General features: G+C 33.0%; 1 pseudogene; it reads right to left on the bottom strand.

The window, feature by feature from the left end:
- Positions 1–38,245: 38,245 nt before the first annotated feature.
- On the bottom strand, positions 38,246–39,114 carry LOC144842363 (uncharacterized; annotated as a pseudogene).
- Positions 39,115–51,669: the final 12,555 nt, after the last annotated feature.

The raw sequence follows: 51,669 nt of genomic DNA, 5'->3' as shown, positions 1-51,669 counted from the left end.
GAGATACAAGGTTTTTATAGAAAGCAATGCATAGTTTTCTTCATAGGGGATATATTTCAACAGTGGTTAGAGCAGTACTTTTTATTTATTTATATTTTGAAAGTAAATAAAATGTTTTTGCAAACAATGTTTCAGTCATTACTGCCAAAAGTCATGGGTTTATGTCCCACCCGAGAATTACTTCCATCAATTCCTGATTTTTTTTTTTAGTTCGCAAAAAGGAAAAACTATTCAAACAACCAATTTCCCTGAAAGGAATTTATGAACTGGAAACATCAATATGCAAGTGCTGAAAGCTTTTGATTAACACAAACAGGCCTAGCCCTATAATTCGCTAGATCAGCAATACACAACCCCATGGAAAACAGATGATGAGGACCATTTTTTAATCAATTTTAATTTTAACGGATGAATATATAAATGAAATTAAATAAAAAATAAATATAATAAATTAGTTTATTACTTTTCAACTTTTCGACTTCTTACCAATTAAACCTTCTTCTTTATAAATAATCTTTATTTTTTACAAATTTTTTATAATTCAAGATAATAAACAGCTAATATATAAAACGATTAGATCACAGAATATTTCCTTTAAGTGCTTAAGAAAATCCTTATAATAATATTTTACAATGCCATAAACTCATAACTCAGTATAGATTATACTGTACTTTTATAACATCATGAACAGATAGCTAATAAAGAGCTTTCATTTCTGCTCATTTGCATAACAGCGTAGTTTTCAAAGAAAAGTTTCCTTAAAATATTTGTTCATTTTGATTTTGCTTCGACAGGAAGTGTAGTACGCAACGCATGTGTCGCGAAAGCAACATATGCATAAGGCACTCTTCCCAGAACGAACCAGAAACATATCCTAAATTGTCATATGCTTGTCCTACTATACTTTATAGTTTATCAACATTGTGAACCACCGATTACAGCGTGGCAACTCAAGAGATGGGATTACTAGTGTATTTTAATCTGTGTTTTATCCTTTTTAAAGTTTTTTTTTTATCGGAAGAATAAAATAAAAGAAATTAAAAAGGTTTACAGAATCTTGAAGACAAATATAAAAAAATAAATGAGTTTATTACTTTTCAATTAAAATGTTTCTGCAATACTTACCTATTAATTCTTCTTCCTCGACAAGTATAATTCTTTGAGGACACTCTTGGCATTTTTCCTCAGATATACCTGTACCGTAAGCTAGACATTGCACACAGTCACGATTACGATCACATTTAGCTGGACATGTCTACAAACATCAGTAAATATGATTATGTTAAATTGGGGTTCTGTACATGATAGTCCTGACGTAAGTACAAAATAGGTGGAACGGATCGTCTATAGAACGATTCGGTGATGGGTGTCACATGACTTAAACTTAAGAAAGCTTTACATAGAAAATAGAAGTATATTATAATACAAATACATTTATTCATCATCAGAAAAATCATTGGAAAAAGTATGGTACTGTATAAATTATTATGGTACTGTACAATGTTAAAATGATGAAATAGGGTCTCAAGAAACCAGAAGCTTTGTATAAAAGAGATCCCAGATTACATGAAAGAAAATAATTAAAATTGAACTAATGGATAATAATTTATTAATATTTCTATGAATAGGGCATTTGATCAATCCTGATGATGATGACATCATACATTTGAATTTGAGGATGCACTAAAGATTTTAACATAAATGAACTTACATCACAATCCTCACAAGTTGGGCCATCGTAGACCAGTGTTGCATTACACATGCAAACACCACATTCACAGTGTCCAGCGTCATTGCACTCTTTTCCAGTAGATGCTAGGCAGTTTTCAATGCTGGTTGGACAACTGCAATCAGGACCACTATAGCCTGGCTTGCATTCACACTGACCACAAACGCATGTTCCTTTTGATGGACCTATCAACGTTAATAAATACCTATAAGCTCTGTCTACACTATCACACTAGTTTGACAAAAAAAGGGTATTGATATGATGTTATCGTGTTCATGGGCACGTCAATTTAGGCACAGAAAGTGTGATAGTGTAGACAGAGCTTAGTCATAAATTATTTCTATCAAGTCCATGTTATATAGCACAGAGCATACTGTATATTATACACAAGATGCTCAAAACCATTTTTATAATAATTAATAATAATTAAATACCTCATTTGTATACTACCATTTTCATGATGTTCAAAGGCAATTTACAATAAAAAAAAAATCACAGAGAAATAAATAATATATAAATTTTCTACAGAGATTGATTATCTTATTGCAGTTTATTGCAGTAACTAAACTAATTTTTTCCTGGTTATGCAATGCAATAATCTAATAATCTTTTTTGGGTAATAATACAAACTGTTTATTGCAGTGACTCTCATAGCTTCTACATTTGAAACAAGACTTAAATCATATTTAAGATATTTAGTTACTGTAGTAGAAAAATGCTGATATGATCCTTAATATTGTCAGCAGAGCTTAAATTTACCAAAATCTGTGCATGAAAAAGAAAATATAAACAAAATTGAACATACCACCACAAATGAGGTCAGCAGAATCTCTGCGACAAGAGAAGTTATCACAGTTGCAAAACTTTCCTGTGATTTTTTCTAAAGGATTCTTGAAAAAGAAAAAATATTAATCATAACAAAAAAGCTCTATTTATAATACATTTTATATTATATTGATCGCATTCAAGAAAATATATGACCAGTATATTATCAGGAGCTGGGTTACAACATTTGGCAAAAAATTAGTGGGTTGGATTATAATCTAGCTTGGCATTATAAAACACGTTAATATGGTAAAAACATTTTTATTGAACTGTAATATATATTTATTGATTGTATATATTTTTTAAAACTAACTAGTCACGACACCAGTGTCTGTGATCGTATAAACTAACTAGTCACGACACCAGTGTCTGTGATCGTATAAACTAACTGGTCACAACACCAGTGTCTGTTGATTGTATAGTGGTTGACCATTATTAGAAATAGAGAAACTTAACATGTACAATAATATATAGTTATAAATAACAAATTGACTCTTTCAGTCTCGCCTCCTCCTCTCAAACCCTGTATAAGAGAGTGTCACAGTTGATAATGTTTTTATATTTTTTTTAATTTTTATTCTATTTACCGTATACAGTAATTTAAAAGGTTTTAGACCGCTAGAGGGCGACAAATTAATTAAAATGATTTAAATGAATATGCAAAGCAAGGGGTACACAGTAGAGTATGCCAGGTGGTAGGGCGTTGCCTTGATGAGAATTGGAGTTGTGCCCAGGTCTCCAGGTAGAGAGAAGTAAGAAGTTACCATAGCTGATATGATCAAGGATCAGGCTAGGAACTTGTAAGGGGCAAGCTCGAAGTGGCTGCTGAAGCAGTAAGCAACGTCCTAGTAGTATTGATTTAAGTTGTATTACTCTTGTATAATTGGTTAGGCAGTCATTAAACTATATACAGTGCCTGGATTTGTGACAGGCCATATACTATGCCGATCCGAGGGACGTCGTAGCTCGTAGTTAGGTATATCGTAATTTATGTGTATATAGTATTGCTATTTTGTGTTATTTCACAATTGTACCAATTATTATCTAGCAAGTTGTTGGGATGATTATATTGTAGATAGCCTCAGGAGCTGGGAAGCCATAAACTTTAGCGGTTATAGTTTGGGGGCTCCTAAGGTGAAGATCCAAGAATAAAGAAATTGGAAGCATACCGATGGTGTGTTGTGTCTTTTGTTACTGACTCGAAGTACCACGTGACAGAGAGTGACATTCTCTATTTATAGGGTTACATTATTTTTAATCTTTTGCACTTACTAATTGTTAATTATCATCAGCAAAGGATTTAAAAAAACTTCTTTTTTCCTCTAATTGACCCACTATAGTATACTCACAGTACATACTGTAATAGTTGATCTACTGATATGGCCCAATAAAAAAACTATAAAATCATATTTCACCTACTTGTCGCTTGTTACACACACATTTCCCACATATGCATGACCCTTGACCTGAACAAACTAAAGATGAGTTACTTCTATTGAAATAAATAAAAATAGGATTTGACCAATATTTTTTAAACATACAAGTTTTATTGATTGGTTATTAAAAATAAGAAATCAAAATTATGATTTCTGCCCTCTATAGTTTACAGTAACAAACAATTGTAAAATACTCAACAGCAATATTTTTTTAATGTTTGTATGACGAATAAACACTAGTAAACTAGGTTAGCAGTATATCATGCATTTCAAAAAAGGAATTAAGTAAAGAAGTTGAATATCAATATCAAAGATGGCACCTTAGAAAAACTTACGTTTGACATGGTAAACTATCTGCAAGTGTTTCAGTTTCGTCTGAGCCAGTGTCATCACATTCACAGACCTCTCCATACCGGCCTTCATTACACTCACAAATACCACAGACCAGTGAACCATTACCATTGCTACATAGCTCACTGTCTGGTGTCACAGACTTGGTACATTCACATTCACAATTTGTTATTATGACAACTTCTAGGTTCTCTTCAAATCCGAGAGGTTTAACTGAAAAACTAAACATTTTGATAAAAATTCAAGCACATCATGTACCCTGTAACTTATTAATATTAAAAGAAAGCCCTTATTTTTTCAACCACTGCACAGTCGAAATTAATCAACTTTGTATCATACCATTTATCCAGTAAATGGACATTTTTCAAATAATAATAACAACTAGAAAGCCAATCCGAGAGTGCATACCTCCGCCTACTGTAAAATTCTCCTACATAAGATTACTCCGGGAAAAATATATATACTGTACTGTATATATATTTGTGTGTGTCTTAATGCTATTTGTGATTTAGGCTAATTTCACTACAAGCATGTGTATGCGAGTTTAGTGAATGGTTATGTAACAAGCCTTTCAATTAACAATAGCTTCAGTTGACTAACAATAGAACAGCAACACGAACATCAAACGGGTGAATTTGAAAAGAAATAGGTTTTTTAAACTACTCGCATAAAAAAAGGTGCACATTAAATCAAATTATGTTTTAAAATTACAAATCACAAATTATAACTCTTGCCTCTTGTACAAAAAAACAAAAAAATTTTTTGGACAATTAGTTCTCGAGAAAATGCAATTTCAATTTACTTGTTACTTCAATCCTTAGTGTTGATTTAAAAATGATTAATTTTTGGGAAAATAATATTGCCTTTTAATTTTAATTGCGCTTTTTCATTAAATGCTCCTACAATTAAACAAATTAAAAAAGAAGCTGACCAAATATTGGGTCAGTCAGGCTTGGGCAGCAGAAACATTTGTTTTAAGCGTTCCAACGCATGCACCAAGGTTAATGCTCCACTTGTGATTGGTAATAAACAATGTAAACATGTCTTACGAGATAGGATTTGCTGTACACTCATCAACGCTAACATCTAGTTTAAATTTAATGACATTTCCTAAGCGAATGTTACTACAGTTCTGCGAATTTGGCGTCAATGTCTCGCCATCGCAATAGGCAGAGTAGGTTACATGAATAGGAGCTGTCACCGTGTCTACAAGTTGAATCTCAGATGTAATTTTCTATAAAAACAATTATTTTAATTAATTATGATACTAATAACTAATAAAACATGTGCCATAAACAAAATGTGTGCATTAATCCTTTCGCTGCATGGTGTATAACTCTTCTTTAAAGAATTAAAGTAATTTTGAACAAGAAAAAAGTTACTTTAATTGAAGTCTTTTTATGTAGTTAAATGTTTAATTTAAATTAAATTTACATCAAACTTTATTTCATTTATTTTTGTCTCCATAAAAATACAATATAGAAAAACATGGACAAAGAAAAGAAAACATCACACAAAACTAGGCAGAGACAGGATTCCTAAAAAGCAAACTTAATCACTATCTAGTAGGTCTCCTATTGCACTGATTGTATAAAAAAAATTTAGAATATAATTTGTATAAACATTCAAAATGCATATAAATACTATATAAAAAAAAAATTTAAAAATATTGCAATATCATTAAAAATCATCAATACTTTATTCATCGAAGCCTGTAGAAAAAGCAATTTTTCAAGAAGTTAATGGCATGTAGGCCTAATTTTATTTACACTCGATAAAGGCCTATAAACCAAAAAATTGTTCCACAAACAGCATAAATGTTTGCTTAGCTGATTTTGTGTTAATGACATAATAATTTGTAAAAAAAAAAAACTACTGGGAAAAAACCTCAAATAAAAATAAGGTGCTATGAAAAACTCCAAACTTACATCATAACTACTACGAACAAGTTCAATAATGTTTCTTGAATCACTAGCTAGTGTTCCCACAGATCCACCTGGGAAAAACTCATTTACAACTTCCTGTTGAAATGAAGAAATCAAAATTAAAATATACCTCATACTCCGGATGGGACATAAAGCTGCTGGTCCCTTGTACAATACATTATAAAGAACTTGGTACATTATTCAAAAAAGAGCAGGGGTCATCTGTTGCCGTGCTGATCTGGGTAGATGCTGCACTGCTGGCAGGTAGATAAATCATTTATTTCCGACCTAATTTTTGGAATGGAATAACTATTACATGACATTAAAATGGCATATTCAACCATAATTTTTCAGGGAACAATATATCTATAAGTTGATCAAGTAGCAGATATACTAAACCCACTAATAGGACTAGCATAATGGAGTATTCTAAAGAACTAACACAAGATACTAGAAATGTATTCTATCTTTATGATTCAACATATTCAAGTACCTGATAAAGAGCTGGATCGTCACGCTGTTTTGATTTTGCTACTGCAAAAATTGGAATTACATTTCTTTCTAATAATTTTTCATGAAGCTGTCCTAAAGATGGAAAATCCTGAAAATAAACAAAGTAAATGTAAAATATGTATATCAATCATACTTTGTATTGAGAGAGGGAGTGGAATGCATAACAAGAAATTGATATGCATTTAAGAAAGCGTGGGTTCAGATAGTGCATGCGCCATTTTGTCTTGTTTCCCCTCTGATAGAATTATGTGGATTTTTAATAGATAATACAGTCAACTCTCCCAATATCAGAAATCTTTGGGCTGGGCTAAATGTCTGGCAATTCTGGTATTCAGAATTTGTTTTTAATAGTAAAAATTAATTTTTACGTCTGGTTTTGGGAAAGTTTCCAGTTTTCAGAGAGTTCAGTTGGTAGGGTTGACCGTATTATTATTAGTTATCCGCTTGGTATACCAAGCGGATAACTCCTTGTTATTGTATGAGATCAATATTTTTTTTCTGTATTATTCTTCTTTCCTTCCTTCCTTTTTGTGAGTCGTGTTCCTCTAAAATGTGTAAACATAACATTTCATAACTTTGACAACATATGGGCATTTACGTGAAGTTGTGCACCTCCTATTTTTGAATGACGTCATAGTTGCGCAACGTGACTTACGCGCAATTTTATGAATTTCAATGATTGATCATAGATTAAAAACCAAAAGTCATTTAGTATTGACACTTTGACAAAATTTAAGTCATATCAGGGGCAAACTTTCTACGGATTAAAAATGGCATGTTTCACAAGAAGTTACGCGCGCACGCGCATTTAAAATTTCAAAATGCGCAAAATTAATTTCTAATCAACTTTTTACGCGTTTCTTGTCATTTTGAGCATGTCAAAAATTCCCACGGGCGCGCATTTTTTTACGCGCGCGGTGCGCACGTAGCGTTAAAAACATTTTTTTCTCTTGAATTATATTTTTCAAGCCTTTCCTAGTAATTTTGAAAACAATTTAGACCTTTTCCAGTTTAAATAACGCCATACGAACACGTTGAATTAGACAATTCGTGCACGTTTTTTATGAAAAAGCTTAAAAAATCGTCAAAATTATGTCTTTTTTTAAACAGTCATAGTTTCTAAAGTAAACCGTTAACCGTTTATTTTTATTACAAAATCTAGAAGTTGATGAGTTGTAGATATCGGATCATGCATCAATAAGGCTAAAAAAACATTGTGACGTCATCGTATGGCCACACGAATGTAAAATATAGGATTTTTGTCTCTTTCGTTATTGCTCATCACATTCAATGGAGCGCATCACGCTTATCTATATTCCTTTTTCTCCTACATTTATATATTGTGTAGGTCAATCAACTTTCTTTAGCATGAGATAAAAATATTTTAATTTTTATGACGTCATCATGCCTAAAAATTTTAATTACGTGGGTCATTAATTTCATCTTTACAGTAAATTTTAATCTGTAATAGCTCGTAAGAATAAAATGTGATAATCACGATTAAAACGTTTTCTGGAAGCTATTGGATTGTAGATACGAATTCATGTAAACATTTTGCCAATCGGATGTTGTGACGTCATCATATGGCCAGTTGAATAAAAAAAGTCGTATTTTCATATTTTGCGTAATAGTTCATCACATTTAAAAGGGTGCGCATCTATATTTTACGTATTCAAATTTCTTCTACACGTTAATATGTTGTTCCTGAGATAATTTCCTTCTGAAATTGCTATTTAAGTGTTTCATTTTGATACCGTCGCCATGTTAAAAATTGGAATAAATGGCGGGTCCCGTAATTTCACCTATTCTACACTGTATGTAATATGTATACAGCTTATACTGTTTGCATGTATATACTATATGACACAAAATTGACAGAATTCAGCACTAACAGCATATCATATTCTTCAGTTCTTGTCATAATGCCATAATCTTTATCTGTGTGCAATATTCCAACGTATGACGTGCACGTGGCGTTTGTCGTGGTGCGGATAACTAACTCGTCAAAGTGACGAGTTTCATGTCTAGTTATTATTGTAATTTAATTAATTTTGTTTTTATTATTTTACTTGGTTTCAATTTAATCTCATATTTGGGCTATTGTCCGTATTTACATAAGTAACACAACAATGAAAAATGAAATCAGAAAAGTAAATCAGAAAATTAGTTACATTTTTTACAGAATGAGTATAATATCCTTGATCATCTAAATGACATTCACTATCGTTTGGTAAGGTCAGCCCGCCAACCTAAAAGAAAAATTAAAAACATTTGGTTGCAATTTTTTTTTCTTCCAGTTATGAACTCACTCATAATGTGAGTGAATTATTTACAATAATTAAATTATGACTAAATATTTTAGCCAGCTACCCTTCAAATGCGTCAGCTACCCCTCAAATAATCCAGCAAACCTCAAATGAGACAGCTACTCCTCAAATGGTACAGTTACCCCTTAAATAATCTAGCAAACCTCAAATGATACAGTTACCCCTCAAATAATCCAGAAAACCTCAAATGATACAGCTAACCCTCAAATGAGTCAGCTACCCCTCAAATAATACAGCTACCCCCCAAATGAGCCAGCTATCCCTCAAATGAGACAGCTACCCTTCAAATGAGACAGCTACCCTTCAAATGATAAAGTTACCCCTCAAATGAGATAGCTACCCCTCAAATGAGACAGCTACCCCTCAAATGAGACTGCTACCCATCAAATGAGCCAGCTACCCCTCAAATGATACAGTTACCCCTTGAAATGAGCCGGCTACCCCTAAAATGAGCCAGTTACCCCTCAAATGAGCCGGCTACCCCTCAAATGAGCCAGCTACCCCTCAAATGATACAGCTACCCCTCAAATGATACAGTTACCCCTCAAATGAGCCAGCTACCCCTCAAATGAGCCAGTTACTCCTCAACAAGGAGCCGGCTACACCTCAAATTAGCCAGTTACACCTCAAATGAGCCAGCTACACCTCAAATGAGCCAGCTATCTCTCAAATGAGCCAGCTATCTCTCAAATGATACAGTTACCAGCTACCCCTGATATCTTATTCTTATAAATTTTTTTTCTACAAACCTTGCCATCAAGTGCGAAGTGAAATCCTGCATCATTCATATAAATAATAAAATGTCTTGAGTAATTACGCCAACCTATTTGCTCCTGCAAAATCAATTACATCAAATGATCATTAAAAGTGTGGAAGGCCTTCTCTTGGTTGGGTTTCATTAAAAAAAAACATGAAAATTGAACTTAAGTCTTAATAAAAACAGATTCACTTTAAATAGGTAATTTTGTAGTTCTAATAAAGTTAATCTCTTCTCTCCGCAATACAACAAACACAAAGACAACTTGGTTACTGTTAATTTAAAATGCGTTGACAGACCTGATATGATCTTCAACGATTAACTGCAATAGTAATCAAACATACATAAGATAAAGGGGCTAGGCCTAGGCTAGACCAGAACTAGGCTAGGCCTAGCTAGGGCCATGCCTAGGCCCTCCTAGCTTCTAGGCCTAGAGGTAGGGGCATAATTTATAATATAAATAAATAGGTAATTTTGTAGTTCTAATAAAGTTAATCTCTTCTCTCCGCAATACAACAAACACAAAGACAACTTGGTTACTGTTAATTTAAAATGCGTTGACAGACCTGATATGATCTTCAACGATTAACTGCAATAGTAATCAAACATACATAAGATAAAGGGGCTAGGCCTAGTAGGCTAGACCAGAACTAGGCTAGGCCTAGCTAGGGCCATGCCTAGGCCCTCCTAGCTTCTAGGCCTAGAGGTAGGGGCATAATTTATAATATAAATATAAACACAAACATAGCAAATAAAACTGTAACATGTAAACTCAATCAAAGGGGTACAGATATCTAGTAGCATAATTTATAAACACAAACATAAGCATAATATTAGGCCTAATATTAATATATAAACAACAACAAATACAAACTGTAACATGTAAACTCAATCAAAAAGGGGTACAGATATTTACCGTACAGTTGAATGTCCCTGACAACTACATTTCGTATTCATTAATGTTTAATAGCTTCTATGTGATTGTTTTATACTGCAAATAACTAGTTTAGCCAACATCTCAACATGCTTGCATGGGCGCAGCCATATTAATTTTCCCTTGACAACCTTTTCCAATTAGAGGGCGACAAACACAAAATAATAAAGAGAGTTGGTGGCATTAAACAAAAAAAGTCTTGTTTGAAACTAAACAGATCGTTACGTTTTTATTAATGGTAACCGACAGAAAACGTACAAGGGAAACGTCCTTCTAAAACCTTTTTACCCGACTCATTAACATTCCAAGAACCATCGTCTACACTTCCTAGAGGGGGAGCGAGCGAAGCGAGCTCACCCTCTAGTGTAGAAAATGAAAATAGTTATGATGCTCTGATTTCATTAGACTTCTGTAAAGCTTTTGATTCAATTGAGAGAAATGTTACGATTAGGACCCTTGAAGCCTTCAACTTAGGTAAAGATTTTATTAATTTAATTTTAATTATGTAATGAACAACGGCTGGAGCTCAGAAGCTTTTGAAATGAAAAATGGTATTAGACAGGGATTCCCCCTGTCAGCCCTTCTTTTCATTTTGACTGTAGAAATCCTAACAATATCACTTGGAGATACATTAGAAATTCGTAGATGTTACGTTCAAATATTTATATAATATGTATACTGTATATTATAAGTTTCATGTACAGTATAATGTACTTTAACAAATATATTATTTGCATCTTACGTTCTTATACATGATTAGTAGTATCAATTGTTGTAAAGTGTTTACATCATTACAGGAGTAACCAAATATATAATACATTTCGTTTACAAATCAATTCTATATTGAGTATCTTTTTACCTTTACGTTCTTATGATCACCAAATGCTGTCAAGTGTCCATGATGATCCACATCATTTCCATTTGAAACAGGCCGCTATCAATTTGAAACAGGGTGCTATCAATTTGAAACAGGGTGCTATCAATTTGAAACAGAGGGTTATCCATTTGAAACAGGGTGCTATCAATTTGAAACAGGGTGCTATCAATTTGAAACAGGGTGCTATCCATTTGAAACAGGGTGCTATCCATTTGAAACAGAGTGCTATCCATTTGAAACAGAGTGCTATTCATTTGAAACAGGGAGCTATCCATTTGAAACAGGGTGCTATACATTTGAAACAGAGTGCTATCCATTTGAAACAGGGTGCTATCCATTTGAAACAGGGTGCTATACATTTGAAACAGAGTGCTATCCATTTGAAACATAGTGCTATCCATTTGAAACAGAGTGATATCCATTTGAAACATGGTGCTATCCATTTGAAACAGAGTGATATCCATTTGAAACAGGGTGCTATCCATTTGAAACAGGGTGCTATCCATTTTCAACAAAGTGATATCCATTTGAAACAGAGTGTTATCTATTTGAAACAGGGTGCTATCAATTTGAAACAGGGTGCTATCCATTTGAAACAGAGTGCAATCCATTTGAAACAGGGTGCTATCCATTTGAAACAGGGTGTTATCCAATTGAAACAGAGTGATCCATTTGAAACACGACAGAGTGCTATCAATTTGAAACAGGGTGCTATCCATTTGAAACAGAGTGCTATCTATTTGAAACAGGGTGCTATCCATTTGAAACAGGGTGCTATCCATTTGAAACAGGGAGCTATCCATTTGAAACAGGGTGCTATTCATTTAAAACAGGGTGCAATCCATTTGAAACAGGGTGCTATCCATTTGAAACAGGGTGCTATCCATTTGAAACAGAGTGCTATCCATTCGAAACAGGGTGCTATCCATTTGAAACAGGGAGCTATCCATTTGAAACAGAGTGCTATCAATTTGAAACAGGGTGCTATCCATTTAGAACAACAGGGTGCTATCCATTTGGAACAGGGTGCTATCCATTTAAAATAGAATAGGGTGCTATAATTGAAATAGGGTGCTATCCATTTGAAGAAAAACAACTGCAGTGTGTTCAAAAACCATTATCTATATTTTTAGTTTCGGCTTAAAATTTATTTAAAAAACATAGTAATTAAACATCCTAATTTAGAATTTAAAATAAAAACTTGGCTACATTTTAAATTTGCATCCCTAGACAACAATGGTCACCGTTTATTTTTTGTTGGCCATTTTTGGAATAAATAAATACTGTAGATAATAACTTGCAAACTCTTAATTGAAACCACATGATAATGAATCTATTATATTTAAATTCAGTTTTAAATTATCATATATTTTCATTACCTTTGTTACAATTTCCTTTTTAGGCAATATTTTGACTGCTTCCCGATGGATGTTGGCAATTGACAGTCACATTGTGAATGAGGATATTAAAACTTGCTTGTCAGGCCTGCAGTTGCTATTTACATCGTACTATTGTTTCGGTATACAATTAAATAAATACCATGTGGATGCTATTGCCACAGTGGATTTTAAGTTTTTATACCGAGTACATTGACCCAACACTCAGCTGTCTAGATCTCAACCAATGTAAAATAAATAGAAACATTCAAGCGCCCTCAATATTGTTAGACGGTGATACGTGCCTTAGTGTGAAGCCGCGCGAGTGGTTGAATCTCGTTCAACTTTCGCGACGTTTATAACTTTTATTTAGTACACTTTAAATCAATTTCGTCATAAATATTATAAAACCATTTGTATACTATTTGTTAGAATATAACTTATAAGTTTGTTAATTACCGATTGGTTTGAAATAGTAAAGTACTTAAGCATAACTCAGACTTTACGAAATTATTTCCACCCCGAAGTTTTGAAAATGAACATCGATCGGCCTAGCAAATGTAAACAATGGTAAGTTTGAAAAAATGGTTGTCAAATTGTACAGTTTTTGTTTTTATTGGTACTTTTTTTATAATTACTATTTGGAAAATCTAGGTAAATGTTTGATTATATATGCTTACATGAGACATTGAATTGTTAGGAGGTGATGGTTGAAAATCAGTGGTGGTGCCAGGATTTGCCCGACGGCGGGGCCGAATTCCCCGACGGGGAGACCGTACGCGCGAAACAGGGGTGGGTTTTGAAATCCTTCCTAAATACTGTACGGATTTTTTTCGACGAACTAATAATAAACTTTGATCGAAAAACACTTCAAACGAAATAAACATTTGGTAATGCGGCACTCTGAAAATGCCTCGATAGTACATGTGTTTAGTGTACGACTGTGCTTTGGTGGTCTGTTAACCTCAGATATATACCCTACAGCCGGGTGAATAACTCAATGTAATTTAGTATACAATGATTGCAGTAATCGCCGTGTCTATAACACAAATCAATAAAACGCCAAATACGCCACACAATTTTCGGCCGTGTACATAGAACAAGACGTTGTTTAAAAGAACACCATGTTTCTCGTTTATTTTTATCGTTTATAGTTATACTGCATACCATTATTATATAAAACACCTATATTACACTCCACTCTGTACAGGGGTGTAAATATACCACGCTAACGCTTGCACACCACATGGACCAGGGCGGGTAATTAACTGCTCTTTTTGGAAGTTTATACTAATAAATGTAATTAAATGAACTTATCTCAAAATCAAATAATTGTTTCCTCATCGTAATTTATGTACATAGTTTAATAAACGTCAACAATTTTTCAATTATGATATACATCATACATTGTAAATTTCTATTCAACAAAATGTTCAGTACTTTCTATTATTTAAAAGTCGAAGATAGTCTGGTCTCGGGTTCATTCTACAGTCGCCACAGATTGACTTCCTTCATCACCAAATTTCTTAAATTTTAAAATGTATTAATGTGTAAATTAGGTATGTTTTACTTACAGAAAAAAAAAACCATACAACTATTTTCAGCAGAATACAGGCGTATTGCACCAGGTGTAATACAGCCTAAACTGGTCTCTGAGCTGCAAGGCGGGCAGCTAAAACGGTTCTAGGACACCTACCCCCTAGACAGTTACCCCCCGGATGTTTACCACCCGGACAACTACCCCCTTAGGATAACTACCCCCCCCCCCGGGTAACTACCCCCGGTCAACTACCCCCCGGACAGCTACCCCCCGGACAACTACCCCCCGGACAACTACCCCCTCCCTTAGGACTATATTTATGTTCAATCTTTTACATTTGTTTATGCATATAGTGATTCGTCAAAGTAACGAATTAAAATATAGTTATTAATTCCTATTATACACTGTTGCAGAGTCAGGTTGTTGAATGGTCTGGGTGGTAGTTGTCCGTCCGGGGGGTAGTTGTTCTAAAGGGATAGTTGTCTGGGTGGTAGTTGTCCAGGGGTTAGTTGCCCTACGGAGGTAGTTGTCCTAAAAGATTATTAGCCCTCGAAGTATTGTCCAGGTCCAGGAGGTAGTTGTCCTACGGGGAGTATTGTGTCAGAGGTAGTTGTCCGCGGGGTAATTACCCGGGGGGGGGGGGGGTAGTTGTCCAGGGGTTAGTTGTCCTACGGAGGTAGTTGTCCTAAAAGATTATTTTCCCTTGGAGTATTGTCCAGGTTCATCAGGAGGTAGTTGTCCTACGGGGAGTATTGTCAGAGGTAGTTGTCCGCGGGGTAATTACCTGGGGGGGGGGGGTAATTACCTGGGGGTAGTAATTGTCCGGGGGGTAATTGTCCTAAAAGGGTAGTTGTCCAGGTGGTGGTTGTCCGGGGGGTAGTTTTCCGGGGGGTAAATGTCCAGGGGGTGAATATCCGGATATGGCTAATACATACCATGTAGTCCGTTAAGCTATACAGCCTAAGCTGGTCTGTGAGCAAGGCAGGGAGCTAATACATGCCATGTAGTCCGTTAAGCTATACAGCCTAAGCTGGTCTGTGAGCAAGGCGGGGAGCTAATACATGCCATGTAGTACGTTAAGCTATACAGCCTAAGCTGGTCTGTGAGCAAGGCGGGGAGCTAATACAAGCCATGTAGTCCGTTAAGCTATACAGCCTAAGCTGGTCTGTGAGCAAGGCGGGCAGCTAATACATGCCATGTAGTCCGTTAAGCTATACAGGCTAAGCTGGTCTCTGAGCAAGGCGGGCAGCTAATACATGCCATGTAGTACGTTGCTATACAGCCTAAGCTGGTCTCTGAGCAAGGCGGGGAGCTAATACATGCCATGTAGTACGTTAAGCTATACAGCCTAAGCTGGTCTGTGAGCAAGGCGGGGAGCTAATACATGCCATGTAGTCCGTTAAGCTATACAGCCTAAGCTGGTCTCTGAGCAAGGCGGGGAGCTAATACATGCCATGTAGTACGTTAAGCTATACAGCCTAAGCTGGTCTCTGAGCAAGGCGGGGAGCTAATACATGCCATGTAGTACGTTAAGCTATACAGCCTAAGCTGGTCTGTGAGCAAGGCGGGCAGCTAATACATGCCATGTAGTACGTTGCTATACAGCCTAAGCTGGTCTCTGTGAGCAAGGCAGAGAGCTAATACATGCTATGTAGTACGTTAAGCTATACAGCCTAAGCTGGTCTGTGAGCAAGGCGGGGAGCTAATACATGTCATGTAGTACGTTAAGCTATACAGCCTAAGCTGGTCTGTGAGCAAGGCGGGCAGCTAATACATGCCATGTAGTACGTTAAGCTATACAGGCTAAGCTGGTCTCTGAGCAAGGCGGGGAGCTAATACATGCCATGTAGTACGTTAAGCTATACAGCCTAAGCTGGTCTGTGAGCAAGGCGGGCAGCTAATACATGCCATGTAGTACGTTAAGATATACAGGCTAAGCTGGTCTCTGAGCAAGGCGGGCAGCTAATACATGCCATGTAGTCCGTTAAGCTATACAGCCTAAGCTGGTCTACTAAAAGATTACTTTTTCAAAAAATAATGGTATAATTTTGAACGTTTTTTGGACTCCCTTTGGAAACAAACTTGATAGAATATAGGGTTATCCTGATGTTCTCTGTTGTTGATGTTGTCTTGTATTGTTTTCGTTTCCTTGTATTCTTTTTATGAGAATTTTGAATAATGTAAATCAATCAATAACTAAAAAAATATCGTATAATTCGTACAAGTAAGTTGTTGAATTTCTAAGCTTCATTATTTTCAGTATTTAAAAATTGTAGCGCTGATGAATTTGAATGTAACAATGGGGAGTGTATACATCAAGACATGCGCTGTGACTTTGTTACACAATGCACAGATGGAACTGATGAACATTTCTGCAGTAAGTTTACAACTTGTGTTCACAATAGCAATACGGGTCATTATGTGTATTCTGATATACAGTAGAATAATAGTTCTTGACTGTATATACAGTACATTATTTTGATCATTTTTGGTTTTTTGCCAACTATCATTTTTATAGCTAGATGTGAATTTGGGTTTCAGTGTTACGATGGAACCTGTATTCCTCATCGGTTAAGGTGTGATGGTACCAAGGATTGCCCTGGAAGTATCACTGAAGATGAGAAGGATTGCTGTAAGTTATAAACATAGGTTAAAGGATGTTCCACTTGCGATTGTTAATCGTTGCTAGACAATGTACGGCGATATTAACTGACATTGCAAGATCACATAAAAGAAAGAATAAAAAAAAGAAAAGTTTATATTTTTACGATTTATTTAAAAAATGTTTATTTTTAATTGTATTATCTATTTACTGTGATACTGTGAAGTGAATAAATGTATTAAAATTGTTTTAATAATAATTATCTTAATTCAATAAAATGTAGTATACTGGAACCAGAACCAGTGCGAGGATGATCAGATGCGCTGTAAAAACGGAGAATGTGTTTCAAAGGATTTGATGTGTGTGCATGATATTGACTCACAATTACTACCAATGGGATGTAGGGATGCAACACATCTGGACAATTGTTGTAGGCCTAAGTTGTGTATTGTTTACAAGCCTAAACACTAAAAGAAATGATCAATAATTTACGAGTAGGCCTATGGAATGCAAAGCGATTAAATAAAAGCTAAAGTAAATCACAATACAATTGAGAAACCCAAACAAACAAACTTAATTAAAATAGCATGATTAAGCAATTAAATGATATGTTTTACTTCAGCACAAATCCAATGTCCATGTGAAACTGTCAAATGTCCTGGATCATATTGCATAGCTAAGCATTTGCAATGTAACACGATTTGGGATTGCCCAAACGGAGAGGATGAAACTAATTGTGGTAAGTGACATCACGCTACAATAGCAAATACTGCAAACAGCAACAACAGAATGGAATTATTCTAAACGAGTTACGTTTTGTAATTGATTATGTTGTATGTTTGTATTTTAATTCCATTTATGTTTTCCCACAAAAGAGTGAAATTACATTTTTCCCAACAGTCTATTATTAAAAAGTAGTAGTATGTTCATTTTGTGTTGTAGAATCCTTTGAATGCCCCGGTATGTTCAGGTGTCATAGTTCTAACGTATGCATTTCACCATCTCAGAAGTACAATGGTGTTGCCGAGTGTCCACATGCCGATGATGAATTGTACTGCAGTATGTGTTTTTAAATTAATTAAATTCTTCGCGTTACAAACATTGTTTTCTTTGTTTATCATATTATTAATTGTGCTAATTATTTTCTTTGTTTAATGTTGAAATAAGTTTTAACATACTTTTGATTAGCCTACTGTCGCATTTCAACATGTACATTACACATAACGGATTTTAGCATTTTGTGACTTTTTCTATAGGCTTTGAATGTCCAACGGGGTGCGTATGTGTCGGCTTAACAGTCAAGTGCCAACGTACAGGATGGAATGTTTCAAAAGCTCAAATGCTCTCAGAATCAACAAGATACATGTAAATATACGTTATTATTTCATACCTACTATAACTATGCATTTTTCTCAGAACAGCAATACAGCAGCATTATAATTCAAATAAAATACAGTAGGCCTATTTTATCATTTTAAATCAGTTTCATTTCATTTCACCAATATGCATGAGTTCACTGGTCTATGATTATTTCATTGTAGCAGCTGAGGAATAAATTTTGTATTATACAGATATAACCAATATTTAACATCGAATTGTGTAGACCTACAATTACGCACTCGCATTACTATTGTTAAAATTATATTACGCATGGATGGTAGTATTTCGTGCAATTCGATGTTCAATATTGATTATATCTGTATAATACAAAATTTAAAAACGACTGTTATTTAACGTGTTATTTTTGTCTTTTTGTAGCTCTCTTTCACATATGGAATCTTATGATGCTCGGGTCAGAAGGTCATCATCGTTATTAACAGTTGATGATGTATTGAAAATGAATTTTACACGCTTCCAAATGTTAATTTCACTGTATGTTATAATATTTAACCAGTTTAATAGTGATTCTTAAATTATAGGAACCATTTCTATCTAAAATCATGATACCAAGCAATAGTATAAATTGTGATAATAATAAAATCTATCCAAGATAAGAAGAATACTAATCCTGTAGTTAGTAGGCCTCAATTAAGAATAAAAAAAACATAGACAATTATATATTACTTGAACTATTATATGTGTATTGATGATGCTATTGTTTTTATATTACAGTAATATATCGTGGAATGGAATTGAGTCAATAGCAACCTCTTCTTTTTCGTACCAAATTAATCTAGAAACCCTGTGAGTATACGCCTATACAATTATCAGTATAATTGAGATGAAATGGGGTGGGTGGGAGTCGGCTTTTAGTAAACAAAGTGCTGAAACAAACTTTTATGTATTTTGCTTACCAACCCCCATCATTGCAGTTGGGTTCTTACACATCCAATTCACATTTTATGTATGTTTTATGTTCAATACGTTGTTAATGAATAATCACTTTCCGATTTTTGACAAACTTAATACAGTCAGTCAGTGTTTACCTTTGGAAGAGATGGTCTAATTGTCACTTTATATCTTTAACGGTTCTATCTGGAAACAAAATCAAATATCTACAGGCTGGATGCTTTGATGGACTTAATAAGCTAAAATCATTGTAAGATTTATGTATTATTAATTATTGTATTTAAAAAAACATTTACTGTATGTAATAAAGGGTTAAATGGCACGTGTGGCTTTGCTTTATTATACATTATGCAATTTGCGGTGATTTGTGTGTGGCACAATAAATCGCAAATAATTATTACATTGGAAATGAATCTTGACTTTTTAAATAGATTTATTGACAACAATGGACTAGTAAAAATTGGACCAAATGTTCTTAAAAATGTGCCATGGGTTGTTGTCATGTAAGTAAACACACTAACATCATATCAATATAATTAAGGATTAAAGAAAGAAAAAAAAAACAGCATGTTTTTTCAACAAATTGTTATTGCTGATTGTTTATTTTTTTAAATATTCTTATTATGTTATCTTATCTTATTATATTAAGTCCGTTTAAAATTAATAAGGTTATTGTTTTATGATACATGTAATAAAGGAATATTGTATGATACAAAAGTCAACAACGTGAATACTTGTTAGCTCTGTATTTCTGTCTATAAATGTGAAGCAAAGGTTCCGAGATTGTTTCACGTTAACACATATTTTATTTGTTTTTATATACACCACCAAAAAACTGCGTACTGTGTACATACATTATTTTAATCTCTTCCTACACAACAAATTCCTATTCCTAGATCATAACATCTGTATTATAGCACATAGTTTTATACAGTAGGCCTAGTTCATTAAGAATTTATTACAAAAGGTCTTTTTTTGCATTGAATTATTACAGGCATATGGAAAATAATCTTTTAGAAGATATAGACCCAGATATGTTTAATGGTTTATCATTAACTCATCTGTAAGTATATTAACCAGTTATTTATGTTGTATCGCTATAGTATCAAAACCTCTCCATTTTTACGGTCTCAACACGTATGCTTTATTGGCACATAGCACGAGGTTTTGATATTAAAATTGAGTGAATTCCTAAAATTCTTTAAAAAAAATACAAAATATTTTTAAAACAACATCACGGCAATAATGGAACTGTTTTTGTTTATCATTCAATATTCTGTTGCAGCTATACTGATGACAACCAATTCTGTTGCATGGTGTCAGAAGCCACACATTGTGAACCACCTTCTGATATATTTTCGTCATGCGAAGACTTGATGAGAATATCGTTCCTCCGGGTGATGATGTGGATATTAGGTGTTAGTGCCCTTATAGGTAACGCTTTCGTGGTTGTCTGGCGTGTACGAGACAACAGTTACAATAACGTGCAATCATTTCTTGCAATATCAGATTTTTTAATGGGTGTCTACATGGTCATAATTGCCAGTGCCGATGTTTATTATCGTGGAGAATATGCCGTATATGCCAACATATGGAGATCAAGTTTCCTGTGTCATTTTGCAGGTGCGTTGTCTATGACATCCAGCGAGTTCTCAGTATTCACGCTGGTTATCATAAGTATTGACAGAGCAATATCGATAGGATTTCCTTTCAGTAGACTAAAGTTAACCCGCAAAAAGAGTTATGTCATTGTAACTTGTGGTTGGTTGATTGCTGTGACTTTAGGATTTTTACCAGTATTCGGCATTTCTTACTTCGGCGATGATTTCTACGGCCGCCCAAGTGTATGTTTGTCGTTACCATTAACAAGCACACGATTATCTGGATGGGAATACTCTGTAGCAATCGTGTTGGGTTTAAATTTGCTAAGTTTTTTAGTTATAGCCATTAGTTATATTTACATATTCGTAATCGTAAAGAAAACAGCTGCCTCCGCCAAGAAAAGCGTTTCAAATCGGAAAGACGTCAAAATGGCGACCAAGATGGCGATGATTATATTTACTGATTTCTGTTGCTGGTTCCCGATCATTTTAATGGGAATAGTTGCTCAGACAGGTTCATGGGAAATCCCAGTGGATGTTTACGTTTGGAGTGCAACTCTGATACTGCCGATCAATGCGTCTCTCAATCCATACCTGTATACAATATTATGGATAAATGATGCAAAGAAACGAAAAATGAGGAGGAAGTTAAGTTCATTACAATTGACTGCTCACTCAACTACACGTTGAGGTTAGTAAATGAATGGTTCACGCCATTTTCTTTCATTATCTATCGGAAATGATTAAGCTATGATGTAAAAATATTTAATGGCCTTCTATGCCTAAAACGTGGCACACACACACACACATCAATGATCAAATACAAAGCCTTTGCGGGCAACAGCAAGCGCACTATTTAACATTCCGATACATAAAGATAACTCGAGATTCATCAGCCTTTTGTGACGATTTATTTGAATTAATAGGCATGGTCTCTTGGTATTATGATTTATTATTTAATTTCAGTATTTATTTCATTTCAATTTATACTTTCAGTTATTCTCTACTATTTTTCAGTAAACAACGATAAGGCGACATCTTCATTTAAGGTTGTTCATGACAGTTATAATGCTTGCAATACGAAACAAAACAAACTATCCTCTGCACAGATAACTGATGTGGAACTTGAATTGAAAAGGACGCTTCAGTTCATGCACGGTAGACATATATACCACGGTCACGTAGTCGTTGATAATGTTGTGATATACAAAGAAAATGTAAGTTTATAAAAACAAGAAAATAACTTTTTCTCACCTTTTCTTAAAACAACACAACTCATTGAACGTATATTTTTAAGGATCAAAACGCTTTACATGGTCAGATAACATGTAATGTAATATGATATGTTTTAAGAGTATTTTAAAATGTGTCTATAAAGGGTAAATTCTTCATTTTATATATACTTTCGTTATTGTGGTTGGTGTTGCCACGTGTTCCAATTGGAGAGGTATAGGCCTACTAATCCAGAATTTGTTGAACACCGAGATATTTATTGTATACAGCAATGGCAGTCTAATTGTTTTTTTTTATTTTTTAATAAATAATCTTTCTTAATATTTTTTTTGAAAAATTATTGAAGGTTCCTGAGGATACATTGTGGGATACATTCATGGGAATTGTACACGTGTTGTTAAATATAATTAAATCATTCAAATCACCTACCTACTGGGTTACAATTTCATATGTCGACACCATTTACTCTACCACTACAAAAATTGCACTTTGATAGCTGAAGCTTCTTTTTTGAAGTAGTCCTATACCAGTATTCATATCGGTAGTTACAAATTACTCTACTAACTATTTTAACCACCAATATCTATGATTCACTGAATCTACTACCGTTGAATACCACAACTCTACAGTTTACTCTACAGCCGACTCTAGTAGGCATTTCTAATATATTTCCATATCACTATATAGGATTATTTCTATAATTCATGTTCTGTACATGGTAAGTGGTATCAAAATTGACGCACGCTTCTTTCTGTACTATTGAACTTCGTAATTGTGAATGAATAAACTCTCCAGCATATACATTTGAAACTTAATACTTCACCATCACTACCACTACTGTACAACTACCCTACCTTAACATACCCCTCTAATAAATATAATATTTACCTTAATACATTTTTTTTATATTTCTGCAGGACAATATTCGTACTTGCCTTCTATTAACACGCGATGCAGTTTACGAACAAGATAAGAAACAACATCTTATTTCTAGAGACTTTGAACAACTGAACTTATTTATGAAGTCGTTAAAAGATGGACTCAACAATCGAAATATTCAAGAAAATGACACAAACGTTTAAGCTGCATTATTATATTAGACAAGAGCAATCAGAGAGCTGCAACCTCCATCAGGAGTAAAACGAGAAAAAATGATTAAGAATTGTGATAAAGACCCGTCTTGTAGTTTTGACGTATGACCTAACGTTAGTAAAAATAACAAGAAGTGTCCCAGAATTGGAGTCTTGGTCCAGATTGCCTACACAATTTAATAGAGTTGCTCATGACCACATATCTATCTGTGGTTTAAATATGGAAATGATGACGTACAACGATAGTATCTCTCCAATTCCTATTAGAACAAAGCACAAACACTATCTTAGTATAACTTGAGCAGAATATAATCAATTCTTATTTTTTTTTTCAAAATGCTTGATACAGGGACACTATTACTGATGATAAAAGTTACACTTCAAAATATTTGAATACGAACTTTTTTTGGGCCATTTTAAAACATTTAAATTGATTAGGGGAAAACAAAAAACAACACATTTACATTGGTTGTGTAGTTTACTATATAATTAAGAAACTATTGTTTTTTTTAATAATACAAAATAAATATTAGTTCCGTGTTGACATAAGCCCACATTTAGTTAAGACCGTGAACAGTAACACATTGGGGCGTACTTTATGCTTAGAATACCAAATAAGGTAATGTTCGTCATGTTTGTTCAATCAACAATCATAACAGTACGTACATTTCTGCGCAAGAAAATCCATTTCTATATAACCTCATCGATATTATATGATCTAACAAGGAAAACTCGTCCAATATGTTTTTATAGGTTTATACTGTTCTTTTCGAGTAGGCTTTACAATTTAAAGACCGCTTAGCGGTAGAGCAATGGTCTACTTATATCAATTCGCCTCCTTTTATATTTGTGTATGCCTACATATTAATTATATGACACGAATAAATACGATTATATCGCTAACTACTTGTAGTGCGGCATGTGTTGATTGATAAAAATGTCTTACTGCGCATTTGGCCACATGTACCTACATTACATCAAATAGAATAAGATTTCAAGGATTCTCTAGATTCACTATTCATTTTGCAGTAGGAGGTTAAGTCTGTACCACCTCAGTCTCGCGGTTTTAAAATACCTCATTCTATTCGATTACCCACTGATTACATTCACGGAAATGTATTTGTATGCCAAATAATATCAGAAACGTACCAATGGTTCAATCATTTAAAATTCACTCCCTCCCAAAAATATCTTACATACGTTGTAAGCTAGTCACGAGATCATGTTTCGAAATAATATTAGTAAAAAGATAAATCTTTTTGGCACATGTTGCGTTGTATATTTTTAAAAATTTAGCTAACATTTCCAGACAAAATCAAAACGTTGACTGGTGAATAAATGATCCAAGTCTGTTTATTGTGCATACCTGTTGTTCATATTTTTTTCGAATGTTATTGATGCACAATTATCTAATAAGTTCACATACGTAAATTGGACTACTGTTATATAATAATAATAATACAGTACTATACCTCAACTGAACTTAACCTGATAACGCGTTTAACAAATAAGAAGACTGTTGACTCACGGTGCGATAAATACACATGTACTTTGATATTGTTAGCTATTTTGTTCAAATGCACGTACGCATTTTGTAGTTAAAATATCGTCTATCTCTACTGTGAATTGTAAACCAAAGTATGACCAAAACCTACATTTTGGTCTTCAATAATAATAATATCATACTGTATTAGTGGTATTAAAGGAAAGAAGTGTTGTCATCAATTATTGAAATAGAGAACCTGGTAAAAACAAAACTTATAACTTATTATATAGCTATATATCTCAGGAGCATCATTATTTTGTTAAAGCAGTCACAGTCAAACCTTGCTTCCTAAGGATACCTACATTAATTGCTATATTCATATAGGCCTATTTATATCACTTTGGATATGTTACAAATGGAATCACAAAAACATGCAAACGACCACCTCACAGACTCCCCAGATAAAAGGTGGCAATGTGAAACTAAATGAATGCTTAAATATGACACAATCCGTTTCACAAGTAAAGCGAAGGGTAAAGCGGCGATCGATGCCGGCTGGCGTCATTTAAATAATCCCTTAAATATATATGCTTGGACTTATTTCTACTTGAAGTCCAAATATCGCATTAAGTTAGGGGTTACTTGGGGTCTGGTACTTGAAATTTGGTTTACCTAAATAGAACATTGATATCAGTCTTTAGCTCCAATTAGCTTTATGACATGGATCAAAGCAAACAGTAAATCACGCCACTTTTTATTATCCATACAAACTGTCCTCTTTTTATCATATTACAAATAATGATATCAAAGTGTTTGATCTTCTGTGTATAACAACTGAAACATGTTATCGTTGGTAGATAAAAAGATAGATTTTCCAGTTTGTCTTCCGGATCTATATCCGTCACTCTGCTAACGGTATAAAGCCTGGTAGGAAATTGTAACTGCGGAGCTAATAGCATTACACATTCTGTAAAAGTACCAAATCATTAAATATATTTAAATCATTGTTTAAAGAACATTTATTATCATTTTACAAATAATTAAAACAAATAATACTTGTTGCAGGATTATAACTATAACACAAAATTGAACCATGATTGGCTTAACAGCACCAACTCGTTTTTCTTCAATTTCAAAAAAGATCTAATCTTCTTTCAACCATCTAGGCCTACTTTTAGCCATAATTTGATTACTGTTTTGTGAAATATTGTAATCTATTCTATGTAGCTAAAGCTTACCTTGTGGGACCCCTCATACAGGTATACATACATATTTAATAACATTTTATTAAAATGGGAAAACAAATTAAAATTATTTATTTCATACTAGTTAAAATCAACATATGTAATATGTACTGTATGTACAATGGACATGGTGTATTATCACGACATAAAAAAAGGAAATAAGTATTGATGAGAAAAAAAAGTACTTGTCATACATCATAGGCGGATTAGCTAGGATAAGGCACTGTTCTATTTTAGCCAAAAACACATTTAGCAGCCTATTTAGTTCCTTTTTGATTTTGCATCCACACTTTAAACATGCATTCATTAAATTATATTTATAAAGATAAATTAAATAATTATTTTTTTAAATGCCTCTTACTTATGAAATCGTACAACGAAAAATTAATATTTTATATTAGTTGAACGGAGAGAAATGTTGCGGTCCTTAGAATAATATACCATATACCAAGAAGATTGACTTCTTTTCTTCTACATTAATCGACTCCGTCTCGTTATAGAACTGTCAGCATTTAAACTCATAATTTATTCCTCATGTACTGCCGTGATAACAAAACCTCATTATCACCCCATTTTTTGGGGAATTTGCTCTCTAAATCTATAGGCCTAAATAACTACCGGTATGTAAATTGAAAATAATGGTTTTTTAGCTTGGTTAATCCAGACCTAGTGCCAGTGTTGTAACTCACAACTCTTTAAACTCCACTATCCAAGACTCAAATGAGACTTAGTTTATAAGAACGATAAATTATAATTATATTAAAAAAAAGCCATTGTTATTTGAATTAGTGGTTGAGGAATGTATGTTTACATTTATGAATTGTACTTCGACCTCGTTAACCAATTCGGTATAATGGTTTACTTTGCTCACCTAAAATGGCAATTCACAACGGTGTAGCTCCAATCACCTTATGATAAGATCAAAGCAAACAATAAATAACAAATCACGCTTGTTGCAGCAACATTTTAGAATGTACTTGTTATCTCTTATACAAATGATAATGTATAGTGTCTGGTGTTCTGTACAAAAACAGTCAACGGTTGATTGAGGAAACATATATTTCAGCAAAGTCAGGTGAGTTTGAAAAGTAACTTGTAAAAAGGTACTTTACTAACGTGAATATATGGATAGGGTTGTGTTTAATGTAAAATGTTTGCACATCATTTACAGTTATACGTTAGTTTTGTTAGCTACTACAAATGTTGCTATACAAGTAACATATATTTATCTTAACCAACATTTCCCCTGTTTCTGTAAAAATAAATCAGTTTCGTGTATTCAAATTTAGAATGATTTATTTTAAGAATTTATATTACAAATATAGGCCTATAATATTTAAATTCAAAATTTTAGAATAGTTCATAAGAAATAAAGTAAAACAGCAGTAAATGTGGTGTCCATACGAGTATTGCGCACAATAAATAGAAACATTGTCGTTGTAGTGGCGCCCGTTTTGAGCGTCATTCTTTCTCTTAGATCATATTATGCTTTAAGTTTATATACAATTCTGAAACATTTCTGAAGGAGAGAACATTGTTGGTCGGTTCTATACCACAAGTATCTAAAATGATCATAAATACTAATACGGTAACTATGATTATGGAAGCTTTTTAGATCTAAATATGAACGTTTATTTTGATAGCATTGTGTTTAATTGGTGGTCCTTGTTATAAGTTGAACAACACTCTATACACCATGTTTGTATTGCTTTTATACATTATTTACAACCAATTTATAATATTTGAGGGTGGCTCAAGAATTACGTATTAAATATTTGAAACGCCCCGACATTCAAAAGACCAGACAAGTGGTTTTATAAAATATTGTTGCTACTCTGGACTACATCATCTATAATAGAATATATAATTGTGTGTACAAATCGTAAAAATCGATGAAATCGCTTGTTACCTCATCTGCTTTTTCCACCGCATTTTCAAATTTCCTCATATTTTTGGCCAAATTGATTATGCACCACCTAAGCCCAGGCTCAGCCCAGGTCAATAATAGTCAATAACCAGACAAAAGTGAGGCAGGATGTTGAAACAATGTCTATTCATTAAGGCTTTGTGGTCTAGGCCCTATTATTGTATTTTTATTTGTATGCACTGCCTTTGTTAAACCGTAACAATAATACTGTAAACACATTTGGCGAATTGAATGTGGTTCACGACAAAATCTCCTGCGAATGGACTTTTCCAAGTTGGGACCTCATTATATACACGGTATAGAAACTACAAATGGATCTGAAAAAAGATCTTTTAGAACTATGTGCTCATAATAGCCTAAAGGTAGGTGATTTTACTATGCAACTACTGACAGAAATCATAATTATTAGTATTTAGCTTGATTATGTTGAAACGTATAAAACAGTACCTTCCATCTGTGTATAGCTTATTATAGACAAATGGTCATCGTCATCATCATTAATTGTCTCTTCTTATAACTGTACATATAAAATACAGATGAATAATGTTATAATTGTTTTCGATTGTTAAAAACTTAATCTGACTAAAGTTGGGGATGAGATGTCTTCTTTCAGTAAACAACGATTGAAAAAATAGAATATTCTGATCTTCAATCATATCAATGCATGTGATTTAATTAAATACATTTGGATATATTTTAATAATACTATATGTTCATATTTCATAGATTCCGGAAAGTGCAAACAATAGTGAGATTGATATTTGTACACATATTATTAAGTTAAAGGCTGTAAACTGTTACAACAAGGTAGGCCTACAAATCAATTATGACTTATTTTTCTATGTAAATAATAATAATACTAAGAGTGTTAACACAATAACAACATATTATCTATAATAAATTAATATATTGACCTCAGACTGTGTAATATCCTTTAGATATACATTGTTTATCATAACATGTGTAGTAAAAGTGGGCTGTTTCTATAAAAAAGAAAAAAAATGCAAATACTGTAATATGAATGCAAATAATGATGCAAATAATGATGCAGATAAGAACAAAAATAATAATAATAAATAATTTAAATATACAAAATTAGAAAACATCCAATTTTAGTGTGATTTATGGTTTTAAGAGTATTGTTTGTTGTATAAGAATTTAAAATTAAGTGATCAATCAAATATAGTATATAAAATAAGCAATAGTAAATTATTCAAATAATGATTCCAGAAATATATTATAATATATTGATTACTTTACCAAATTACGAATTTCAATAAATCATCCTAGGTTCATTATTCAATCATAATTCTGTAAATATTAGAGAAAAAAGTACTACACCATTTACATAAAACAGGATTGTTTTCAAAATCTGCCACATGTACACAACATATAAGCTTAGTGTATGAAATAAACATAAACTCTAAAAAAGAAAAGCAAAAACATAACAATCAACAGGAAATTGGAATGATTTATATTTAAATAAATCTCCCGGTTGAGCCTCCAAATGTAATCCAGGTTTAAATTCTTTGACGATAAATACTTTAAACAAATACGTATTCTGGGACAATATTATAATTATAAAAATAGCATAGATACAGTAAGTATATTAACTATGTTATTTTTATAATATTATTATTATTTAATATATTATATAATTTCTTAAGACAAATAAAAAATATAACAAAGTAAACTTAGTAAAGCTAACATGTTACTTGGACCGGTCCCTTGTAGCATGCTTGTCTACTACATTTAATGATTCAGGGACTCCATGTGATGCACATAGTTAAAAGATGCCTTGTCTGTAGCATGCTAAAATATATCTCGTATTGTATAGTTTACACTCTTGTTAAGTAAGGACAAAATGTATGTCAAGTGTCCAGATGGCAAAATCAAACAACTCTCCAGCGCTTCCAATGGCAGGATATGCCTTGGAAATATATAATATACATAATGTCATCCGCGTTTTTATTTATTTATTCTTTATTTCAAACCAACAGTGTAAAACACCAATAACAGGTTGAAAATAAAATAACTAAACTATAAAATATGAGCCAATATAAATATATACAAAATGAAAAAAAGATTATTTAAATAATTTCATTAATAATACATTTAAATTGAGAAAAATTACAGTTAAAAATATCTAAAGAATTATTTTTTAAAAGACATGAATTGTACAAAGACGAGAGTCTACAGAAAATACCATTTTTACAAACATTGACACGAGAAAATTTAACATGAAGAAAGGGTTTACTACGAAGATTACGAACAGGAACATTAAAATAAAACAACGAAACAATATTACAATCAAACTTAGAAGTAAGACATTTATACAGGAAGTGCAAGTCCTGTCTTGCTCTCCTAGATGTCGGGGAAACAATAGGAGGCAGGTTGGCTGCTGGGCCGACAAAGCGCAAGAACTTGTTATGGGTCCGATCAATTCTGGAGGCTTGAGAAGCAGAGAGTGAGTTGTAAATAATTGAACAGAAATTGAAAGATGGTTGGACGAGGGAAAGATAAAGCGCACGTTTGGTGTATGGAGAAAAATGTTTGCAATTGCGCCACATCAGCCCTAGCAGCCTATTGGCCTTTCTGACAACATGATCAACGTGTGAAATAAATGTCAGTTTACGGTCGATGAAAATGCCGAGGTCCCGGTAAGAGTTTACACTTTCAAGGACTTCTTCTTGAACAGAGTAAGCGAAAATAATAGGTTTTTTCTTAAGAGAGCAAGACAGGACTTTGCATTTCTCGGACTTCAGGGACATTTTCCAGTCGGAAACCCACGTACCGAGTCTTTCCAGATCTGCCTGAAGTGCAACGGAGTCCTCAGTGGTGGTAATAATTTTGTAAATCTTGAGGTCGTCAGCGAACATAAGACAGTTGGAATTTTGAAAGAGATTTGGTATTTCATTAACAAATATATTGAACAGCAGGGGGGCAAGAATGGAACCTTGAGGCACGCCTGAGATGACTGGGAGAGAATTGGATGTGGCACCATCAATTACTACTCTCTGCATCCTACCGCCAAGATAACTTTTAAACCATGAAAATAAAGTACCTTTAATGCCAAACTGATGAAGTTTTAATAATAATAGGTTGTGGGACAATTTATCAAAAGCTTTACTAAAGTTTGGTTTGGTTATTTAATAAATTATATCACTTCTTAAGACAATAAAACAACATAATAAAGTAAATTTGTAAAGCTAAAATGTTACTTGGATCGGTCCTTTGTAGCATGCTTGTTTTTTTTGTCTACTACATTCAGGGACTCCATGTGATGCACATAGTTTTGTAGGACACTATTATTAATACTAGATGATAGATTCAGTACAGTATAGCTATGGCGAGTAGATAAGTTTAATAATAAATAAAATTAATGAATGTTTACGATTTGGATGGTGAGAATTGTTGATGAGTTGCAAAATTGACTGCTCTATTCCGTAACTCATTAACAAAGTCTAGACTGGTAAGCTAGGCCATTCGATAATCATTTTTGTCTATTCTGAACTCGTTCATCATTATGTTCATCATCTTGGGATTGCAGCAGTATCATGCTAAAACCGTAGCCCTGTCAGTTTGAGGGTGGCTCAAGAATTACGTATTAAGAGCCATTGTCTGTAAAAATCAAAGATTTGGTGGCAGATGTAAAAAAATGGATTTCGCTCAAATTTTTACCATGAATAGACATTTCAATAAAAAGCATATCTACAACATTCATTTTAATTTTTAGCCTCCGTTGCCATGACAACGGTCAATTATCCAAATTTTGATGTTTTTGCCATTTTTCACAGATTTTCTATAGTGAAAAAGTACAAACTTGTATACTTATTTTAACCAAAAATACTTACAGTATACAGTTTTTGTTTATAGCAGTGTAAACAACATGTATTGAGTTCCATTTAATGTAGAAAAAAAAAAATTTACAAAATGGAGTTTGGTTGGAGTTTGGATTGGTTTTAAAAAGGGGTGTTTTAAAAAAATATTTTTTTTATAAAAGTATACCTCATAAACGTACCTATAACTTCCAAAGTGGTGTTTTTATATCAATGAACTTTTGTAATTTGATAGTCAATAGGTTTGTCAACAATAATCACGAAAAAAACACTGGGGTAAATTTCGTACATAGGTTTCCTGTTGCCAGGAAAATACGAAAAATACAAAAAAATACAAACAAAATATCAACAAACAAAACACATAAAACACAATTTAAATATGGCTAATACAATAATAAAATGTATATGTGGCTTTTCATATGCTACTAGAGTCATACGAATAGTTTAGATAAAATAGGAGAATGTGTTGCCAGGTTTATTTCAATTAATTGCCAGAAAAACAGTATTTTGCATTGAAATATTTAGTTGATAGAAAATAATGTTAAACTTTGAAATAATTGCGTCAATGGTTTTTATAAATTTTTACATCTATTTTGTGTAAAGAGATACAGCAGAAAGACCTCCCAAAAAATCTGACCTTGTAAATAGGTCATTTGAGGTCAAAAGGGGTCAGGACAGGTCCCCACTTTACTACAACTATTAATGTTTGATCAAAATTTACAGTTCATAAACAATTCTCAACAATTTTCATTTTTTACCTATAGTGTTACCTTAGCAACCATTTCTATGTGTAACTAAGGAAAGTAATTTTGAAAAAAACTTTAAAAATGGCATTTTTATGAATACAAAGAATTTATTGCATTTGTTAATTTTTCTCAATTTTACTTCTACTGCATTCTAATAATCTTAAAGTGATGACAAACTTGACCTTGTAAATTCATTCATTTTGAGGTCAAATGAGGTCAACATTTTACCATAGTAACTGTTTCTATGCGAAAATATTTTTAAAATAAGGGGTTTTTTATAAATACAAAACATTTTTTCTACATAGTTTTACATTTCTACTACCAAATTTACTTTAAATACTGAATCCTAATAATCTCAGAAAGAAAGTCTTGACAAATCTGAATAAAGGTAAAAAATTGACCTTTAGTGTTATCTTAAACCTGTTTACGTAACTAAGGATGATTTTTTAAAATAAAATATGGAGTTTTCATGAAAAAAAAAATTATATTTTACATATTGAGGTCAAATGACATCAACATTTTACCTATAGTGTATTGTAGCAACTGTTTCTATACGTAACTAAGTACAATATTTTTAATATGGGGTTTCATGACTACAAACAATTGATTACATAGCTTTACTACCTTTTCTCAAACTTACTTACCTACTGAATCCCAGAAAATGTCTGACCTTGTGAAAGGGTCATTTGTTGGGTCAAATTATGTCAAAATGTATTATTTATGTTATCTTAGAGTTTAGTTTCTATGCGTAACTAAGGATAATTGTTTTTTAAAATACAATTGAACCTCCCGTAAGTGGCCATCCTCGGGACCTGGAAAAGTGGCCGCTTACGGGCGGTGACCCCTTACGGGAGGTTCTGCCGATAAAGGGCCAAAATCACGTATTATATTATTATATACACGATATTCTTAACAAAAAGAGCCTCTCAATTTTCCAGCTAATTGTATTATTATTTATAATCAGGTGATTTAGAATTTTTTAGCATTTTTAGACAAATTTTAAAAGCTTTTATCATATGAAAAATGGTCGGTCAAAATCTGTGTAGTTTTCTCATCTCTTCACAGTAATGTTTTTAAAACTGCTTCGAAATAAAGCTAATATATAAAGAAATACAATAAACATGGACCTCTAATTCATAGGTCCATGCAATAAGTATCACATTTTTCAGGTGGCCGCTTACGGGAGGTCATTTATCATACAAAAAATCTCATGTTTAGTATAAAAAGGTGCCCGCAGCTGCTTACGGGAGGTGGCCGCTTACGGGAGGTGCCCGCTGTAAATAAAAGTCCTTACGAATATGACCTTGTGAAACGGTAATTTGAAAATGCAAATAAGGCATGTCTGCTAATAATCTACAAATTTAAATTTGTATAAGATAAGTATGAAAAATCTAAAGAATATCTCAATTTTAGTTTCCATAGTAACTGTTGCTATGCATAACTAAGGGAAATTAAATAATTATCAGATAATTATTAATTAATACTGAATCCAACCATCACAGTAAAAAAAATATAGAATTTAAAGCCAATATTTAATATAAAGTGTGATATTTTACATGCTGACCTTAAATGAAATGAAATTTCACATCAGGGCTTCAATATTTGTTATGTAGCATTAACATACCTGAGTATATCATTGACTTTTGATTGGTTCAATTTTGGGGAGGGGAAAGTGGTGGATCCAGGAGTTTGAAATAGTTAGGGGGTTGGAGGCAAGTGTCTAAAAACTTAACTTCATGTCCTATCTTTTGCATTGCAATTTTTAACTTGGGGTGGGTGGGGGCTTTGAGAAAGGGGGAGGGGGTGGGATGGAGGAGTTTGAATCCGTCTATTGGTTGGGCGATGGTAGCGGCAGTCTGGGTGGTGCTTGAATGCATGCATTTGACACTCTATAGTGGATGATCGACCAAAGTGTTGCAGTTTATCTTTTTGTGGCTATTGTCGGGGTAGGGATGGGGGGAAGGGGGTTTTAGTCGAAAGTGGTGGTGGATGGGCATGTGGGATCTGCTTAGGTTAGCAAGTAAAAGAAGTAAAAAAATGAAAGAGGAGCTTCAAAATAAGAGAGGAGTAATCTGTTGCAAAGATTAAAATTCACAACGATCTGATAATTTATTCAAATTTCCAGAGGATATAACCTATAAAATACATTAAAACTGGGAATTACAGAATCTATAATTAAAAATAATGTTTTTTTTCTCACAACACAACTAGAACTATATAAAACATTAAAAATTTTTCTGACCAAAGAGTTTCAAATCAGATAATCAAAGAAAATAAAATGTTTTTACTAATATACCATGTTTTTTTTATAAAAATGCCTATGTTTCTCGCAACACTGCTTGTAGATTTTTAAATTACCCCAGTATTTTATTTTAGAAATCAATTATTAAACCTTAGAACTTCTTATTTCTAATAAATCAGCTAAAAAAAACACCACTTTGGGCGTTATGGTGAAGTAAAGTTTAGTTGCATTTAACAATTTTTAAAAAGTGAAAAACACCCCTTTTTAAATAAATTGTGTCTCCCAAAGTATGAAATAAAAAAAAAAAAAAAATATGAAACAGGTACACAATGCATTGTTATTATGCATACACTAATCATTTTTTATAATTAAATGAACAAAACAAAAATATCGTTCATCAAAGTAGTAGCAATATCCATTTTAAAAAACCTTAAAAAAGGACAAAATTTGTCAAAAACACAAATTTGGCCGTTGCTATGGAAATATATGTGTGAAATAAAAAATACTTCATATTTGATTTCTCTCAACACATATATAGCCATGTGCAAAATTTGAAAGAAATCCATTTTTTTGAGTCTGCCACTATTTTTGATATTTCTTTGATTCTTACAGACAATGGCTCTTAAATATTTGAAACGCCCCGACATTCAAAAGACCAGACAAGTGGTTTTATAAAATATTGTTGCTACTCTGGACTACATCATCTATAATAGAATATATAATTGTATTGCGATTCAAATCATATTTTTCACAATCTTTGTTTGCCGGTCAACATTACGACGTTGTTGTTAATGCAGTCTGCGTAAAGATTAAAAATAATCATTGTAAACGAGGATAGCTAATGACTAAGCAAACGTATATTATATTATATTGTGTTTCAACTTAATTCTGTATGTGGTAAAAATTAGTACTGAAGTATTGTACCACATTTCTATATACAATAAATTAATAAATTACCAATTTACTCACAGAGTAAACAATCTCATCAGTTAAACTTATATTTTCCTTCTAAGCATTTTTTTTAATTGTTGTTGTTGAATATGCCATTTCAATGTCACAGTATTTATTCACGTTGACCAACAATTTGAACAAGAACAAATCATTTAGCTGAAAACTGTATATTTAAACCAAACAATAGTCAAATTGGCTGCCAGCCAATGGGTTTCTTCATTTAATATAACTGTATATTTGTCTTTTTTAAGTGAAAACATGTTTTTTTTTTCTACGGAAGTGATTATTACCGCTACAAAATGGCCTATTTTAATTTTTGTTAGGACAATACATATTTAACGTTTACTTTTAAGCATTTAATTTACCTGTCTATCCACAATAATTAGCAGTGTAATATTTTGTTATGCTCACCTTTCTTAAAATAAACAAACATGGCAAATGTTTTCAACTTATTCATTGACTTCATATCAGAGAAAATAATATAGATGTAAAAACACACACAAAATATTACATTTGAAAACACATAGTAAAATTAGTCATTGATAATAGTTATTCGAAAAAATGTACTCTAGTGATGATAAAAGGAAACATTGAATTGGACATATGATTAATTATTCTTCAATATTTGGTGGTGTTTGAAAAAGATAATTTTTAATTTTTTTTTAAATATTTTCAATAGATCGGTGAAACAGCACTGTTCAATGGGGCTTATTACAACAATGTTACTGTTTGCCAGAACTTGATTGAGTCGGGTGCTGATGTTAATCTTCAAGCTGACGTAAGTAATAAAGTGTATTTTAATTTTACCTATTAATAAATCTGGAAATTGTATATACTTCTATCTCCGCAAACTAAAGTGTTTATTTACCATAAAAATAATATAATATGCAAACATTCATAACTCGCCAATTCAAAAGGTGCAGTGAAAAATTTAACCCGATTGAAGCAATTTGGTAAAAAAAAAATATATAAAATTGTTATAATTGAGATATACATAAAAAGGTAAGATTCCAATGGTAAAAATTGCTTGAACTAAACAAAAAATTGTTTTTTGTTTATTTTTAAAACGAATAAATGAATTAGCATAACAAGGGAGAGAGCATGCCAAGTGCAAAAAGCTAATCTATCAATTTCTCACCCCCTCTTTACAACAATTACGGTAGTTGAATCATCGCTGTTGCGACGAAAATGTATTCGGTTCCCACAATCATTTTGCAATGTAACCACACACATGTTAAAACGATTTGTTGGGTTTTAGTCAGTTATTGTTATTTAGGCCTAGTTAGTTATTATTTATTATCAAGAATAATTTCGTTGATCTGCCTCTGCTCAAATCATATTGTCTAAAAGTGGTGGATTTAAATTGTCTTCCTTCGTACGATACTTGAATGTAATTTATAAATTAAAAAGTTTAAAACAATAAAGAAACGAATAATTCTTAACTTCCTTGGCATGTGCTCCACAGACTGACTTATCAACAAAATGTAAACATTACATTGCACACTCCCGGTAAGAACATTGCACAAATATGCATTACATTATCTTGGCGTTCGCTAACTTGCTATCGACGCAGTGTGTTGCAATCAATGCGACACTCGGCGAACAGTTTAATAGAGTTGCGTTTAGGTCAACGATACCGTGTTCTAACGTGAAAAAACGTAAACAGCAAGATAACCAATAAAGTGCTTATTATTATAAATACATAACACATCTTACTTGGTATCGTTCACTTTATTCATTCTTTGTGCACAACCTCCTGCCCGGAACTCCTTCCTTTACAAATAGGTCTACCTCGTCTATTTAAACCAACCCACAGGTGGAAAATATACAAATAAGTAGTGTGTAACACAACATACGCCTACCCTACAAAAATTGATCCCTGAGCATTATCCAATTCAAATATACTTTGTTGTTAACGTTTTCTTTTTTTTTATCACAACATACGGATTATCCAATTAAAATATACTTTGTTTATTCACATTTTCTCTTTTTATATCTCAACATATGCATTATCCAATTATATATACTTTGTTTTTAACATTTTCTTTTCTAATATCACAACATACGCATTATCCAATTATATATACTCTGTTTTTAATATTTTCTCTTTTTATATCACAACATACGCATTATCCAATTATATACCATATAAACCGTACAGTTTGAGCTAATACATTAATAGTAATTGATTAGGTCGTCATCTGTACACCACCTAATATTATGATTCATTTACATTAAAATTGCAATTAATTCGGTAATTGTCATCAGTTAATTTATAGACAATAAATATACGCCCCGACAAAATAATAACAGCATGCTTTAGAGAATTTAACATATCTAAATACACTTACATACATTTGCCTTTTACTTGATATCATGCCACTACACTATATATCATCAGAATTCAAATTTTACATTTCCCCGTAATCCTTACAGGATTATTCTCTATGTACTCAAGGGCAGTGGAATTCAGATTCTGCACGGCTTTCCATTTATTCCGAGAGTGGGGAAAACCTTTCCATTTAATCAGGTATTCAATCAACAATTTTGACGATAACGTCCTCTTACAATTGTTTCGATTTCAAATTCTTGCTCACTTTCAGGAATGCCAGGAAAAGTTAAATGGTATTTCCGTACCGTTTAAAATTATGGGTGGCCATCAACGGCTTAAATGAGTCCTCCGGACAGTCCCCGATCTCGAATTCCGGCAGCTCACTCATTTTCTCCTGATCCGTATGTAAACTATTATTAGTGGGTCGTGCATATCGATTATATGCAAATTTTATCCGGTTCACATGAACCGGTGCTTTCAGAACTAAGTTCCAAACACGAAAATTAACAGGCCACGTTTTCTCAACTAACAGATAAGGGCCAGACCAACATTTCATTAATTTACGCGATAAACCTTTCTGTAACGAAGGTATATACACCCAAACCAAATAGCCCACTTAAATGTTACCTCGCGGACGCGTTCGTTAGAAACAGCTCTAAATATCTCCAACTGACTTATTAACACATGCATAATTATGATCTCGTAATGTTTTTTTGGGATAGTGACATTGTTTTAATAAGGTCACATCGAGCGGAAACCTGGCTTCCCTGCCATATTAAAGGTAAACATGACTATAACCGTAGCCGGAGCTGTACGATAAGCGAACTGTATCGCCGGTAAATGTTTATCCCAATCATTATGATATTCATTTACATAATGTGAAATGCACTCTGAGATAACAGCATTGCATCTCTCCTGTATTGAGGGTGATATGCGCTGGTATTTATTTATTTTATTTTTCGCTATCTTGGCCCTCAAATCGTCCATGACCCGAATACCACAGGAGACTGGGAATTGCCAAACTGCCAAAAACACATTTTCGTCAATAAAGAATGTTTTTATTAAATCAAATATTCTTCTCCAAACTCGTTTAATTTTTTTACGAGCTTATATTCGAAGTCGATTGACATTCAATTGTCAAAACTGGGTTTTAACGTCTGCACAATCAAATAAACTTGATTCGACCTGGTGTACGTTTTTACGACGAATGATCCGTAATGGTTATCGGCGAAAAAACACTTTAGATAATGAATGTTATAAACTGTATTACACCAATATCGACATTCACAATATATGTAAGACATGTGATTTATCTACATTCATCAAAACCCAGCAACGAAATTATGCTGCACATCTGATTACATCCGATAATGATCGGATGACGAAAAAGCTATTCTTCCAAGATGACTAATGCTCGAAGCGTGGTCGAAATAATGAGAATGGAGACAATGTTGGAATGGTCAGACAAGCCTTCATTAACAACTCGAAGGCCCGCTTATTTTGAATCGGCATTTATTTATTATATGCCATCTAGAACACTCTGTCAGAGTTACAGATTAAATTTTTATATTTTAAATATTTGTTTTACTCTACACACTTCTAGAACAATCTTACTAAGAGAGTTTGATTCGCGATCACTCAAGTTTCCGGAAATCCATGTACACACATAATATATTCAAACAGAGCTTTGGCCACCGAAGCTGCTCCCGTCTCTTTCAACGGCACTAGTAGGGGCCAACTATATACTGAGAACGTGCGGAAATTCCCTGTCGTGCAACTACCCGCATTTGACTCTTTTTCTGTAAAGTCAAAACACGCGTTAAACAGTTAATGTTGGCCCCATGGTCATGCAAAAATTGAGATCCCAACATTATAACTTCAGACAATTCCCTAGCAACGTTCATAGGAGCAACGAAACTATTACCATTAATTATTGTTAACTTTAAGGATATAGAACCAGTAATGATAAGATCATTGCCATTAGCTGTTTGTGCTTTATCAATATTTGCCGGAGCTAGACAAGAAGCTACAGAAGGTAAATTCCTAGTCAACCAATCATGATCAATAAGATTTATAGAGGCACCTGTATCTACTAAACATTTGGCCTGTTTACCTTCGACAAAAATATAAATTGAATTTAAGCACGATAAAGCAACTTGAACCTCCCTACTATTGTTATGCAATTCAGCATTACGAGAAAAATGACGGATGGGCCTTCTGTATTTAATCTTACCCCAATATTAGGACAAATACTTTTATCATATTGGTAAGGTTTATTTTCTACCCCATTTGCATTGTCCCCTACATGTTCCTAACGGTTTTACAACGATTACCTGCAAACGGGGTTTCTAGTTTAACGGACGCCATCCCTGTCTTTTCTAGCATAATATGTCACTCTAATAGGACCCCGAAAACCACAACGCCAACAAATATTTCGAGAGTTAAATGTCCGACTAGATCTATCGACATTTTTCCTATCATCAAAATTATTATTAAAAGGAGAAATCACCCACTGAACCCGACTAGACGATTCAATGCTATCTAATATATTAGAAACTTGCGCAACCATCCCCGCGATCGTATCTAGCGTTGTATTTTCATTACTAACACGGGACTTCGGATGGTTATTTTTAAAAGTACCAGAGGAAGGTTCATCCACAGTACGCTGGACAAATATGTTGCCCTGATTTACGAAAGGGCGTTATCTCAATTTTTTCAAAATTGACATTTTTGTCTTACATGACTTTTGAGGGTATAATCTATCATTTAAACTTAACAGCTACTAAAAATTTTTTCTATAAATATTAAAAATATTAAAAAATTAAAATCAGTTTGGGCATTATCTTTATTCATACCTACAAAAAATTCAGCAGAAAGCATTATCTTAAAAAAGCAATACACAACAGGAAATGATCGCTTGACTGCACACTGAAGCAGTAACAATTATCCAATCAGAGGTCGACTTAATGCATGCTAATTAGCTCGCTCAAACTATAAATTGAATCTTTTAATCAAAATATTGTATTTGACAACACTAAAATAAATGTATGCGGATACCAAACTAAAATGGAAGAACATGACTACAAAGGACATTATCAAGTGCCTATTGAATGAGTAGGCCTAAGTTTATTACTTTTTATTACTTATGTCTTCGTTATTATCCTTGAAAATGTTGAAAATGTAAAAAAAGTCCAATGGTCATTTGTAGTGTTTTCCAATTGATATTTAAATCAATGTCAAGCAACTTTTGTTATAAAACAATGGCATTGGGAAATTCGTATTTTAGTCTTTTGAATTACATTTTGATTGAATAGAGCTTTTTGGGTGTGGCTGTAAGTAAGCGTAGTCATTACATTGAATTCCATTACATTGATTATTCCTTTACATTGACTATTCTATTACATATTAATATATTTGCATAATATTAATAAATTTGTACTTTTTATAGACAACAAAATGTCTCATAACGACTTCTATTCATACCAAAAATTCATGATATTAAATAAGTACTATTTTAAAAAGTTGAAACAAAATTAAACCGGAAATGTGAATATATGGATACCAGTTATATGTCTAGAGAGTTTTTAAAGAAAAACAGGAATTCCACAAATTAAAAAAGACAAAATAATAAAGAAATTGATTCACAAACAGAAAACGCTTGGAAAAATCTACCAACTTCAAACGTACGCAATCTGTTAGAAAACGAATAAATATATAAAATACAAAACTTGTAAATATAATGCATAAAGCAATAATCTGTATCAAGAGAGAAAATGCGATAAATCACTGTACATCGAGTTTTTATAAATGGTTGTTTTATGTTTTTGTCATCAAATTTCATGAAATCCTTCCAAAGCAAGCACCACAATCCCGCCCCCCTAAACCCATCCCCACCCCCACAAACACTCTCGACCAACAGCCACATGTTACTCCCTCTCATTAACTTTAACTTATCCCTAATGCAACATATTTTTCTTGTGCTATTAGATGTTTTGTAGTGTACATTCTATGTAAATATAGAGATAATGCCTTTTGTTAAATTATCTATTGTTTTTAGTTAGTATGAATAATTTACAAGAAGGAATTATCTCAATTTTGACCCCCTAAAAAATAAATTATTAAAATAAAATTCATGTTACATATTTTCTATATATGTACTAATACCTATTATAACTGAAAAACCATTAATTTGTCTTTAGATTTTTAAAGATAAACTCAAACACGTTTTGCTTATTTACTCAAAACTACATTTTTTGAGATAATGCCCTTTCGTAAATCAGGGCAGTATAGCTAGCCGAGCTGCATCTAAAGCATTTCCAAAATACCCGAATGTTCGGCAATAACCCTCTCATAAAATAGACAGGAGCTCAGAATCTGATTTCTTTATCTGCTTACGCCATAACATAATATCCGACGCATATTAATCAATGGTTTCTGAATGTAATTGTTTCCTAGTTAACAACTGCGATTCAAAACCCCATGTCCAGGATTGACTCTCAAAATGTGCTTTTAACAAGTCGCGTATTTTAGTTATATAATTCTTATGTTCCTCCTCTATTGTATCTAGAAATACTTTCATTTTCAACGCCAAAAAATGGCTTTAGGTTCAACCACCCACAGTTCTGAATCCAAAATCAAACAGATCTGAATACAATCTCAATCAGTTCTGAATACATATATATCCAACGACGTCGAGTCCCCACGAAACTAATCAATCCACCCGGCGAAAACAATCATGGCCAGACCAACAATACCACCTCTCATCACTAGTAAGTATACAGCGTCAATTGTTACTGTACTAACAAACACCATAATGTATTTCAAAATCAGATTCCAAAAATCAATATAAAACACATCTTACTGGGTACCGTTCACTTTATTCATTCGTTGTGCACAACCTCCTGCCCGGAACTCCTCCCTTTACAAATACCTCGTCTATTTAAACCAAGCCACAGGTAGAAAATATGCAAATACGTATTGTGTACCACAATGTGATAATGCAAGTTGTATCTGTATCAGTATTGTTGACTTCCAAAAAGATCAATTAATAGAACAGTATGCTTTTACGAAATTAATTGTTAATGGTGTTCAATTTATTCTTAAAAGTGGCAACGTTTGGTGCAATTCTTGTAGTTTGTTCTATCCGATTAGTTTAGGAATTGTCTTTGGCTAGAGTGAGTAACAATAATAACAATTATACTTAATTAAATGGTTATGTATATGTTTATACTGGCCAGCCATTGTCTATTAGTAACATTATCATTTTGTTGACGATATTTAATAATATTAGATGCATTGGTACGCTCAATTCGCTCACGTACCATCTAGGTCGCGCCCACAAATGGTTTTAGAATACAAAGAACACCTATTAAGAGGTCACCTTTGAAACTTCACCTTTCGGAAAGTGTTGGTTATTATCCCCTTAAAACCGCAATTGTCTCCTAAATAATTGATCTGGACTAACTGAATACATTTAGAAGAATTGAAAATTTAGACTAACCAATGATTAGCCGATAAACAATTTCGAACCAGAGAAAGTACCAAAGTTTTGTATTAATAATGATGAATATAATTATTTAGTAATTTTTTTTGTTTACTTTTGTAAATTGTTTCTTTTGGCAGAGTTCTCGTTTCCTGAATAGGGGAGTTCCAATGAGAGGTTCTACTTTACAGTAGTAAAGTTTCGGCGTAAATAAATAAGTGTAGACAGGGCTATGTACAACAGTATACATGTCGACTACATGAACAAATAATACAGACACGTTGATTTATTAATCGAATACAATTCGAACCCTGGAAATTACATCCGAAAGAGAAACTTGTCATAAAATGAGTCCAAACTATTGAATTAAATTCAATCAAAACCAAATGTGTGTTTTGCATTGTATCACCGATTACTATCCTTTTCATGGCACATTTGATGAATTTGGGGCGGTACGTGCACATTTAAAATATTCCAATTTGAATTGCTTATTGTCGAAGTAAACGCTCGTTCCCTACTACATCAATATAATTTAAATAGATATTATATATATTTACCATACAAAACACAGACGTTGTACCTAACCTATATAATATAATATGGCCTAACTCCTATTCTTCTAGGCCTAATAGGATAATATAGACATATATACCAAAATAAAACAATGAACAAGAATTTGTATCAACTGCAGTCATAGGTCGCAGTGCTAAAATCCATAAAATCACAAAAGGCTAATGGTTGACCAAACATTTGTTTACCAACTGCAGTCACAGATTTACAACAAAATGTCATTCAATCACTTAAAAAACTCATATTTTATTCTCTTAGACAAAAATCCTGACGGAATTAAAGCTTGGAAAAGAGACTGGAATGTATGGAACGCCGGAAACTGCTATTTTTTCGGCAACTTTACCATTTCGGATACTTTGGTATTAATTAGCGGCTACTTTTTTCTGCGGCTAGGAGAATTCAGAGGCTACTTTTTCATGCGGCGACTCTTACTATTCGACTGCAACTTTTTATAATATAAATTAATAGTATTATATTATTTTAAATATAGCCTATGACATGGCTATTTATACTAGAGAACTAGTTGGTGTGCCTTTATTTTATTTAGTATTTTTATTTATTTTGAATTGAACTAAAACAATGTTTTACTCCAATTCATCCGGACATTTAAACAATTGAAACATTCATTGTTTAAGCGGTTGGGTGGCTACTTAATCACAATGCTAACTGTTTAGCTGGTTTAATATGAAAATTGTATCTACATTTTTGCATTCTTAATGTTTAAAGTACAGTTTTTAAATTAATTAAATATTTGTAGGCCTATGCCGTATGCACAAGTCGCCGGATGGTGTAGCTGCCTCTCAATAACAAAGTCGCTGCTAAATGCTATTGCGGCACATTAAAAGGTCGCCGAAAGTGGCACTCTCCGCGTTCCATACTTAGTAAGAAACAATCCAATGATGAAATATGAGGGACTAAACCAATGGCCAAAAGTTTAATGATAAAGTTTATTTGTCATTTCCAATTTAGAATGTTAACAAGATCATAAAGTAATGCTGCTGTTCAGAGTGTATCAAGAGTGTAAAAACCATTTGAACATATATCAAGATAAATGTTTGTCAAAATTAATAATATGATGATACGTTCAAGTATTTCACAAGAATTCAATGGGACAGATCTATATAGTTATCTATAATTTCTAAATTCGCCCTTCTTTTAAAAGGAGGGAAACATTAGCATTTTAGCCTTTCATTTAAGAGACATCCTGTACACAGCGATTTCTGAAACATTTTTACTCGGTGCGAGTGTTTTGGTACATTAACGGGGATGGTATCTGGTTCAGACTTTCAGGAATAATTTTTTTTTTCATATTTGTGTTATAAACATGTTTGTAAAAATGTCAGCTGTCGCTTTTGCGTTATACACATCTATCAGTCAAGGTTAATAAGCCGACTCCAGACACTATTATGTGTTGTGGATTTGATGAAATTCCAGTAAAGCATTGTGTTGGTTCTTGCAATTTAATGTATTCCTTTTTTAAAAAGGTTACTGATATACATCATTAAGGGTAATCTTAACATTTTGCATCATCGGCGTACAACAGTGCACTATCTTAGATGGATATGTTTGTTTTTTCTTATTCCAACTCTGAGATGCCTTCCTGAAAGTTGAAGACGGACTGTTTGTACCATCTCCTCCAAAATGAAAAAAAAGATCCATCCTATGTTTAAGGTGTACGTAGCAGAAGACGTTACCGGTCTATCATCTCTCTTATAAATAGGCCCGTAACAGTTATTAAGAAACTGAATGTACGAAAATACTTTTTTGTCGAAATTATTGTACTTATTTTTATTTCAACAAAACAAAATTACTAGTGTAGCCTATAAAACTGAATAAATGATAAATGCCTTATATATTTACACGTCTTAAGTGAATGTTTCCCTCGTCCATTAAACAGTATAATACCAATTATTCCATAATAATATCGAGAGTAAGGCATGTTTTCCAGTCGATGTTGAGTTGCTTTGAGTTATGCAGATTCAACGATTTGGTATGAAAAGGGGTAACTGGTCTTTATGTCGACTTATTTTAGATTACTGACATTTTAACGATTGACACGAATAGCAGTGAAATATGTGTCAACACTGCGTTTACAACTTTAACGATAACAAAAGTTTCACAAATTACGTCATCATAATTTGATAACAAAATAGTACGCACTGCTACTTCTTGAATTCTCACAAAGCGACGACGTCTTCAATTATTGTATAAGTAAAACTATAAATTATAATAACAAAAAAATTAAATTTAATGTTTTGTCTTCAGTCCAAGCATAAACCAACAAATCAAAATCCAATTTATTTTTTACGTAGTCTTGGTGTTCCAGCAATGCTCGAGAGAAAGCGCTAAACTAAGTTAAAAAATCATACTTTAATACCAATTGTTTAAACAATTGGTGGTCCGGCTCGATCATCATCACTGTTGGTTGTTCATTCAATCCAACTCAGCGTCGACTGGAAAACATTTTAAATACCGTACATGTTTAAAAGCCAAATTTATATTTGAGAAAATGTAGTAACTTGTAAACACTCCTGTTTCTAAATCCCATAATGTATAATAATAATAATATATTATATGTTATATTTTACATATTATATATTATATTCTTACAAATAATTGAACATTATTATAAACTAACTAACAACAACAGTGTTGGCTTTTATCTGTCAGAGAACGATTAACTAAATAATAGTTAAACTAGTTAAATCTGGTAGAATTTAAATTCAAATTAGAAACACATTTGAGTTGATAGTAATACCTAAACGTGTTTTATTTATTTCAGAATGGAAGTGTGCCGTTGCATTGTGCTGCACAACAAGGTTGTACAGATATTGTTAACATTCTGCTTATGGCAGGATCTCATGTGAATGTTCAGTGTAAGGTAGGCCGTATGTGTTTATACTCTTGTGGATGTTCTATTTGGATTACATTTCATTAAAAATACATTGGCAATAATTATTGTAAATTCAAATATTACTGTACATTATACGTGAATGCATATAACTGTGAAACAGGTTAAGGATTAGATAAACGTGATTCAAATTATATTAAACACACACATTCGCATTTCTGTGTAGGATAAAATACAAAATGTATCCCATTAGGCCTATGTATTTAATATAATATTTCACTGTTAGTGCTTATTCGTTTTGTTTAGTTGTGTATTTTCTTTCTGTGTACTTATTCAATCTGTAAAGACATAGAAACACAAATAAACCATTCAGTAACTATAAGTTAACTTGCGCCCTCAACATTGGCGAATTATACGTAGTGCGTTTTTTGTATACGCGTATAGCCGATAGTTTCAAACATAATATAAACTTAATCAAACTAACTTCTTCTCTAGTTCCCTAACCATATTCATCATATTGTTACAATTACTGTTGTAAAATGGCTGCATATCCCCCTTGTGACGACCTTTTCAAACAAATACAATTGTGTTTGTGTTATAATACAATATTTCGTGTATAAATATATGTGTCGGAGCGTTTATTAGAGAGTGGAGGTTGAATATTCCAAAGATGGTTTATGGAAGACGGGCGTTTATTATAGAAGACGTTTAAATAAACGGCTTTCACCATGGGCAAAATCATCTCGGGTCTGAACAGCGATACACATGCAAAACATTACAGCAACTCGGCTACCATTCGGCTATGTCGGGGTTTTACCTGATTAAAAAATAAATAAATAATTAATACAGTGCACATTGGCTGCCGTTCATTTTGGCCGCTACGTATGGAACGCCTAAAGCCCCAGTGGCCCATCAAATGTCGAATTTCATATTGTCCATTTGTTAAATTCAAAATAACAGCTTGTCCTCTTATGCCTCGATAGTAGCTATTATGCCAATTATTTTTTGTTTTTATTTATTTATTTTTGCTATGTGGAAACTTCATTTACATTCATGATGTGGCAAGATTTCTGATATTAATTTTATTTATTGATTTTACAAATTCCACCGCAATATACTTCGATTATTTTTTAATATAATTGATTTGATCGTTATTTTTTTGCAGTATAATTTCATTTTGCTTAAACTTTACACGCGGCCCATGAATAAAGCAAAATGTATGTCGCCGCCAACGGCAAACGTTGGAGGGGAGCAAAAACTAGGAAGTCGCAAAGTAATTACATGATCAACACGGAAATCACTTCTATACCGTGGACGGTTGAAAATCTAGAGATGAAATCAGAAGTTTTGTTTATAATAATATCACCCTAAGAGAGAAATATGGAACAATATCGTAATAGTGAGACAAGACAATGTTATCAAATCTACGTTTCGCGGTACATCTGCAATAGAACAGTTTTTTCATAATTGTGCTCGCGTATTTCAGAATTAAGCATAATTTATATATATGTCCCCTTGCCTCTGCCTATCACGCCAGTTACATGATAGAATTTGTTCCATGTTTATCCTAATCGACTTTCTTGCTCTATGCCTGGCATAATTATTTGAAGTATGTAGGCCACGGTAGTTTTGTTTGCATGTACAGCAGCCTTGTGGTTGTCTCATATTAGGCGAATCTTAATTACGCAGATACAATACACTTTGTCAAGCCCACCAGCTAAGTCAAGTGGTTGATGAGTAGAAAAGAGGCTATACTTAAAGTAATTTCAAATATAAAACAATCTGTAACTATCTATTCACTCGCCTTATTGTGCGTAGTGATGATACATAAACTGTTACTAAGTTGAAACAATATGAATGACACTACACATCCACTTAATAATTACTATCTTCTAAACAAATCAGGTATATATCATGATAATCTTAATTAATTGGTTCTTAAGTTGTTAAAGACGTTTGCATTCATTATTCTATCGCTATATTCAACAATTTTGTCTGTGGATGTACATCGCATTTTGGAATGAGAAGGATGATAAATACTAACTAATTAGTATGTAAGTCTCCAACCACTAAAATAGTAATGACAAACAGAGAATAAATAGAATAAACGTTTAAAATGCAACAGACGACAAAACTGTGACTAATAATATATTAAGCAGGTTGCTTGCGAACTTACAGAACCTTTAATTGATATTATTATTATTATTATGGAAAGAAGCCATTTTGTTCCCCTTTCCTAATTATATCATGACAGTTTTTGGCTTGTATTACTTAACAGTTTGCAAACAATGCCGTGTGTAATTACTAATTGCTACTCACTGGTGAAACTTGTTATAAGCTTAATGACAGTTCCAAGATAATATTGATGACTTGATGATTTTAGTCAATTGATGATAATATTAAGCTAATGCAATTAAACAATATTTGATTTCTGTGAAAAAAACACCAGTCTAAACAGTATTAAATGATAACTTTACCGAGAACCATTTTCTAATAAACGTCACGTGATATTCGATTTTGTCGATAGGTGGCGGTATAAATTACGCAATATTTCACTGCATGACGATTGGTGTGTACTGCATGACGATTGGTGTGTACTGCATGACAATTGGTGTGTACTGCATGACCATTGGTGTGTACTGCATGATGTTTGGTGTGTACTGCATGACGATTGGTGTGTACTGCATGATGTTTGGTGTGTACTGCATGACGATTGGTGTGTACTGCATGACGATTGGTGTGTACTGCATGACGATTGGTGTGTACTGCATGGCGATTGGTGTGTACTGCATGACCATTGGTGTGTACTGCATGATAAATGTGAACTGAAGGCAGAGGAGGCGTTCCATAATTTTACAGGTCAAGTCATTGTTATAAATCTTGTTGTTTATACAGTGAGATGATATTCTACTGTACAAGCTGGACCTACAATATTGTTGAAATGTTTACACTGTGAATGAACACTATAGTTAGGCTTCCGAAACATCGAAACATTCTCAATCATACAGTACTGCAATCATATACTTTATATTTTCTTGTGGAAAGACATGGTGTAACACACACACAACTTCACAAGTTGGACCTACAATTCAGGACCCAATAATAGTGTTAGACTCTTTTGTTCTATGAATTAACGGGCGTGTTGAAAAGTACGTAATGATCTAGCTCCATGACCTTTGTTCAACGGTTATTTTAAACCGTCGATGCAGCACACTGTAACGCGAATTTAATAATAATAATAATAATAATAAATAACATTTATAAAGCGCAAGAGACAAAGGTTTCAAAGCGCTGTGTTTTCCAAGATATGTGCAAGTAGTAGCCTTTAAACTTTTAATCAAGAATTATGTGCTAAGCTAACCGTCCAAATATTGTCCGCGAAAAGTACACGCACAAGGGTAGATGTTTTTGGGATAACACTGAAGTTTTAGATTATTATTATTATTATTACTTTGTTTACCCAGGGTAAGCCCAAACAGTTAAAAACTGATTTCCATTGGGGCCCTGCATTGAGTTATAAACCATTTACATAATAGCATTTTGCTGAATATACTTCCTATGAAGTTCTGATTTAAATAACCCTAGGAATGTGATGGTTATCCTCCTTCTACTCGACCCTATTCCACAGGGTTGCACCAACAACACTAAAACTTTTGGAGAAACATTCTTTTCTCGCAAAAGGAATATTTAACTTCAACAATGTGGACTGCCTCGTTACGCGTGACTGGGATAAGGGTGTAATATATCAGTCATATATTTGGGAGTCATTTTATTTATGCATTTAAATACAAGGACAGTCCTTTTAAATGAAACTCTGTCCGAAAATGAAAGCCAGTTGTCTAGGTCTGAGAACATGTCTACTGAAGGAGTCAGATATGGACATTTTAAAATAAGCCGCTCCTTTTAAACACTTATTAAGTGTTTTATTATGGGATGCATGCAATCTTTCATTGAATGTACTAGAGGAAGTGTAGACGATGGTTCTCGGAATGATAATGTTCTTCTTTTACGTTTTCTGTCGGTTACCATTATTGACAATGCTTGACATTCGTAAAACTAAACTATTCTGTTTCACAGTGTCTTAGATAATTAATAACATTTTAAAGTATAGTCTTTATTATTTGGTAGGGCCCTTATAGGGCGGAGGTGGGAAGGCGGAGTTCATTTGAGGGAGGGGCTTATTCGAGGGATATATGTTAATTTTTTTAGTTTTAATAATATGGTAACATTTATAATCAAATGAAATCTTCTATCTAATAGATATGAAAAGTGGTAAAAAAGAATAACAAATGCTTGGTAAATTGTAGATAACAGTGCAATGAATTCTACAAACTACAAATAATATAATTGTGTTATTTTAAATGTGGATGGGATGGACGTTTATTATATAGTTGAGTTGGCGGGGGGGGGGGGGGTGCTTATTATTATTCAAAGTGATATGTTTTATTGGAGAGGCGTTTATTCAAATAAATATCATCCTAATAAGTATTAATACATTATTTAATTTAAACATCTTTTGAAACTAACTGCCGTGACAGAGTGGGCCGTTTCGGCCCAAGAAAGAAGACATTACGGCTTGCAACATGGGCAGAC

The sequence above is a fragment of the Antedon bifida genome, chromosome 5, assembly GCF_963402885.1.
Source record: "Antedon bifida chromosome 5, ecAntBifi1.1, whole genome shotgun sequence".
NCBI classification, from domain to species: domain Eukaryota; kingdom Metazoa; phylum Echinodermata; class Crinoidea; order Comatulida; family Antedonidae; genus Antedon; species Antedon bifida.
This window is presented reverse-complemented; position numbering and strand designations above follow the sequence as displayed.